Here is a 70,425-nt window from a genome sequence, read left to right as displayed (position 1 = left end):
ATCTGGCAGCTGGGTCATCGCTCTGCAAGTCAGACAGGAAATCAGCCTGAGTGTGTGAGAGCTAACAAATGGGCTGGGGGATTGCTCATCGGCTAAGTGCTCTTATTCCTGGTGTAACTGTGACGGGCTGTGTTCACACCTGTAACTACATAACAGGCTGAGAGAGGTACTTCCTGTGTCTGCAACCTCAGGGCTAGAGAAACCGGAGACAGGAGAATGGCTGGGGATTCCTGACTGCCAGCCTAGCCGGAAAACAGTCAGGGTCGCAAAAGATAGAGGAGGATACTGAACGCTCTCTTCCGGCCTATGCACTCAGAGCATAGACAGAACACAAACATACAAAGAAAAGAAGAACTAACAAAAGCTGTGCAGTTAAATACTTTATTAATGACGAGAGGCATTTTGTATCAGCAAAGAAAGAAGCTCTTTGCCTCATTGTCTTTTGCTGTGCATGCATCACAGTAGCCCCATAAACCTATTTTACAGGCAAATAAACTGAGGCTTGGAGAATTGACATAGCACAGCATCTTTGTGATGCTTCCGAAATTCACATGTCCTGGGATGGCAGAAACCTTCTTTCTACAAACATCACAGTTACTTTTCAAAGAGAATAAGAAGTGGATGACTTGGATGGAATGTTCAGTTGGTAACGACTGGTGCACATTTCTTCCGGAGAGCCCTCTGATGAATTCACCATTCAGTTTGAATATCCTCTGGTCTGCGAAGCCCTCTCCTGCCTCCCTCTTGCTTGCTGACTGCTGCTTGAACACTTCTACTCTGTGCTGTTACTGAACGGATACTGATGCTCGTACCTCTGTCTCCACTGCAGCAACGGCTGCAAGCGCCATCGCCCATCTCAAATCTGAAGCCCAGGGCAGGTCAGAGGACAGGTGTTTGTTTTACTCTAGCTTCCTAATCTTTGTTGGGAGCCAGCGCACAAAGCAGGTTTGCGTGCTGCAAGAAGGGAGGCCGTTTCTGCATTGGCACTAGATTGTTCCCCGTGAACCTACACTTAGAGCTTTATAAACGGTGCAGTGGAGACCGACTCTAAGACACTGACTTTAGATTCCTCCTTACTCTGATCTGAAACTGCTGAAAACTCAGAATTTGTAGGTGATTATTTTGTCTTTACCCTTGGGCCTCTGTTCTCTTAAAAATTATTGAAGTTCTATCTTTTAAAATTAATGACCCGGTATGAAATTTCAGAGCAACTCAAATTGATTCGTCTATTTACTTACCTCTTTTAAATGTAAAATAAAATTGCATTTGTGTGTAAAATCCCCCAGCACCAATGGAAACTGCGATTCTACATTTGCTGAGAAATATCTTTATTTGTCCTCTGGGAGATCTTAAACTTTAGTTGGCTTCTATGAAACTTTTATGAGAACAAAACTAGGGAATGGCTTTTCCTTCAAACAGGTACTCTTTATTGTTCCACAGAAGAGCACACAGGCCTGAAACAGAAGTTTTGCCTCAGCAAATTACTGCCTGCCGCTTACAGAGAAAAGGCCAAAGGGGGGATAGAGCGGGGAGACAACTGCCAGCACTCCTGAATTGCAGACTGTAACATCAGGTCACAACCATATTATTTCCCAGCTTATCTAAATATTGCCTCAAATGTCTTCCTCAAGTGGGTAGCATTGCTATTAACTCCCAGCACGGTGAGAAGAGTCCATCTGCCTTCTCGGGCAAGTGTAAAGATGTCACTGCTTCTAGCAGGAGGGTAAAGTGAGCAGGGTGGAGGCTGAAGGGCATTCTGCTTATATTCAGCTGTGTGTTTTGTGGTGTGTGTGTGTGTGTGTGTGCGCGCGCACTTATGTAAGGGTGAGGTGGGTGTGTCTGTCTGTCAGTCTGCCTTTATGCAGCAGTAAATGTGTATGTGTATGATGTGCGTGTGTTTATGTGTATGCACACCCACACACGCACATATATACGTGTTTAGGACAGAGTTCAATCTCTAGTAATATTCTTTAGGAACCTGATCATCTTATTTTAGGGGTTAGCATCTCTCAGCAGCCGGCACCTGTCAGTTCTGCTACACTGATCGGTCATCAGTAAGCTCAAGGTATCTACCTACTTCTGCTTCCCCAGTTCTGGGACTATATGTGTCTGCCCTCATGCCTTGCTTCATTTTACAAGGGTTCTGGGGTTTGAACTCAGTTCCTCATGCTTGGACATCAAACACATTACCGATTTGTTATTCCCCCAGTCCCTGAGCTGCATTTGCGATGGAAGTCACACAACCTACCTAAAGCCAAAAGGGAGAAGTCGGGAAAGCACTTGATGTTATCAGATGCAGCTAAAGTTATCACATCTTTGTGGATCTTTCTGTGATGTTCCTTTATCTCCCAAGCTGCCTAGCCATTGAAGTACACCCTTAGAGATTTCACAGGCAGGATGATGGGAGAACCCAGAAACCAGCCTACTTCCATGAAACAGAGAATTAAGGTAAAAAATTTTCTGTAGAAAGATCATCTTAGGATATCTAGATAAACAAATCCAGTTGCCCATGTTTTTGTGACAGGGTGACCGGAAGAAGCAGAAGGGAATGAGCTGTGTTCTCGGCTTTGAAAGTGGAGAAAGAAATCCTCTTGGATCTAGAAAAAGCACACAGAATCCCCAGAATATTCAGAAGGAACCCCACTCAATAAACTTGTTTTAGCTTGTTTTAGAACCTTGTCCTTGAGGTAGTATGACTTAGAAATGTCTCCCACAGACTCAGGCATTCATACTCTTGGTCCCCAGTTGGTGGTACTGTGCTGGAAAATTAGGAGGTGGGGCCTTGCAGGAGTAAGTACCCCACTGGAGGCCAGCATTGAGGCTTGGTAAATTCACCCCACTTACTGTGTGCTCACAGTCGGGGGATCTGAGCTCTCAGCCTCCTGCCATCATGCCTGACTCTTACTGCTGTGTTTCTTCACCATGGTGGAGACTTATCGCTTTGAATACAAAGGTTAAAATAAACACTTCCTTCTGTGAGTCACTTCTGGACTTTGTGCTTTATCACAGCAAGAGAACAGTAAGTAACACACACTTCCAGAGCTGTGAGCTGATGAGCTGATGAGCTGATGTGGTTTCAAGTCATTACATTTGGTGTCGTTGGCTCCCCCAGGGAGCTAATGCAGTGGGTTGCCAGTGTTTTCCTCTCCTCACTCCATCTTTAGCTTTTCTCAGTTTTCTTTTGGTTACCATTAATTTTTCTTTTGCCCCCAGTGCCTCTCTTGGCCCAAGTGCATGTGTACATCAGCTCCAGCCTCCTCCCCAGTCCTTCATGCCACTACTGTGCAGTGATCACTCTTGGGAAAACACAAGTGAATTTATGAAACCCCCTCTTCAGTAAACCCATTAATTCTTTACTCTTAAAGTTAAAAATAAATTCAGTGTCATGATGCACAGTGTTACCCAGTCTGATCTGATCTCTGTGACCTCCTCCAGTGTAATCAGTGTTGAGTAACAGTTCTGAGTCAGAATGCTTGAATCCAAAATTCCTCTTGTAGCTTTTGATGACTGTTCTTAGTTGTCAACTTGACTACATCTGGAATTAACTGAGGTCTAAGGGGCTGGGTACACCAATAAAGGACTTTTCTTAAATAAATTACTTGAAGTAGATGGACTCTCCTTTGATCTGGATTTTTTTTTTTTTTAGGGTAGGAAGATATACCTTTAACCCAGATCTTTTGAGTTGGGAAGTTCTGGGCCACACCTGCTGGCAGTCTATGTAACTTTGGGATCCTGGCAAGTACTAAAGATCATACAAGACACCCAGCCTCATGGACTGAACAACTCTGGTCTTGACCCTTGTATTGGTAGATAGCCATTATTTGACAAGTTAGATCACATCCTGTAAACCATTCTAATAAATTTCCTACATATATATTTTTGTACATACATATATGTCTAGGTTGATTTTATTTCACTTTCCTGGTTTTTCTTTTTAATCACATTATCTTTTAGCTGATGAGTAATCACCTTGACTGTGATTTTTCTCTAGAATAGTACAAAACTGCAAGATCCTTACAGGGTACTCTGTACTATAATTATCTCACAGTATAAAGTACATACCCAGAGAGAATTCTTCCTGTGCTGTTTTGTGTTAAATACCAGCTCTTGTAAGCATTACAGCTCAGATGGAAAGGTAACCTGGCAGTTAGGAGCCAAGGAACACCACAAAGTCACCGTAAACTTGACAGCTTAGAGCTCTACTCCAGGAAAAGGGTTCCCCAATGCAATTGTAACAACTCTGCTCAGGCAGATTGGGGTTTCCCCAGAGAAGTTGCTACAACTCTTCTCTGCTTTGCTCTGGAGAAGTGTTACCGCTTTGCTCTGGTCCCTAGGAATGTAATAACTCTGCTCCTCTAGGGGAAAGTTTCCCCATGAAGGTGTTACAAATCTGTTCTGCTCCAGCTTGGTGAAAGTTGTTACAGCTGGGCTCGGCTCCAGGGAAAGTGTCACACTGCACAACAAACCTCATTCAAGAGATTTATTGGGAAAGAAGAATCCAGGAGGGCGGTTGCCTCAGCAAAGAAATAGCAGCAAACTGGACAGAGTACAGAATGTACACAGGGTTTCTTAGGTTTGGTGTGTGGCTTTCCAGGGTAGCTTGGGACTGACTGGAGGATTTTTGTGGTCTGATTTTAGGGCAAGCTCAGGGATTGGTATAATTTCTTGACCAAGGATTGGCAGTATTTCAAGCTCAGGGACCTCAGGGATTAATGGGATTCTGTGCTCAGAAATAGGTGGAATTCTACAGCCTGACTCTGGGGCCAACTCAAGAATTGGTGAGATTTCAAGCCCTGGTCTTGGGGTTAAGTCAGGTTCAGAGTGTTCAGGGTGCTTTTCCTTGGCCCAGGTCTCGGATCTAGTCAGGGGCAGTATGTTTTCCCTTGACCCCCTTCCCCATACACTTCTGAAAGTTGAGTTTTTATTTCCCTTATGAATGGTATGTATTAAGTGTAAGCCCCTAGAGTCACAAGTGGTTAGGCCCCTCCCTTGAGGACTTCCAACTGTCAAGTTCTGTCCACAGAACACTCTAACTTCCCTAATGGCTAAACTATGCCCCCACCTGGTGTAGGAGGACCTTCTTCCTATGTGTTACTTGTATTGGTTAATGAATAAAGAAACTGCCTTGGCCTGATAGGCCAGAACTTAGGTAGGCAGAGAAGACAGAACTGAATTCTGGGAGGAAGAAAGCAGAGTCAGAGAGAAGCCATGGATCCTCTGCCTGAGACAGATGTTGGTTAGAATCTTCCTAGTAAGCCACTGCCACATGGCAATATACAGATTAATAGAAATGGGTTAAATCAAGATGTGAGAGTTAGCCAATAAGAGGCTAGAAATAATGGGCCAAACAGTGATTTAATTAATGCGATTTCTGTGTGAGTATTTCAAGGGCTAAACTAGCTGGGTGGCTAGGGCCAACAAGTGGGCCTTCCTTGCAACACCCACCCTGACTTTTCAACATGGGTGTTTGGAGGGAGCCCTTGTTTGTCCTGGCTGCCCAGCTAGCTTACACCTGAAATAACCACACAGAAACTGTATTCATTAAAACACTGCTTGGTCCATTAACTCTAGTTTCTTATTGGCTAATTCTTACATCTTAATTTAACCTTTTCTATTAATCTATGTATCACCACGTGACTTTGGCTTACCGGCAAGATTCTAACCGGCATCCGTCTCAGGCAGAAGATCCATGGCGTCTCTCAATCTGCCCTTCTTTCCAGCATTCAGTTCTGTCTTCTCCACTTACCTAAGTTCTGTCCCATCAGGCCCAAAGCAGTTTCTTTATTCATTAACCAATGAAAGCAATACATGAACAAAATAACCTCCTACACCACATGGGAATTATCATATAAGACCTAACAAAGCTTTAATAAAAAGAGTCTAAGCATACAAAAATAGAGCCAAACATGACTTTCTGATAACTGCCTTTTCTCGGGTAGGCTTGATACTGGTGACAAAGAGAGGCATGGCTACCGTAAACACTTTTATCAAACACTTAAATGAGGTTTATGAGCAGCAAGCTCCTTGCTACTTGGTTACAGTGAGAACCCAACAGTTTCCAGAGCTGGGGCGGTAAAATGGCTCCTGCTGGTGCCTGCACCATGAGGCTAAGATCTCAGGCAGCAAGGGAAGGAGTCATTCACCAATGCCATTCACCAACTCATATGCTAAACTGAGTTGTGCCGTTTAAGTGTCAACTCATGCAATCAAAAACCATTACAGTTGTTCAGTAAAGACAGATCCAGATAAAAGAAACCTACAAACAGGTTACAGTATGTTTAAAAATAGACCTAGGCTTGGGAGAGAGAAGAGAAAGGGTATATACAGTCATAAATTAAAATAGTTTAAAAGTAATAAAATAAAGTCCTAAAAAAGAAATAAAGTAACAAAATGAAAATAAATAAAAGCTATGTAAAGATGGAAAAACACAGTGAGTATGGATTATATATATTATTGTGTTGTCTTTAGAGTTTCTGATTGCTAATGAAGGAACAGCAACTGCAAAGACAAATTGGATTGTGAAAACTGTTGGATTAAGCCAACCTATACATTTTTTTTCAAATGTCTTGATTTCTAAATGGAAATAAAGAGAAACATTACTTGAGGGAGAGGTATAGACTGAAGTTTCTCTCCCACCCAGTCCCTTCAGTATTTTAGTCCCAAAGAAACACAGATGTGATTAATTATAAACTGTTTGGCCTATCAACTCAGGTTTATTATTAACTAGTTCTTCCAACTTGAATTAACCCAAAATTCTTATCTATTTTTAGTCACATGGCTTCGTACCTTTACTCAGTAAGGCATTCTCATCTTGCTTCCTCTGCATGTGGCTTGTGACTGCTTCTCTGCCTTTTCTCTTCCCAGAATTCTCCTTGTCCTGTCACCCTGCCTATACATCCAGCCTGGCTACTGGTCAGTCAGCATTTTATTAAATCAATATGAGTGACAAATATTTGCAGTGTACAAGAGCATTACCCCATAGAAGTGAAGCCATATTTTTATTTCCACATGAAATGAGCGGTTGTGGATTCATTCCAGGTTGATATGAATCATGTTTGATCAGGGAAGAGTTCCCCCTGCCCTTAAAATCCTAGCTACAGACATAAACAAATTAACTTACAAAAACTACAAAACACATGACATACATTTTACCTGTTCAAACATAAAACAAGAAATCATCTTAAATGACTCGTATACACCACATATTCCATGATAGTAACAAATGTTACCTTTAAAAGTTTTTGCTTTTTCAGAATAAGGGGACCAAACACCAATGAAAACAGATGACCCAGGTGATCCAACACTCCAGAAGGTCTCTGTTCCAGTTTCTGAATTCTGCATTCAGAACAGCTTCAAGGCTGCTGGCTGAGATGATCCAGCCTCACAGACTACTCCAGCCAAGATGTAACCATTTATCCTGAATTTTCTCAATATTTCCCCAAAGATGACAGTGCCCCCGGACAACAAGAAGCAGTCTAAAGAAAATAGCACCCATATTCCCCAAAAATGGGTTATGGAAATTTGTTATCAATTAAGTAGGGTTGGTTATAAACTGTTAATGGCCATAGTCAGAAAAATAGGTAAACAAAAGAATTAAATTCAAAGATCTCTTTCTAAAGGAGAAAAAGGGGATATGATACAGAAATGGCAGTAAAAGAGTATATTATTGAATCTACTTTACTCCAAAAATATTAATCTCAAAATATTTTATATTACTATAGATTTTGGTTTATTGATACAAATGTAGAGTTATTTTGCTATAATATATGTATGTTTCTACTCTTGTTTGGGGGTATTGTGCTTATGCAACTCATTTTAAAATGTACAGTTAAGAAATACAGGTTAATAGTCATTGATAATAATCAAACTTGTAATCATATTAGGTATTTTTCAAGTTTAAACAGATATATTTAGATAGCTATATTGTCTTTAAACTCTTCAAAGACCTACAGAATATGGCATTTAAAGTGTTTAATAACCTAAGTCTTTTCAAGACTATGAGATACCCTTGCTCTTGACAGCACCAAAATACTTCAAAAGTAGATGATGGGAATCAAAGACCCTCCTTATGGAGTTTTTTTTTTTTTATGGTAAAAGCTAGCCATTTGGGCAAGAAACTGTACTTGCTTCAATTGCTGATAGTGTACTGTCCAAATTGGAGCAGTAGGACACACAAGAAAGTGACTGCCAAACTTTGTCAAGACAAGGTAAGAAAGGTTTTCGAAATTCCCTACTGCTCAAAAATGTGTGTCAGATATTCTAGGCCTATAGGTTGAAGATGGATGCCCCAACGTTACAAAAGAAAGTAGGTGATTGTCCAGGTAGCCAGTTATTTCTGTCATCTCTTAATTTAGGAAGTCCCTTGTTCTGCACTTCCTGTTTACTCAGGTAATATTGTATTCTTCTCAGGTCTTTGATGGGGTTGATAGTAACATTTCTTCCTAATCATGGTAGAAAGCAAATTAGGTACGAAACTCTGGAATCGTCAGGAAGGACAGCTGATGGATTATTTTCTCTATTTTTCCAAATACAAATGGACTGCATATTTTAACTGTAATTCTTACTTGATAACTGTTTTTGTTGTATGTAATTTTATTTTGTTAAATGTAAAATGTTCCTTTTTAATTAGAACAAAAGGTGGGAAATGTGGACTATTCCTTTACATGTGTGAATATATGTCACTGTAATTAGGTTAATTAAGAAATTGACTTGCCAATAGCTGGACAGGTAGAGGTAAGACAGGACTTGCAGATGAAAAGAAGGCACAAAAAAGAGGAGGAGTCTGAGAATTGTGAGAATACACACTCAAAAAAAGGAGACTTCAATTTCCCAGAATCCAAAAGACAGTCCAAATAGCCAGACATAGACTCAACTTATCTATAGGAGGATTTCAGGAGGTTGCTGCCCCTCTACAGAAAGGAGTCTTTTCCCTTACCACAGGCAGAATGAACAAATGGCTTACCCATGGCGTCAATTAGCATACCAAAGCCAGTGCTGGCCTCAGGGCTCCCTCAGTAGCACAATCAAGTTTCTGAGTCCCTGCTACCATCCTAGTACACTTGATTTTTTGTGCGTGTGAGAAATAACGATCTACACTTGTAGACATGAGCCTGTCTTTTCTCCAATGAGTATTTCCAGCACTTTTGCAAAAAATAAGACATTTATAGCCCCGAGTGTTCATGCCTGAGTCTTCCATTCTGTTCAATTGGTCTACATGCCTATTTTCGAGCTAGTAGCATGCTATTTTTATTACTGCCTCTGTAATATAACTTGAAGCCATATGTGGTGACTTAGTAATGCCTCCAGCCTTACTCCTTTTGTAGAGGTTTACTTTGACTATCTCAGGTCTTTTGTGTTTTCAAAGGTATTTTAAGTTTGTTTTACTTATGTGTGGTGGTTTGAATGTAATTGGCCCCCATAATCTCATAGGGATTGGCACTCTTAGGAGGTGTGGCTTTGTTGAAGTAGGTATGGCCTCCTTGGAGAAAATATGTCATAACAATAGGAGGTGGACTTTGAGGTTTCATATATGCTCAAGTCAGGTCCAGAGTCTCAGACCACTTTCTGTGGGTCAAGACGTAGGAATCTCAACTCCTTCTCCAGCACCATGTCTGTCTGTATGCCACCATGTCATACTATGATAATGAACTAAACCTGATAAAATGTGAGCCACTCTATTCAAATGTTTTTCTTTCATAAGAGTTTCCGTGATCATGGTGTCTCTTCGTAACAATCGGAGACCTAACAAGACACTATGTCTCTGAAGAATATTGGTATTTTGATGGGAATTGCATTACATCTGTAGATTGTTCATTCTACTAACCCAAGAGCATGACTGATCTTTCCTTCTAGGGCCTTCAATTTCTGTGGGGTGCTTTTAAGTTCTCATGCTGGTTATTTGCTTCCAGGTTAGGTTTACTCTAGCTATTTTAGAAGTAACTTTGAATAGGAATGTTTTCATGATCTCTTCTCTATGTTAGTGATATATAGGAACATGTCTTTTCTTTTCTTTTTTAAATTTATTTATTTATTAAAATTTCCGTCTCTTCCCCGCCACCGCCTCCCATTTCCCTCCCCCTCCCCCAATTAAGTCTCCCCCCCAGCCCGAAAAGCAATCAGGGTTCCTTGTCCTGTGGGAAGTCCAAGGAACCCCCACCTCCATCCAGGTCTAGTAAGTTGAGCATCCAAACTGCCTAGGCTCCCACAAAGCCAGTGCGTGCAGTAGGATCAGAAACCCATTGCCATTGTTCTTGAGTTCTCAGTAGTCCTCATTGTCCACTATGTTCAGAGAGTCCGGTTTTATCCCAGGCTTTTCCAGACCCAGGCCAGCTGGCCTTGGTGAGTTCCCAATAGAACATCCCCATTGTCTCAATGTGTGGGGGTGTTAATTCTATACTCTACTACTTTGCTTCAAGCATTTATCATTTGCAGGAGTTTCCTGATGGAAACTTTAAGGTCTCTTGTATATAGTCATTGAACTTTTTTTCTTGCTTTCTGTTAATTAATGATAAACTAGGAAATAAGAAGCTATACTGAATAACTGCTATGTTCCAAATACTAGGGAGACGTAATCCAAATTCTTCTCAGTCTGAGTTGTAGATTTTTATACAGGTGCCTTTTACTTTACTGAGAAAGTACTTTTTAATCTTAATTTTCTAAGTGAGTGTATAAAAACTAAGAGTGTGTGTCTGGTGTCTATGGCTCCTTTTCCAGGGTCTGTTAGCACAGTGAGTTATCTTAACTGGTTTCTGAATTAACAACTCTAGCTCTTATTCCTTGCCTCACAATAAACTCAAGCTTTCAAGCATCATTTTTTGTATATGTTGTTGTGGGATTCAGTTTGCTAATATTTTTCTTACTTGTTTATTACTTTGGAGATGGGAGTTTGCCCTATTAGACACGTTATCTTACCTCAGTGAAGTTATCTCTTCTTATAGAATTTATCCTAATATTATCAACTTAGTCTTCTAGGATAAAGTCGAGGATTCTTTGGACTGTGTCTCTGGATCTCGGAGTGGGACAGGCAGTCTGTCGTTTCAAAATGTAGATACCCAAGTTTCCTGAAGATAAGGGACCGGGTGATGGGAAACACCGAAACATTAAAGCGTTCTTGTTTATCAAGGAAATCTTTCAGAAAGATGAAGGAATTTTAAGTCTCAGACCTGTTTTCCCACTCTCTCCACTTTGCAAAGGATTTCATCAAAACAAAATCCTTCGCGTTGCCTGGCGAAGCCTCTAAACCAGGTAGCAACGGTCACGCAAAGTTGGTAACTGTTCAGATAAAGCGTGTTGGGGGTTTCAAGCACAGAAAAGGGCACGTTTCTTACTTTCACTATTCAAATGCCCCAGAACGCTGCCAGGCTTGCGCGCAGACGCAGGAGGAGCCCGCGCCACTCGGAAAGCCTTGCCCCTCCCGGAGGAAGTGGGCGGAACCTCTCGTGGCGACTCTTTTGCTGCGGTGCCTCAGTACGTTCGACGTCACTGCGCCGCGACCCGGAAGTGCGCGTGTGGCGGGGAGGGGGGCGGGTCAGAGGCCCTCGGCGTGGGAGTGCTGCGTTCAGAAGGGACCGAGGCGACTCCGCCGGTACCGCGTGCGTCTGAAAGCCTTTGGGGGTGGGGGGGGGGGCTGGCGGGAGGTCGAAGCTGCTCCGCCCTCTCGGCGACACCCGGTCTCTTCACCGAGCCGTGGGCTGCCGGAGCCGGTGCCCGGCGGGTTTCAGAGTTAGGAGCGAAAGCAGGCGTTTCAGACACACGTGGCCAGCTCCAGCGTGCCTGTTCCGGGGCGCGTCATTTTCCTCGGGCTCCTTTGAGAGCTCTGGCCCGCCGAGGCAACCCCGCCACCTTCCTACTTTGGAGGCAGTAACCCCGAAGTCGGCGTTGGGTGGGGAAGGAGGGTGATGAGCACGTGTAACTGATCTATTTTGGAGACCAATTGTTCCTGCCGGTCTAATATTTCATTTTCGGGGACTCTTCCCCTCCTGCTTCCGATATAGTAAACGTGTGAGGAGTACAGAATTGGGTAGCTGCCATCCGAGACCTTTAGTATTCCTTAAAGGGTCACTTCCAGGTTCTTACCCAGAGAGGGTTTTGCTAGTTGACTTGTCTGATAGTATTTGTTTGCCTTCATTTTGAAGTTTAATTTGCGTGCCCTTGTGTTTGCCTTTGTAGATGCGTGGTTGGTGACTGTCTCCAGATGCAGAGGCGCCTGTTTCCTTGGCACAGGCAGTTACTGAACTGTAGTTGGAGTAGATTGTGCCTTCTAAAGCGACACCTATTTACAATGAAGTTGCAGTCTCCAGAATTCCAGTCACTTTTCACGGAAGGCTTGAAGAGCCTGACAGGTGAGAGGTGAAGATAGCCTTCTGTGCTTTGGAATTGTTCACCACAAATAAAGGGGAAACATCTTTGCCCCATTTTGAGATAGTTATTGTGGGGCTAATGAAAGAAAGGCCTGCTTGGGATAAACTGAAAATCATAAACCCATTCACTAGAAGTGGGGAGTTGACTGTAGCATAAAGCACAGCTTTTCTATGTCTCTAAGAAATCCCATTTACCCATCATGAGACCCAACACCTCTAGATGTGTGTATAGAAGAGGAAACACCTAATTAGGAAGTAAAATTTCTCTTCTGTTTCCAAAATAACTAACTGAAGGAGTTGGATTTTAAATTTGCAGAGTCTGATGTTATGCAGTTTGTAAACAGTGAAGTTACAGTCTCTTCCTTTGTATAATTGCTTTCTGAGAGAACGGAAGGAACTAAAAATTATGTCCTCTTTTTCTGTGTGAGCACCTGTAAAGCTTGTCTGGGAGGCAGACAGAAAATGGCTGTTGCTACAGTTTTGTCAGTATTGGTCTTTAAAGTGAGCAAATGACACTGAAGCAGCCCATGGCTGCGATGTAAAGCTTGGGGGTATGCTAAGAATGACTTCCAGGAATACACTGAGTTGTGTGGGTGTGTAAAACACCGAGGATGCACTCGAGGTGCCTCTTTATTATTGGGATGGGCAGAATGCATGTTCTGTGTTGAGGTCAGAATTCTTCTTGTAGAAGTCAGTAGTCTCCACCATGTGTGTTCCAGGAATGCAACTCAGGATATTAGACTTGATGGCAAGTACTTTTACCCACTCAGACATCTCACAGGCCCTTGAAGTACTTTCAAACCATAAAAGCTAGGATTCTATCCTATATCCCACTGACTCAGAAGGAAGAACATCTGTTTGCTTTTGTTTTAACTCTGTACACTAATTCTGTTGAACAAACTGGGGAACCATTGGCTTTAAATTATTATGCTGTTCCCAAAACTGCTTTTTATTCTTCACATGAGATAATGGGTACCTACCGAGGAGAACTTCCTTTTAAGTTCTTTCGTGGAAGTAGAGGGTTTAAATACAAGTTTACGATGCTGTAGTCACAGTGATTTAATCGGAATGAAAAATTCTAGACATTTACTCTCCAATAGAAATATATAAACCTGCATGTGATAACCTTTTCTAGTTACATTATAAAACTAGAAAGAAAAGAGTGAAATTAATAGCTCTCCAAGCATTATATTTAACCTTCTGTAACTAACAAGCTATCATAGGAGTATGATTTTTGTGAAAATGGTTATTCTTGCCACATTTATGCATGTTAGGCTATATCTAGCACATATAACACGTCTCTATTCAGATTCACACATTTCAAATGTTCAATAACCATAAGTGGCTATCAGCTGCTTGGGCACTGCAGTCCTAACAGCTCTAATATAGGTTGATTGAACCTGTTCTTTTCTCATGTGCTCGCACAGCCCCTAGTTTTCCCAGTCTCTATTGCCCCTCCCATAAATAAAATAATACTTACGATGTTAAGTATTATAGTCTAACTCCTCTAGGTCCTTCCCTCGCCGCCTTTTTTTTTTTTAATAACCCATCAACTCCAATATGTGCTGCCCATTCATTCCTAGGTGTAGAGCATAGCTTCTCAGGGGTCACACCCTTAAAGCCCATTTCACTGCTCTCTATAAGTAGTGCCTTTCCTAGTTGGTGTTACCGGACAAGAAGTTGGACCATTGGCCAATGAGCTGGATTGACCAAGGTAGAAAAGTGCTTGTAGTGAAGCGCTCAGTGCAAACAAATTGAAAGTCAACTGCAGAGAGTGGTATAGGTGAAGTGTGAGGCAGAGATTAGAGAGAGATGAGATAGAAGTGAGATAATGGGAGCTGTTGTGTGTTGTGTTAGAGAATTTGGACATTGCAGTGCAAATCTTTAGGAGGAGTTGCCTAGTGTAATTTACTCTGGTGCTTTTGAGTAATCCAACTATGGAGGCTGGATTTAAGGGACTTGGCATTGGAGCAAGGAGATCTATGAAGACACTGGAGAGCCCTGAAAAAGCCCAGATTTTAGAGGCCTGCTTTAAGTGTTAAAGGAAACAGATCGCAGCTTGGACAGTTTTTCAATTGTTTGGGACATGGACCTCTCCATTAGTGTTAGGACAGTTGTGAACATGATTTTTACAGTTTAAAGACCCTTAACAGGGGTATTTGGTTGAGAGACTTGATTGGAAATTAAGGGAGCAAAACCCTTATTGGGGAGGGCTTATGGAAGTAGAATTATGTGTAAGAGCCCATGTTTATTTTAGACACGATTGTTTAGTCAAGCCATTTTAGAAAATCTAAGGTGGAAGAAGATTATGGGAGGAAAACATGTTGAGGATTCTATTTGAGTTGGGAGTGTTTAGGGCTGAGTTTAGCTGAATGCATGATCCCCAAGGACACACCAAGCTGCTTCTTGCAGAAAAGGAAGACTACTACGCATGGAGAGGCCAATGACCTTGCAACAGAGCATTTTCAAACTGACGTTGCAATATTGGGTCCTGGATTAGTTTGTTTTGGAGAGAGTTTAGGAAGTGGGATCTGAAGAAGATTGTTTTCAGGAAAAAGATGTTATTCTTTGGTTATCAACTTATAAACCACAACTTCCATCTTAAGGGGAGCCATGTGAGCCCAGGAAGACAAACTTTTAGGTTACCTCAAATTCCATATTTCAGTGTGAAAGCAGTTTTACTGTTTTGTAGAACAGAGACAGTCATAAATCAATACAAGTTTAAAATACATTGGTGTGGTACATCAGAAACGTAGGTGCAATGGAATAAATGAGCTTTTCTATAGGATTGAGTTGCTATCTGCTGGCATTCTTAGCTTTTGAATTGTAGAAGCTAATTGTTTGCTAGTTTATCTTAATTTGTGGCTGGAAAACACAGACTAAAACTGACTGGAAAGCGGGGGCAGTCATTCAAGAATTGTGCAAGGCATGCCTTGGATAATGTTTATACTTTGTATAGCACAGATTCAAATTAGTTTCAAACAATATGTGCAGTTTTGTTTTTTAAGAGTTCTTGGCTCTAATATTTATCATAAGTTTCATGCAAAGTTTACTGTCTGTGCATTTATCCCAAAGACAGAATAATTTCCATTCTAAAGTGTACACATACACCACAGAGAAACAATCAGAATTGTTTATTGCTGTTGAAACTCATACTTACAGTGGTGATCTTAAGGCATCTTAGAATTCTGTACTATCTGCTGGATCAGAAAGAAATTCTCAAAGTTCTCTTTCTACAGTTCTTTGCGGCAGTCTACTGTAGGGAACCATCTCAGATGTTCAGATCTTTTTTTGTTTTTTTTGAGACAGGATTTTCTCTGTGTAGTTATGGCTGTCCTAGAACTTGATCAGTAGACCAGGCTGACCTCGAACTCATAAACATCTCCCTGCCTCTATGTTGAAGGAGGTCACTAGTTAATTCCCGGCCACTTAGCCCCGAAATAATCACACAGAAACTGTATTAGTTAAATCACTGCTTGTTAGCTCTAGGTTATTATTGGCTAACTCTTACATCTTAATTTAACCCATCTCCATTAATCTGTGCCTCACCACGAGGTCCTGGCCTACCAGCAAAGTTTCAGCATGTCTCTCTCCAGCAGCTGCTCCATGGTTTTTCCCTAACTCTGCTGTTCTTTCTCCCAGAATCTGTGTATTGCCATGTGGCTGTGGCTTGCTAGCTAAAGTTTCTGTGTCTGTCTCCAGCGGGGGCTACATGGCTTCTCCTCTGACTCTGCCTCCTTTCTCTGAGCATTTAGATATTCAGATTAGTTTTCCCCGCCCACCTAAGTTCTGTCTATAAACAGGCCAAGGCAGTTTCTTTATTCACCAATGGAATTATCAGCATTCAGAGAGGAATCTCACATCACCTCTGCCTCCTGAGTGTTAGATTAAAGGCATATACACCACTGCCTAACTATTGTTTTCATTCTCATACAAGACTGCTCAGTTCAGTGATCTACCTATAATAGATGACAAGACCTTATGCTTATATGAGCTTTAATCTTCAACCCTGTTGTGTTAAAAAAAATAAACAAATAACCTTCTTTCCTCAGAATTATTTGCCAAAGAGAATCATGAATTAAGAATAGCAGGAGGAGCAGTGAGGGATTTACTAAATGGGGTGAAGCCTCAAGATGTGGATTTTGCCACCACTGCCACCCCTACTCAGATGAAGGAGATGTTCCAGTCAGCTGGTGTTCGTATGATAAACAACAAAGGAGAGAAGCATGGGACGATCACTGCCAGGGTGAGTGAAAGTGTAAATTGGTTTCAAACAGTATCAACTTTTTAGAAAGTACAGAGAAGTCATTGCCTCCTGCCCTCTGAAATCTTGCATACCCTCCATTGGAGCTATGTATTATATAAGTTTGACACTCAACTCACTTTCAGTTTCTGAGGGAAAACCAAGTAAGTCCTCTGTTGGAGATTTTGTTTTTAATTTGTAGGTTTAATGATACTCTTCATTTATGTGAGTTAGTTTTCTTGCCACCCTTCACAGCATATACTTTTGTTCTAGGGTATTATTAATAACAGTGTTTGGTTAATTCAGGTTCAGAGTTTGAATTTATGACTGTTAGTTACAACTGTGTTCTGGGAGTATATTTTATCAGATCCAGGCAGGTCTTTTAGAACATGCTCCATGGTACTGCTCTTTCATGGGGGAGAACAGCTCCATCTGTGTCACTCTGAGCTGTCCAGTGGGCCAAGGTATGGGATGGACAGCAGTGATCCTCACTACCTCCTCTTCTGATTTGTGTCTTGTTAACAAAAAAGTTTTTAAAGAGTAATATGATTTACAACAGGACATTAACTAATTTTATAGCTGTATCTTATATTTCAAATTTACTATAAAAAGTTTAAAATCAACTAAATTGTTAATGAAATTGCCCAGCAACCAATTTCTTCGAACATGCTTCCTTTGTTAAATGAATGATATGTGACATACATTAAAGTAAGTATAAATGTAGTGTGGTAAATACAGAAACTAGTAACATAGTTGTTTATGATAATAAATATGTACTATACATGACTATATGTTACGCTTTTGGGTGCACAAATACTGTACTATGTGTATAATATGATAGACTGAGGTTCTTTGTTAAAGTGTCCTTATGTGGCACAGGACTATATTTCTTTTAGTGTTCAGTTCTTGTTTCAGATTGAAAATTTTTATTTTCCATTGGCTATTAGTTATAAATTGTTTTGACAAAGTGTTTTCTTTAAGCATTTTTTGTCTTAATGGTTTTCCTTAAATGAGCATGTTCTACTGTTGTAATAGGAGCAGCCAGCCGCCCACATGGCTTGCTTATGCCCTAAATAATTACATGGAAACTGTATTCTTTTAAACACTGCTTGGCTTTATATCTAGCCTTTTCTCGGCTAACTCTCGCACCTGAACTAGCCCATTTCCAATAATCTGTGTAGCCCACGAGGTGGCTTACCAGGAAAGATCTTAACTTGCGTCTGTCTGGAGTAGGAGCATCATGGCGACTCCTTGACTCAGCTTCTTTCTCCCAACATTCTGTTCTGTTTACTCCGCCTACGTAATTTTTTGTCCTATCAGAGGCCAAGCAGTTTCTTTATTACTTAACCAATGAAATTAACACAAGCCAGAAGACTCTCCCCATCATTCTACTGTTCTCATTATATTCGAATGATGCTCTTAATGAAGTTTGGCCAGGCAGGGCCCCTTGGACATGTGTCCCCAGATAACTATGAATACAGTCCATTGCATTTGCAGATGACAGTGTCATGTCAAAACGTCAAAAGATTGTTTACCCATGCTTCCATTCTTCAGCAAAGTGACCTGTGGTTGGTAGTCTATGGAAGTGAGCTAGTGCTCCTGATGTTAAGAATTTTCATTAGCAATCAGAATTCCACAGAGTCGTGTGCCAGGGGATAAGCTCAGTTGTGCTGTGGAATGATCTTTTTGTAGTCTGAAATGTATTCCTCTAATTGGTTAATAATAAAAGCTGTTTGACCAATGCTCAGATGAGATAAGGTTAGGCATAATGATCAAACTGAGGACTTGGATGAGGAAAGACCAAGAGGAAGATGCCAGCCAGCTGACAGGGGAACAAGATGTATTAGAGCACAGGCAAAGCCACAAGAAATGTGGCAAAACATAGATTAATAGAAATGGGTTAAATTAAAAGTAAGAGCTAGTTAGTAATAAATCCGAGCTGTTCAGCCAAGCAGTCTGTAATTACAATTAAGCCTCTGAGTGATTTAGAAGCAGCTGCGGGATGGGGCGGGACAGAGAAACCTCCGATTACATGATTGTATAATATTTTGAAAATTAAATAGTGAAAAAGACGAGTCTTGTTGATTTCCACTTAATCCCGTTTTCATTGTGGTGTTTCATTTCTATCTACTATCAACAGTTTCTGGTGCCCCAAATTTTTATTATTTTTGGTCTATCCTGGTTTTGTATAAGGAGGAAATGTATATATTGTTTCTGGTAATAATTTCACATAGTTTCCTGCATCAAGTCCATTTCTTTCCTTTCATATGTCATTGTATCTCAAGAGCCTTAGTTTATGATGAAGCTATAGGTATAGCTTTATGTGTGGAAAAGGATGTGAAACTGTGTGGAATGCTAGAACAAACTTCCTAATGAGGAGGTCCTAAGCTCCTGTGTGATTGAAAATCTCTGTGCATGACTACTGCTAATTTGTCATTTGGCAGTGCACCACTGATAGAATCAAATGAGCTTGCATTTGAAATGTGGTTTTGCCCACATCCCATGTCCAGGTCTTTCTCAGTGTTTTGCTCACACCATGTTGTTACCAGCCTTTGCAGCTGGAGGTCTCTTTCCTGAAGACTCAGTATTTCTTTCAGCAGCTGCTGCTCAGTGGTCTGTGTTCCAGAAACTGGTCTTTGCCTCTCTTCAGACTGGAGCTGTTCAATAGTATGTCAGAGAAGAGCTTGCCCTAAAGTGGAATGACTGGAGTCAAATGTACTGAGTGCATTTCCTACCACCCCACTCCTCACAGTGGTGTGTTTGTCTCTGAAATTAATCTTAATCACAGTGGGTAATTTTAAGAAACTGTTCTTTGGATTTTTTTTTGAATTGTATGTTTTTGTACAGAGTTATATGTGTAAACTAATAGACTTTAAAAGACATACAGGAATTGGCAGGTATCACAACATCCTGCCTTGATGTAGTCAAGTTTTTAAAATACTTGGTGATACTAAAACCAAATTAAAAAGAAAACAAAAACCTTTGTGGGGGCTCAGTAGGTAAAGATACCTGCTGCCCAACCTGACATCTTGAATTTAGTCCCCAGAAGACCAATAGTGGAAGGAGATAAAGGACTTGGGAATGTTTTCCTTAGCTGTGGCACATGAATGCACACTCATATATGCTAAAATTTAAAAAGATAACAAATTTGTCTTTAATTGCAGCTTCATGAAGAAAATTTTGAAGTTACTACACTCCGGATTGATGTCACCACTGATGGAAGACATGCTGAGGTAGAATTCACAACTGACTGGCAGAAGGATGCTGAACGAAGAGATCTCACCATAAACTCTATGTTCCTAGGTAATCTCTTGAGAAGTCAAGACTGTGTTTTAATTCAGCCTGTCAGGGTTTCCTTTCCTTGGTACACTTGTGCTATGGAAATGGTGTTGAACTCACTAACTTATGAGAGCCAGTATATCCTGTTGACTGGAGCCAACATCTCTGGGCTCAGATTCGGTTACTCACTAGCTGCAAACTGAAGTATTTCTGTCAGCCTCCTTTGTTCTACTGTAGTGAAGATTAAGGGAATAAATAACAGTCAGTGCTTAACTGCCACATTTGTACATTCTTTTAACTTACTGTACTTAAACAGTGCAAGAAAAATGTGTAACACAAACACTCCCCCTATATCATATCACTCTCTGCACTGTGTTTTATTCATATGTATCCAAAAATGTTGTGTAGAATGGCATATAACTATCAAATCTTTGTTAGTGACTCTACATACAACCTCAATATCTTTTTGAGCATCCAATCTTAGGAAGCAGCAATGAATTTGCCATAGATAATGAAACACCTGTCAGCTTAATCCTCTATGGTATGAAAGGTGAGGAGAAATAGGAGTTGAGGTGAGTTGGGATGGTACATCTATGCTACACCAATTTTTATACTTTTAATTTCACACAGTCTCTTTGATTATTGCTTCATGTTCTGAGAAAGTAAGTTTAGGCAAGATGGATATATAAAACTGCAGAATGCTAAAGTTAGTGAAGGTGAGAGCTTCCAAAACTTAGGCAGTAAGGAGCCCAAATAATGAATGTGCTCTGTGTGTTTCTTTTTTTTTCATGTATGTTTTTCTTTTTACATAATTCAAATTTAAACTACTTCACCTGGTTTTATAGAGTCTCATCCAACAGGAATATTTTCAGTATGCTTCACTAAACAGAAAAACCGAGTCTTTAAAAAAGTAGTATTTCACATGAAACAAAGCTACTCTTGATGCTGTTTTGCTGGAATTTATCATTTGCCCAGCTCAACTACAGGCACACTGCATAAATTTAATCTGCTCAACAAGTCTATGAAGCCATTTAATTGATGTAAATGCCTAATGTGTAGCTTGTAAATTGAACAATTAGGATTCTCGCTGAAGCAGTCTGGTTCTAAAGGTCATGCTTTTTATATCTTTAGTGCTTTTGTTTGTTTTTTTTCTTTTAAATATAGTAATCCCACCAAAACAATAACAATGTTTACATTAGCCTAGTTTTCTTCAGGCTTCTTTCAATTGTTACTGGTTCAAACATGAATAGTATAGATGTTAATGGCTGGTTACTTTGCTTCCAAAGGCATTATCGCCCCTCCCTGTTTCTTTTTGCATTACTAGAGATGTAAATGAGGGGCCTGTACATGGTAGCTTGGGAGAGTTAGCCATCCTGCCATTCTTGTATTAGAACATTATCTTAAGATACACGCTATAGTCTTATTTTGCTTATTTAGCATTCTTTTCTCCATTTTTGCTTTGTTTTCATATGGAACTTTTGGAAATTGTCATATAAATCAAGATTCTTATGCATAAATCCAAAACAGCCCAGAAACACTTAAAGACTTGCCAGATATTATCCAGTCTGAGAGAAATCTGAAAAGCTTTTCAAAACCTTGTGACTAAGGTTAAAATGTTATTTTTTAAGATTGCTGGGTTTTATTTTTTTAACCTGTGTTTTATTTGTTTTGCTTTTTGTTATTTTCAATTTTGAGGATGTGTTCAGGCCATCTTAAAAACTCTTCTCTTAGGGTCCTGATGCTGAGATAATAGGTATTTTACCATCTTGGGTCTGTTTATTTCAAAACAGCATTTGCATATTAGGGAAATGAGACATTAGCCTCTTTTGGTACTGATATATTTTCCCCAGAATATTATTGAAGCTTGTAATTTTCTGTAAGATGCATGCTGGCTTTCTTCTTTTTCCTACCAATAAGCATATTTTTATTTTCAAATAGTTTTTGTCTACTATATTACTATGCTTAAGATTTATTTGTGTTTATGGGTGTATGCATATGTGTATATGCACATGTATGCATGTACACAGAGGATGGAAAACGGTATTGAGTGCTCTGTATTACTTTCCACCAATACTTTTGAGGCAGGGTCTCTCCTTCTATTCATATTTTACGAATATATGTTTTCATTGCTGGTGGTGTTCTGTATCAATATGAAAATTAGCTTTTGTCTGGTGTCTTCCCCTCCTTCCCATTTTATACGAATTTAGTAAATTGATTTTGTTCGTTTGTAAATTTTAGCCTTATTGAATTTTTACTGTGTGGTAGTTTTCAGATGATTCTTTTTCCTTCCCACTCTAAATTCTTGCCAATGATTTTTCTTCCCTCTTTTATAATGAATAGGTTTTGATGGTACCTTGTTTGATTATTTTAATGGTTATGAAGATTTAAAAAATAAAAAAATTCGATTTGTCGGACATGCTAACCAGAGAATTCAAGAAGACTATCTCCGAATTTTAAGATATTTCAGGTAAGAATTTGTAAATTTTAACAACAGAAAATTTCAGGTTTTTTTCCCTTTGAGCACAGTCCTGTTTTGTGTAGTGCATATCAGCAGAAATATAAAATAGAGACCCCCAAGTACCTGTCTTCTGTGATGAGGTAGCACCCTTTGACTTTGAAAATATACATAAACCATCCTTTGTGGAATGTTCTATATGAAAGCTTTAAGTTTTTAATGTATTTTGCTTCATTGTGATTTGAGTCCTCACCATGCACAGTGCTGGGTGCTCTGATCACAGTGAGGATGACTTAAAGTGTCTGCCTCCACAGAGCTGCAGAGTATGAGATGCTCTGGGACAGACCTGCTCAGATGCCTCACCACAAAACGACACTGACAAAAAGAAAATGCTATTAAATGAGTGGCGAAATAAATCAGAATATAGATAAATATACTTAAAAGATGGATAAACTTGGTGAGTGTAAGATGCATGGATAGATTTGTGGGTAGCAGTGATTTTAATTTTTGTAGGCATGACTTTCAACTTCTATACATGTATATGTAATGTTGTGATACACTGTAATTTAAGGTAAAGCTCCTGTCTGCCCTCAAACACATAGCATGTTTATGAGAAAACATCAATACTCCTTCAAGCTTTTTGGTTATCTGTGTCACTCCAGTCTGCATCAGTGATGAGGATGTCATCTCGTGTGTGTACCTATCATCATTGCCCACTGATGAGTCAGCCTATCCTCGGTTTAGGCTCACCTTCTTTGACTACATTGATACATAATGAGATTATGCATTTCTAGTCTTTTTGTGTCTAGATTATTTAACAGTCATCTCTAGCTTCATCTATTGCTATACTTGACAGGATATTGCATCAGGAGTGGTGGCATATGCCTATAATCCTAACACTGAGGGATCCTAAGGCAGGAAGGTCATGAGTTCAAGGCCAGCCTTGGCTAACCATAAGTTTCAGGCCACTGTACCACATGTTCAATGCGCTACATTTTCTAGTTGATCAGCAGTTTATTTTCAAAAGTGACCCACAGGGAACACAGGAGAGCCGGGGTCACCTCATACTGACCTGACTTTCTTTGGATATAAACCATTGTAGATCTGTTTGTCTTCAGAGGATTCTCCCCATTTTTCAGTGCCTATGCTAGTTTACTTCTGCTTAGCTTTACAAGTATGTTTCTGTCTGACTTGTTTAGCACTTGCTGCCTTTGATAAGAGCCATTCTCCCTGGAGTGATTCCTGTGCATTTCCCTGGTGACTAGTGACACTAGACATGATTCATAGACTTTTTGATCATTTATAATTTTGCAATTATTTTTGAATTCTTTCTATAATGCCCCATCTGATGTGACATTTACAAACATTCTGTAGGTTTTATCTTGATAGTTTCTTACCAGGGATTAAAAAAATCCAAATTCTAATCTTAAATAAAAAATGCCGACCTGAGTAGTGTGCATCTGGTAACATTTACTGGCCACTTTTTGGGCCCACTCAGAATACTGTGTAGCAGGGCATAAGTATTTAGTCAATAAATCCAAGTTTTCTAAGCGAGTATATGCAAACAATCTGTCAAAAACAGACCAAACAGCAAAACTTTGAAATTGTCTCACTGTCTATGTTTTGTTGACCCATTATCTAGATGGGAAACAACCCCGGGAAAAAATGGAAAAATACTTTATATGGTGATAGACGTTGGTATAGAAGTAGCAAAATTCTGAGGCTTGTCTTGTAGGGTTTTTTCCTCTTTAATAAAACATTTTAAAAAACCTTAAAGAAAAAAAAAAGTCAAATGTCTTACAGGTTTTATGGCAGAATTGTGGACAAACCTGGTGACCATGACCCCGAGACTCTAGAAGCGATTGCAGAAAACGCCAAAGGCTTGGCTGGAATATCAGGAGAGAGGATTTGGATAGAACTGAAGAAAATTCTCACTGGGAACCATGTAAACCATTTGATCCACCTGATCTATGATCTTGATGTGGCTTCTCACATAGGTGAGCATAGGTTATACAACTATGTAAAAATTTTGAGCAACAAAAGACCTAGTTTAAAGTACATGAGGTAAAATGTTTTGTAGTTATATAGCTAAGGAATTTTAAGTGGGGAAATTGTATTCTAAGGTAAACATTGGGATTAAGGGTTAACAATTTATGGGTAAAGAATAGTCCAGTGAACACTTGGATTTGATGAAGCTGTGCCACTTACTGGCTTTACAGGTGGGTTATCATCAAAAAGCAGTTAAACCTAGTTACTCCTTCTACAAGAAAATTTAATATGTAGAAATGAAGTCAGTCAGGAACACAGACTTACTGAGCAGGGAGTGGGTGCAGACAGGAGCATCACTGAGAAAGCATCTGCTGTGCACTTGATGTGACCATGGCTCCTGAGCCTCCTGCTACATCTTGCTAGGGAAAACAAGAACATGATAGGGTTTCCTAGGAGTTGAGAGTGACAGATGGGCTGAGAAAAAAAAGTGGAAAAAGAATACTACTGGAAAAATACTTCATGGTGGACTGGGCAATGGTGGCATATGCCTTTAAGCCCAGCACTCAGGAGGAAGAGGCAGACAGGATCTGGCTAGCCTGTTCCAGGACACACTCCAAAGCTATACAGAGAAAGCCTCAAAAAACCCACAAAACTACGTGGGATGAGAGACAAGTGAGGGTTTTATAATTAAAAACAATGACTAAGGTTTTATAAATAAAAACAATGTCTTTTTTTTTTTTTGCCATACAGGTTTACCTGCTAATGCAAATTTAGAGGAATTTAACAAAGTCAGTAAAAATGTTGAAGGTTTTTCACCAAAGCCAATGATTCTTTTGGCCTCTTTATTCAAAGTACAAGATGATGTCACAAAACTGGATTTGAGATTGAAAATTTCAAAAGAAGAGAAAAACTTGGGTTTATTTATAGTTAAAAACAGGAAAGACTTGATTAAAGCAACAGATAGTTCAGAACCACTGAAACCATATCAAGACTTCGTTATAGATGTAAGTATGTATTAGGTTTGGTCGTAAAAATAGTTCTTCATTAACCAGAGAAGCATTTTTTATTCTAACTGTAGACTTTATATAAGTAAATAGTGGAATGAGATTGTGAATATTTAATCGTGAAAAACTGTGTGTCATTTAGTCAAGGGAACCGGATGCAATTGCCCGTGTATGTGAGCTGCTGAAGTACCAAGGAGAGCATGGTCTGCTCAAGGAGATGCAGCAGTGGTCTGTCCCGCCATTCCCCGTGAGTGGACATGACATCCGGAAAGTGGGTATTTCTTCAGGAAAGGAAATTGGAGTCCTGTTACAGCAGTTGCGTGAACAGTGGAAGAAAAGTGGTTACCAAATGGAAAAAGATGAACTTCTGAGTTATATAAAGAAGACCTAAAATGAGCTCCATATGAAATAGTGGGAAATCTCGGTAAGACTGGATTTATCTCCTTCTGTTTCTTACCTAAATCCTAAGAAACAGCAGCAAGAAAAAATTCTTGTATAGCAGTATAGAAAAACTGAGCAAGTCTATGTCCTCTCAATACAGGTTTAACTCTAAATTCTCCAAGTCTCTAGGGGTAGTGCCGATGAGAAAATTGTAGCTGTCACTTGTTTAGACTGGATGTGGTAACTGTCAACACTTGTGTGTGCTAAATAACTAGTTAATGTTGTCTTAGCTGTTCGCTGAGTTTTAAAATTAATCCACAGTGCCATTCATTTATACTTTCTATCAGGTCCCACAGATAGTGAGCATAAGTATTTATTTTACTAATTAGATGGATATGGCTTAGAGTTTGATAAAATCACTCATGACGAAGCCCAAATAAGAGGGAGTTTAACCGTGGAGCTCCTTCTGTTGTCACTACCTGCCTAAGCATGTAGGAAGTATACAGATGGGGTGCTATCCTTTAAACAGTACTGTCAGCAAGTAATGGTAAACAGTGTGTGGATCATGAGAGTACACTGCACAAGGACAGAGCAGAATTCCCTCACTTTATGACTACAGCTTAAATGAACTCAAGTGGAACTTAAAAAGTGACATTGAGGAGTTGCATTTTATTACTGTACTTCAAATTTTACTTAATTACTTTTTGACTTTTACATAATTCAACTAAAGTGCAGGTTTGGACATAGGTATTAAGTTTTGGTAAGTTTTATTTAAAGATGCCCTTTAATTGCTTTAACCTTTATTTCCTAAAGGACGTAATCCCAGAAAGATATACTGTTCACTTAAATGCAAAATGCACATATATTACTATTTAAAGGGTCTTACACATGACGGTTATCAAATAAATAGTGCAAATACACAAAATGCTATTTTTTTCTGTTCAAACTGCTTATTTTACTCTTTAATATTTTCAAAATTTACAAATTAGTATCTCAGACAAGCTAAAGAAAATGAAAAGGACTTTGTTCCTTTCAAAATAATATACACTGCTTTGCCTCTGTCTTGTGCTTGCCAACTGAGCTGGAACATTCATCATTTAGTGGAGCTGTGCCCTAATCCTGTTCCATAGTCATTCTCATCATTTCAAACATGTTTTCTTATCCCATCAGTGACACATATTCAACAGGATAATTAATGGCACCAAGCTACTAAAGCTGATACTTCTGAATCCAACCTTGTGTTTTACTCTGCTTTTTCATCCTCTGAACAAGTGTGCTCTTGAACTTGGTAGTCAAGTGCTGTAACCACTATACACATATCAGAGACAGTGACCTCTGGAGCAGATCTGACTTGAGAAAATAATTTGTTAGGAAGTTACTCCTACAATTCACTTACAAACAAAGTATTACTTTGTCTGGACTTATTTCATCTTCAGTTTCTGGAATTGTGGGTAACAGAGCAGAGCGAGTTAAGCCCCAGAATTTTTGAGGTGACATATCTTTTTTGGTGGCTGTAAATTTCCATCCAATGTGGCTCGCACAAATCTTACACTGGGCAATGGTCCATGCATACCTACGAAATGAAGGAAAACACAAGCTAAGCAACCTATTTTTATTTTAACCTTGGATCTAGGCTTGTCAGGAAATTTCTCTGAAACCTCATGAATTTACAAAGCTACCTTACCAATACTGTATTGATACTATGATTTGATAATTTTATCACTATAAGTTTCTTTATATTGCTGTTTGCAAAGGACTGCATCGGTCCAGGCTTAATCTCACTGCTTTCTACTACATTATTGTTAGAGAACAGCAATCTTGGAGATACAGATGATGTAAAGGAAAAAGCCCATGACCTCCCTGAAAATAAGGCACTTTTGTTCTCAAGTAAGCAAGTTACCATTTTCCTCAGATGGAGTATTCTGCATTTAGTGTTTACATTAACATATTTTGTTAGTTTTACAGTCTTCAAGAATGATGTCAAATAAGAGGGTTTTTTTCCAGGTGCAGTAAAATCACTAATCCCCAATTCCTCTGCCACTTTTCAAAGTAAAGGTGTGGCCCAGAATAAAGCAGGCTAGATAAACCAAGATTTTCTGGTTTTTACATCTCATTATGTCCCTGCTTAAGGCCTTTGAGTCACATATCAGTGGATCAACCAATAGTTGTAGTTATAGTGGATCATAAAGTTCTGCAGTGAGCTGACAGGTACTTTTTTACCCTAACATATGCAACGATACACACACACCAAGTTCATTTCTACCTATTGATGAAATGAAGATTAGTTAAAATTATTCCTGTCATATTTGTTTTGTATCATTTCTAGACGCTACGCTGAAGACTAAACGAGGAGTCAGTAAAAAACAGTGAACACAACCACATTACCCAGGAAACCAGCTGTGTACTGTAGAAGGCCGACCTATCAGATTCAGGTTGGAAGCTTTATACACAGTCAGTGTCTCATGTACATATCCATGAGGGTTCACATATGCTGCCATTGGACCACATAGGGATAAACTGTAACAAAGAAGTAGTATGAAGAATAAGATAATGAAGAGAAAAAAACAGTAACTCTAATTTTTCCTTCCTGGGATATATATATCTTTATTATTGATTCAATATATAATATATATATTAATCTTTGAATTTTGTATATACAAGAGATTGGCAGGTATTCTATTTTTGCTTGAAAATTTTCTTTGGTGATTCCAGGGAAACACTATTGTTTAAAAAACCTAATAAAAAGGTCATATTTATTCATCTTTGGACAGTTAGATGCTTTGAAGACATCAGTTTCCTTTCTTGATTTACTGTCTTATTTTTTAATTCTACTGAATTCATCAAAGTGTTAAACTGTATCACAGCATTAACACATATGCCCTATTTTGGTCATTTGTAGCATAACTAGTTGAAAGATAATGCTTGAAGCACTCATCTTGTCAGAAGATACAGTACCTCAAGCTTAAAACAAAACTTGAGGGAAAAATATATTGTATATATATTGTAGATATTTCCAGCCTGGGAGACAGCCTTACCCAAGCCAAGTTAACTCCCTGTGTTTATTTTCTTTATTGGGTATATTTTTTAGGCACTGGAAGAAAAATTTTAAAAGGAAGTTGAAAATGTATTGAGAGGTATACTAAATGTAATAAAGAGCTTACCTAAATATTTCATTCTTGGTTGTTATTTCTGTTTCTTGACACTGTTTACAGCAAAGGGAAGTACACTAAAAAGTTGAAGTGCAAAAACAGACATGTTACCCAAATCATGAATAAACTTCTTTAGGGTACAAATGTCTTAGCTTTTATATGTCACACTTCCAACCTGATAAATTTATATAAAGTCTAGGATTAATATTTAAGGATTGCAAAAATTCAGATTTTCAGGTTGACTATACCTTATTCAAAGGTATACTGACTGTGTGTGTGTGTGTGTGTGTATGTGTATGACTTGATTGTTTAAACATCCTAATCACCCAGATTTGGAATGGTCTGAATTACAGAACATTTCAGATTTGAGAAAAGCTTTTCAGTACAAACCAGAAGCAGCAAACAAGTACCTCTCCAGTATATGACTGTATTCCTATACAATAGAGGTAGCTCCTGATCTCAACAGTGTGACAATCCGCACAACAGACATGCATCTTTACTTACTTTATTCATGATATCTAATTCACAGCGAAGTCGTTGAATAGCACTACCAATTTTAAGGAGCTGAATTCTCAACACATCATCAATAGGAAGACAAGCAGCTACTCTGTAAGAAAAGTCTTAAAAGACAGGGAGAGGTATGCAGGCTTTAAACTTAGGAATCATTAATATATACTTACATTCCAGCTGCCTTCTTTTAAGTCAAACATACTTGAATGAAACTGACTTACAAATATAGAAATGACAAAGCTAAGTTCTGGAGCCAGATTTACTTGTAAAAGCTCTATAAAGAACAGGAAGTGTCTACATGAGAACCACTTCTGCAATTCAAATTTAGGTAGAAAATTAACAAAATAGATTCTATTGCTTAAAATATTAATTTCTTGAAAAATGTTTTTCAAAGTAAAAGAGATACAAATGCCTTTTCAGAATTCATAAAAGGTGAGTTTGAATTAATGGTTTTTTTTTTAAAAAAATTTCCAACAACATACCACAGATTGTAGTATTTGCCATACCTATTGGATTCGCAGGAAGAGAATCATCTTTGAGATTTTCATCCCATTCACGTAGCTGTTTCTTAATTCTATCCATTAATGTTTCCTGGTTTAAAATAAAAGTAACCACAATAAGGTTCAGCCCCTTTAAAAACCATACATTGGTACTAAATCTGAGACCAGACACAATGTTTTTACAGGTGGAACTGCTTGCCTCTAACTCCTTTGACTAGCAAGTAGGTCAACTTTCCTGGATTCTCACCCTTAGGCTGTCCAAGGACTATGTGATTCTAAATGCCTCTAGATGCTGTTTTAGACTGCTGCTTGAACCGGCCTCTCTTCTGACCTTTCCCAAGCCTTTCCTGGCTCAGTGCATTTGCTACACACCCCACTTAGCAACTAGTTACTACAGAAAATTGCTATCTATCTTTCCAGGCATTAACACGTTTTTGCATCTGTGCCTTTGTAAGGTTCAAGAGCTGCTGAAGGGCAGAGGGCAACTGTTTTCTTTTAGTGGTACATAAATCATACTTGCTCAAATTACTTGTTTTATTTTTCCAGTTCTTTAGATTTCTTGGCAGGGATTCATTAAGAAATACAAGTAATATTTGTTTAATCTTTACTATGTAATAGTTTCTATTATGCCCATCTGCCTCAAACAACAGTGCAACTGATTGGGCTTTGAAGGCATTCATTGTATTCCAAATCAAGGTTCTTCAAGTTATCCTAGTATTCGGTCTCTTAGTGATTTTGCTAGCCCCTGTCAGTGCATACTTTTTAACTGACAGCACAAGCCTGTGTAGATGCATCAGTTACTATGCTAATGATACAGAGATACACTGGAATGCACTTGTTTGGAAAACTATTCTGATGTAAGAAATCTTATAGTGTGGCTTTCACATGACCATAATTTCAATAACCAAAAATGTGTCATCCTATTTTGCTAAGATACAAGTCAGGACTAGTAAGTTACTTACAGCGTCATATAATGAATACAGCCAGCGAGGCCATGAAGTCAGATTTGCACAGTGAAACTTTCTCTGAAACAAAAAGTGTCACTTAGGAAAATTCAAGGGAAAGGTACAAATACTACAAACAGTAACACCTAAAAATTCTAATTTTTAAAAGCTTACTGATAAATTATCTGAAATGTATTCACAATCTTATGGTAGGTGGTTATCTGAAAGGCATTCTTATAGATGGCAAACACTTTCAACACCTTAATGACAGTGCACTCTGAGAAATGCTCGTCAAAAACAGCATTCAACACAGAGCACCAGGGTGGTTACTATACACTTGCAAGCTCACATGGCATATTACTATAGTGAGTATGCCAGCAACTGAAACACAATGGTAAATACCCGTGTATTACAAACTATGCTTAACAAATATAAAAGAATAAGAAGTGTTATGCCAACATGGGGGACTTACCATGGATAGATTATGCAGGATTGTTCATTGTTCTGGGTGGGTCAGTGGTAGAGAATGAATAGAAGACCTAGGATATTACTGTCTGAATAGTGTGATAGACTATATATAATATATATTAAATATATAAAGTATTTTTGGTAATTTCGTCAAAGAAATTCTTCAATTACACGGGACATGATTCTTTTTGCCATCCCATTACAGGGCCCCAACCTACAAGCAAACTAGAGTCTCAATTCCTATTGAAGAAAAGGACTTCTAAAAACCTTTATCCAATTATTCTGAGTCTAAGAATTCTATGTACAAAAAAATGTGTTTAATGTTTAATAGTAATTCCACAAACTGAAGGGAGCAGAACTGTTTGTTCTTACATTCATGAGTCCCTCTTGACTTTCAGCACTGTGAGAGGGGCTTCTATCCTGTGTGGATACTGTTGCTAACTTTCAGCAGATTACAAGTGCTGCTCAAGGCTTACTTTGTAAAACGGGCCAGACTTCAATAGCCACCAAATTTAGGAACTTAAAGGGACTAAGAACAGACTCTTCATAGAATTTGTAGTTGTTCATGGAACAGATTGCTACTGATAGCATGCATAATGATCTTTGAAATAAAACTACAAAAAAATTTTAAAAATGATGAAAGGCCAATCAAACTGGCAATGAAACTAATAGGACAATGGAAAAGCAAAAAAAAAAAAAAACTTAAAAATCATTCCACTGACTTCTCTCATTACATTGGAGTCCAGAGATATCTATTATAGTGAACAAAGTAAATGATAAAATTTAGTTAAATAAATTGGAAATTGACAGGTTTTGTTTTTTCTTTTACCAAATTTCTCTTAGTAATGGGAGCTGGTAGGATCTTTACTATTCTAGTGACTTATAAACTAGTGGTAGATACACAAATATCTATGTGTAGATATACAAATATGTATGTGTGCAAGGCATGAAAAAAAATCACTCACAAGTCTCTCTGTGTTAATACCTGACTACACCTATCTTAGAAACAGCAAACAGCTTAGAAAGCTTCATTGAAAAGGGACAGTGAGAAGGCCAGAGGCCCCATTTATACTCAAAGTGCTTGTGAACGTGAGAATTGCTACGCAGCACAGTACATGTAGGCTGACACAGTACCAGAAGAAGTAAAAGATAAAACTAATCTAGTCTGAGGCGGCCCCTCAAATCACTGAACTCTCAGAAACTGTAAATGGGACAAAGACAAGCCACCTGGAAACAGTGACACGCTGGGTAAACTGCACATGGACTCTTGTTTACATAAAATTCATTATCAAGAGAAAAATCGTGTGTGTCTTCCCTTGGGAAGTTATTAGTTACAATTTAGAACACTAAGGCAGTGTACTAAAATAGAGTTAAGTAAAGACCCCTTAAAAACAGCACACCATGACCAACACTAACACGACAAACGAAACAGGCTTGTGACTGCAAAGATGACAACTGTCAAGAGTTCTGAGAAACCAGCGGGCCACTAGGGAAAAAATACGGATAAAAACTTCCTAACTTCATAAGAAATACACAAGTCCCTTAAGTAAACTGCTATAAGTAATTATGCAAATTAAGTTAAAATTAAACCCACAAGGTACACTTACCAGATCAACAAACATGGTTGTATATTAACTATGAAACCGTGGCAACAATGAATACCAGCAGGTAAATAACTCCTTTATAAGGAAAACTACAAGCCCGCATTGTCACTTCATCTCACTATTAGGATTGAGCATATGTATGTATTTGTGCAGAGGGTATCTGTACACTTAGTGTGTGTCAGAGGTGACTAGTGTAAAATACAGCAGCCTGCTGCAGCTTTAGAAAGGAATGACGCTGTGTCTATCAAAAGACACAGGGGAGTCTCCTGTAGGACACTGTTAGTAAAAGAGAAGAAGGTCAACAGTAGCGGATATCCTTTTGCATAAGGTGCAAGAAAAATGAATATCTGTATCTTTATAAACTCTAGAGCATTAAAAACTAGAGCAAGTTTGAAGGCTTTGGAAGTTTGTACTCATTTCTACTCTGCTCTACATGACACACAGGAATCTCTTGTTTATTTAGCACAGGCTGAAAGGATGAACATCAAACATTACAGATTTCTATTGTTCACATTGATTACTTTATTTTCAGAGTTAACTCTTCTGAATAACAGGGTAAGCTTTATATATGGACAGACAAGAGGGATGAAAAAGTTTGCCATTTGGAAAATCTCTTCCAGTCATTCTGGTGAGTTTAGAAAGGGGCCATGATAGTAAAAAAAAAAAATAAATAAAAATATAATAAAAGTAAACACCAGTGTCAAAGCCTGAATCTCAGGAAATCAAATCTCTATGGAATAGGTCTGAAGTGTTTCCCAATTAACTTGGCTCCAATATTTTCCCCTTTTCAACATCCAACATGCTGAGCAGACACATGTCTATTGGACTTCCTCTACATTCCTATGGTACTTTGTAGGAATAAGAGGTTGCATAGAACACTCGGTGAAGCTTCAATATTACTTTATGATATCTGGGTAGTTTATATAAATTCAAAGATAACTAAATGTAATCCAGGAAGACCGTGTTCTCCTGAATGCTTTATCTTTCCTATTGGAAGTGTGACAGCTACCTTTAAAACATGTTAACAAATGTCCCAACTCTTCTACCTTAACTACTACTCAGCCATGGAAAAAGGACACATCTAATATGGCTTTATTTTGTGGTGGTGGGCTGTAGAAGTGAGTGTCAATTCTAGAAAGAGGTCTGAACTGACCCCACATCTGTCTAAACACAAGCAAAACTCAGACCATTTTCAAAGCAATCGAATGTCCACCTACAAGTGCAGCATGCAGTCCTGGCCAACCATCCCTGTAGCTCTTCCCTGTTTTAGAGTCTATATTCTGTTGGGCACTGAATAGCTCTAAGTTTACAAGTTGCCTGGGCACAACATACATTTGCTGGCAACATTTTTTTTTTTGATCTCATGATCAAGATTCCACATTTCAGAAGCTAAGACATTATAAGCTTAAATGAGGAAACCTTTGAAATAATATGAAAAAACAAAGGCTTTCTGTAAATCTCTTAAAATCTCATGTGCTACCTCATTCCCTAGTTCCTTCTGGTAAGGCTTTGGCAACTCTTCCCACAGTCAGTGAGGGCTGAATGCAAACCTAGGATGACAGAAGACTCAGGAGTTCAGGTGATCTGTCAACACACAAGTAGTGGCTTCCTTGCCCATCGAGCCAGTGACAATCCAGTTGCAAAGGAAAAAATTTCTAAATTTAATGTAAACATGAAGAGACACTTCTGTCTAGTATATGAAGAGTTTAACAAATAAGGAACATAAAAGTTAAACTTCACAAACTGTAATAGCTTAATTGAAGTTCAGGTTGAGAATTTCAAGGTCTTGTGGCCAGGACAGGACTTAAGGCAGTTATTAGTTACAGTCCCATCCTATACTTACTAATTTTCAAAGAGGAGTTAATTTAGAAAGTTCAGATACTTAAGAATTCCCATTACTGCCCCAATATGAATTATTAATTTCAAAATAAGTCCTACTGAGAAAATACCAGTCATTGAGATGAACGACTAAATACTGACATGACATGTAGGGAGCGGGCATCTTGATAGGTTTAATTTGTCACATAATCACTTCATTGGCAGACAAGTGATAGTACTAAAGAGCCCGATTAAATAAAAAAACAACACTCCTTGATATAACCTTTTGACATACTTACTCTAAGAATTATGCTTAAAATAATCATGAACATTAATTCCCCACTGTTGTACTGATAAGTAAATAAAGATAGATATATTGAAAATCTCTATACCCAATTTGGAAAAGGAAGTGCTATACAGATGAACCAAAGCTGCCTGCAACAATGTCAAAGTTTCTAAAATATTCCTTTCAAGGTTCTTTTTGCATGTGTTTAAGCAGTCTAATTATACTTGTGTAGAGCATTAGACTAAGCAAAGCATACTGCACTATGAAGGAACGGTTAACAGAACATAAAACTGTGTATCCTAAAAGTTAGAAAACCATCAAGCACCCAGTCTGCCCAAAGTTCTCTAGAAACTGAAGTCTTCTAAAAGAATACTAAATGTGATAGAACAATGAAAAGAAATAGATCCTGTCATGAATATTATATACTAATTCACATCAGTTAGGATGCCATGCTATACCTACAGCAAAATGTAAACCTTTCCTAATCTAACTTAGAAGAGTAGGGATGATTCACATGAACTTTTATGTTTACAGTGGAGATAATCTTTTTGTATTTTTAGCAAGTACCAAAATCCAACTTCTAAACTTAGAAATTATTATACATTTCTTCGTTATGGGGAAATCATCAGTTTAAGAAGCATGTTTTATACCTAAAGCTATTTACACATACACCTACTGTGAAGTACATATCTCCCCATGAAGCAGAACCGGTTTCGCTTTTCTCCTCAGAGGTGAACTTGTGTAGCCAATTGACTACATAAGATGTAATGCCAAAACAAGCACCCTTGGCTTTCTTCTAGGCAAGACTCCAACCACTGACCTCCATTCCCAGCACCAAACAAGCAAAGCCTTACACTCACAAGTCAATTTTTGCCGCAATCAGCAGCATGCTGCAAAACAACTGACAAAAATTTTCCTCTGAAAAGTCTAAGGACAGCGTTCTTTTCTACTGTCACTGAATGCCAGCCCAAACAATCTTGTCCCTTCTTCAAGGCTGCATTTAACTCAAAAGCCAAATAATGTGATTAGAGTTTTCTAAGGTTCCTATGGAATTAAGGGCCACAGGCCATTAATACATACATGATAAGCATAATATCAACAGTGTCTAAGAATTGTGTGACATTTCACAACTACTGTGAGTTATCTTTCATAAATAACTCCTCGTGAATTATTTTTTAAACCTGCCTATGACCAAGTGAGCTACAGTGTCTAGAAAATGTCATGACAGCCGTGACTCTTTAAAAGCAACCTGTCTTCAGTTCTAGAAGATGCATAAAAAATTAGTGTCTCACCTTCTGGTATTTCTGCCACCATTTACATGAATATTGGTCTTCCCAAGAGACAGGTTTTGAAGGAAATATCTGGCACTTATTGAGTGATTCTAACTGAACTGCAGACATGGTTGATGGCAACACACACTCTGGCAAAATTTGCACTTTAGCTTGCTGGATTCTAAAACAAAGAGAAGCATGTTGTTCATTTTGAAGATATAATGTTAGTTTCTTGATATAATTTTAAATAAGATTTTTTCCAAGTTCCCCACTTTAAACAAATGGAACAAATACTATATTTGTAATGTATATGTATAAGACATTTTCAAAATAATTGTTTAATAAATCTTAATATAAAATATAAGAGATAATTTAGATTTCATTTTCACTTGTAGAATCAAAAGAAACTATACATTTCAGATAAATATGTAGGCACAAATGAAGCAAAATTTATTTTAAAAATTCAGCCTACAGCCTATAGATTATCCTAACACATCTAATTTCATAGATATTCTTAGGTAATTCTCCATCCCCAAGTCTCTAAGCTCACACACTCTTTGTCATTAATATCCAGGCAGCAAAAACAGGTAGAGAAAGGAAAAGACATAAACATACACACACACACTTTGGATAAGCATACATACATAGATATTCTCCCTCTCTGTTTCTAGAAAAAATTTATTGCACCAAAGACAATGTAGAACCAGTGTCCTCTATATCATGCCAGGTCTTTGTCTGCAGAACTTTGTCTTTCAGAACTAGGGACAGATAAAGTAAGCCCTTGTGGTCCTGTTCAACATGCCTGGGGTGGGTGTGTATGTGTGTGTTGGTTCTTCCTTAGGTGTTTAAGACAGTTACTTTATGATTATAACAACATGATTTTAAAACAGACTACAAAAGCGTGTGAAATTGGGGGAAAACTGTAAAATTTAAGATTTTGCATTTATTGTAATGCCTGTTGAAACTGCTTACAGATATAGATGGGTAATGTGTAAAGAAAATCTAGGAGCATCTACATCCAAATGAATTTGCAAACCCCAAAAAACAACCTTGTCTCCCCCAAAATCAAAATGTTACTCTAAGTTTCAGCTAAAATGTTTGTAATATATATTTCAAACTTTTTGACTAAAATTTACTTATTTCAGATATGATATATAAAAAAATCTCAGAATTTCAACAGGATATTAATCTTTTTCTGTACACTTATAGGAAAGATTTCTCAAGAGTCCTACACCAAGTCAAATATACCCTTCTATGTGTTATTTTTTTAAAAAGTCTATGTATTTGAAAAACAGACTTTTAATAGGAAAGGTCAGAAGCAAACACTGTACTTCATTTATGCAGTGGCATTTAGGTCAAAAACAAAAACGAAAAAAGTGAATCTTAAACTACATATTATTTCATAGAGTTAAGTTCCCAGTGTGCTAAGGAGAAACTTTGGTATAATGGTTGACGGCTAGTTTGGGAGTCAGAATGTGGATGAAACCAGCTGTTTCTCTTTTACTTGCACAATATTTGACAAGTAACCTCACTGGGACTTAGTTTATTTTCATTTGCAAAAAGAATAGACTGCCCTAGACCACCTTCATGGTTTCTTAAATTCGTCATTTAAGTGACAGTGGTCTCAGACCAGGGTGGGAGTGGGAGCAAAGATATCTTAATCCACGAGGGCTTTCAAATTGAGACATTTTTTTTTGAGAGGCTTTAATATATACTAGGTGTATAGAATACTAGAAAGAATTAATATGTAGTAGGTCTATAGAATACTAAAAAGGATTAATATATACTAGGTGTATAGAATACTAGAAAGAATTAATATGTAGTAGGTCTATAGAATACTAAAAAGAATTAATATATACTAGGTGTATAGAATACCAGAAAAAACACATATATATAAGGTCTAAGGAACACTAGAGAATTAATATATACTAGGTGTATAGAATACCAGAAAGAACTCCCCTTTCTAGGACTAGTCCACATTTGCTAGTGTGATGTTGGTCTTACTAGATTGTAACCGTGTCTCTTGAACTACTTTCTCACAGTGACTTCTTCCAGCTTGTGTTTTAGAGTTTTACACAACTAATTATTAAAGTCACATACAGAAATATACTTTCTCCCAACTCAATTTCTTTTATCTAGAAAATAACAGTCAGAGAAAATCAAATTGTATGAACTTCAATGTTTATAGGAAGTAAATTAAAAGCTGTTGTTGTCAGCAAGATCCACGGTAACAAAATACCACAATACCCAGATCACTTTGTACTCATTCACCTAACACTGTCCTAAATGTAGACCATAAAAGTTTCAGTCACTTCTCTGGCAGCTTGTCTATTGAGGGTCTCAGTCATACAACCTTTTAAGACTTGGAGTTTATACAATGAAATGTTCTAGGCAAGGACCAGGAGAAAAGCCCCTCAAGTTGGGACACCCCATCCAATATCCTTGTTTTCTTGTCCCGAAACGCTGCCTGACCACATGCACTTCTGCATATGACTATTTACAGCTGCTTACAATATGAACATAACAGACAACAAATCTTGTTCTCATGCAGCTCACATTCTTGTTGATCCCTAAAACCTTCAAACCTTCCTGTGCTCAGATGACATATGAAATAAAAAGGTATGACAGAATTTTCAGTTCTGACCACAGGCTAGATTCCCTACAACAGGTAGACCCCAGAGACTATCCTCTAAGACATGACAGTGGTTCCTATGTGTGCCTAAGACATGACACCAGGAAAAAGAAATGCTTACTTGGAATTCATTTCCTTTTTAGGAAGAGGGGTAATTAGCAGAATTTAATGGGAAAAGAAAATAGCTGATCATATGAAAAGCTACCATGTGACTGCACTAGGATTCCCAGGAATCTTGTAAATGTCACACAGGACAGCGACAATGGCATTTCTTCATTCTTCATATCAAGGCATCTTGGGATGATACAAAACTCCCACTGCAAACAGCCACAAACCTTGGTGGCTGGTACAGCTCAGGGTAGCAGTTGGCAGATGTACTCAGTGTAGCTTTCAAACAGCCCAGGAACGCTGCCACTGCTACTCCTGTCCCGGGGAACACCATGAGCACAGCTTTTGCCTTCTATTCTCCTGTGCTGCAGAGAGCTCTTCAGTCCCCCAAAAGCCGTGCCTCATATTACTGGTTTCAAACCCGGAGGGATACTGCAGTTGCCTAGAAATAATTTTTAAACGATGCCACAGTCATACTCCATATTAAGTCACATCCCGGGAGAGGAGATGAGGCCGAAACTGAAGCCTGAACAGTTTACCCTGGACAAGGAAGTCTGCTAAACATCAGGGTTGGAAACTATGGCCATCACCATAGAAGGCAAAGAGAACAACTAGTGAAGCTATAAAATAGCAAATGACCACAAAACCACCTCCCTCTATGATGTTGAAGTGTCTTACCCATCTGACTGTGTTCTAAGTTCAAGGACCTTGAACCTCTGCCGTCCAATTGCTTTCACTTTCACTACTTCAATTCCAAACTCCTGCTCTTCTCGATAAGCATAAATCTCTGCTGTAGTTCCGAACTGTGCTTCCCTTTCTTGCGCATTACTTCCAAGAGAAAAATGTACAAGAAGAGTTTTCAGCTTTAGCCTTTAAATACACAAAACTGGCAAAAGCAATATAGACAGGAAAGCAGTTTACAGCAGTGAACCTTCACTGTAAAGCTAACACAGGAGGCTCCAGAGAGCACTTTAGAATGAGGGTAGATTTTTAGAGTCACTGAAATAACCTAGGGCTAAAGAGTTTTAAACTCATTTCACAACGTACACATGCTTTCACTTTGTTAGACACTGACGGTTGCTGCTAATTAGCAGCGCTAAGCACATGTGTGTGGGGAGTGTTGGGGGTGATGGGAGGCTTCCTGTTTCCATTTCCTGTCTCCACCACATTTCCTTCATTTGCCAAAGGCTACTTGAAGTACCGCTTCAGTTTACCACTGTTTTGTACTGGTACAACTTTGTGAGTTTTGAAAGGGAAAAGTAACCTTGGTATGAAATATAAAATCCTAGCTGTCTGAATAAAAACAGTTCTGAACTTGCATTCCAGGCAGGTTTCCCATTAAAGGCATGCAAGCTTTTCAACAGCCAGACAGCTAAATTGTAAAAGTCAATATCTGACTTACAAAGTAATGAGAATAATATTCCCAGTTTGTGCTTTGACAAATTGTTTGCTTCACACTCTAATCCTCTGGAAAATTCCAGTTGGCTTTGTTTACCACCCTGACCTTGCTGTGACAACACAGAGGGCAGCACAGTAAACAGATCACCTAACCTCTTACCTGTACGCAAGAACTGCAAAGGTTCTGTCTTTCTGGATTAAATTCCGCACCATGCTGACTTCTTGTGGGTGGGAAAGCTGTAGTGGTAATGTCTGCCCAGGAATCAGGATCATCATCACTTGAGGAAGGACTGGAATTACCTGACAGCTGTCATCATCATGCAAAGTCCTCCCATGAAACTCTTCCATATCAGCGCCCAGATACTACTCAAGAAAACACAGAGTCAGGACACTTAATACACCGTAGCAGATTAAAGGGTAGAGCAGAGTCAAAGAACTACATAGACAGAGCACACACATTTACTTATATAAGCTTGGTTAGATAAGGACACCTCCATCAAACTCTAATTTTTGATCTAATATTGTCTATTAGAACTCCCAATTGTTTATGAAGAATCTCTCAGTATTTTGTAGCTTAAGATATCTTATTTTAACCAACAACCCCTTTGTGTCAAAATATGACAACTCATATGACAGAATGCTAGTAAGCAGAATTCCACCCCACATCCCAGCAGTACCAAGAATACACTCTTGGTGGCTTAGTTAATAGTAGAATTGTTCAGAGGAAGACAATTCCTCAAAGAGGCACACCCAGGATAAGTTTAAAAGTTAAAACTGTATGTTTGCATATTAGAAAATAGTCAAGAATCACAGGAGAATATAGTATTGCACTGCTTCAGTTTGTAAAATTACATTCTTATGTATTGGGAGATAAGAGCCCATTCTCATCCACAAGTTCTAGGGTCAGCTAATATGCAGGGATCCTTCAGTCAGTCACTGCCATTTAGGAAACTCCAAGCACATTAAAGGTCCATCTACTGTATTAGCTCAATTGCAAAATTACATACTGTATGTGACGTTGGCAGGCTGGTGTCAAAGTTTATGATGTTTGGTTTTCTGGCATCTCTACTATCCTGATCTTCAACTTCCATTTCAATTTCATCTTCCTCATCTTCACTCTCTGCTGAAGAAGAAATAGAAATTTTAAAGGCAGCTCTGTGGCTTTCACATGCCCCGCCCTGAGAGGCAAGACATTCACACAAAGACAGCCATGCAGGGGCAGCAGAAAGAGACCTTATGCTTTTTCTGCCACCATAGTGCCTTCCTCCTTTCCCCGGTTTAAGAAACCAACTATTTTAGAACACGTGAAGATTTACAGGAATGTTGGAAAAACAGAACCCTAGTATGCCAAGACTTTATGTTCTTTCAGTTAGCACTGGACATTCATTTGGGATCTTGTCGCAACTAATACTGGCATATTACTATTAACTAAATTCCTTATTTTATTTGGATTTCCTTAGAATTTCAGCTAATTTTTATATCCTGTTATAGACTCCCCTCTAGGATATCACATTCTATTTAGGTGTCATGGCTCTTTTGCTGCCTCTGCCCTCCTGTCTAGGGAGAGCCAGATCATTCAGAGTACATATCAGGTACTTTACACAGCACTCCTCAGTAAGGATCAGCTTGATGGAACTCTCAGGATTCAGCTGAGGCTCGTTGTGTTTCCGCACCTTACATCAGGGGTACATACAGACCTAGGGGCTGATGTTCCCCCCGATCACCTGCTGGGGACACAGCCCCCAGCCTCCTTCACAGCAAAATTTCCTTTCCCTTCTTTCACACTGTACTTTTAGACAGTGGATCGCCAGATACAGCCGTCTAAGGGAAACAGCTAGATTATGTGTAATTCTCCTATATTTTTCTCTTCTCCATCAAAATAATTCTGACCCTTTATGTAATAAATTCCAACGGATTAAAGCTGAGCTGCTTTATCTGAAGAAAAAATGAAGGCTTGGACACACTCATCTCTGAGGATATTTCAAACTCTAGCTGTAAGAAGTTCCTCTGTGAAAACAAGCAAAAAGAAATAAGCAGGCAAGAAAGATCTGCTGGTTACACTGGAAAAATGATTCCATTAAAACCTGGCAGAGGGCACTGCTGTCCCAGTGACGCCTCTCCTGGCAGTCACCATCATATTTAAAAATGAAATGTTTGCCACTCTTTTCATACAAACATTGCCTTGTCATTTTAAATTTGAAAATAATGTTGGCAGAAAGAAAAAATACATTTTTAAAGGAGATTTAAGAACTCTATCTGCACATACTTTTCTAAATTAGAAAAGTAAGCTGATCTACTTTAAAACCTGATGCTACCAAGGGCAGAGATGAAAGCCCAAAAAAAACCAAACAAACTGCTACTTTATAGAGGTGTTACTCTATCTTGTAGGAACTGTTCTCCTCCTGCCAACTGTGGCTGCATTTTCCACCCCAAGGATAATTTTGTCCCTTTATGATATTTGGAATTGTCTTAAGATATCTTTGACATTCACAACTAGAAAAATCCAGACTATGTGTTGGTCAGGCATGCTGCTAAATACCCTGTACTGCTTAAGGTACATCTTACAAGGGGTTCTTCAGCTTGAAACACTGGCCTAAACGAGATCCTAAATGCACTAAACTTTATGTATGTGTGTATGTGTGTGTGTGTGTGTGTGTATACACACATATACATATCCTCCTCCAAAACTTTTAAATGCATAAGATTTGATTACAAATTGGTCAGCTTTTTCATTGTGAAATTATTTTTTTCTATCAAACCATCTGTAAGTAGGTTCCTAACAGCACAAAGATTTTACAAAAAAGTAAATGCCTAGAACTTTATATTTATTATGAATTCCTAGATATAATATTCTGTCAGAGACAAGAACATAATTATTTTAAGTTGTATGTAGATAGTTGATGCTTAACATTTCTGAACATGTTTTTCTTGACAATAGGAAAGTTTCATCAACAGATAAGATGAAGCTAAAATAATGAGAAACATTCTTTCACCTGCAACCCTAAAAAAACATAGATTTGACTTGACATTTGGAGAGACCCATTCTCTTCTCTACTACAGCAAGCTTAAAATATCTGCTATGAATTCAAGGGCGGCAGTTATACAAAATTTACACTTGACATTTTCTATTTTTATTCTTTAAAGGGAATTGTTATGTATGGTGTCCAGCCTCATAAACAAAGCTAAAAGCCACTTCTCCCACTTGGAAATGTTTATCTTTGAGTACTTCATTTTTCCAGGGTAGATTCTTCACACCTAAAATGTTAAGCAATTTCTTTAGCACCTAAAGATGATCACTTTCCAAGGCAGCTTACACTACATGGACTCAGGGGGCAACCCAAAGTTTTCCCAGAAATTGAACTCTTATAATTTGGAAAATCATTATTCTACATCTACAACATCTGTGAGTCTCTTACTGCCAGCATCTTAAATTGAGGAAACACACAGGGACTTTTCAGAGCTACTGCTACACTCACAGCAGCCTCTGGTGAATGCCAACACAACATGAGCACCCTCCTTGGACTCTGCCACTCTCCCTAAATCTTCAGCACATCCACAGTGGAGCTGATGTCGCTGGCATCTCTTCTGCTGAAAGATGACTTACCTACCTTTACCAGCTTCAGCAAGTACAACTTCACAAACAACCAGTGACTCAGACAAAAGTGCCTTTTATGCCCTGGCACAGCACCCAGCATTTCCCCCCTTCAGGCTAAACCATTACCTAGTAACAGATTCATACCCAAAGGACACCTTTCCTGAGGTGACTAATTGAAACCTGAAATTATTTCTTCACAACCCACAAAAAGTTCCTAACTCAAATGACTAAGGATGCAAGTTTTCAACAACTTACAGCTAACCTAGTTCACAACTGTATCCTAAGTAAATCTATATCACAAGATTGTTCAATTCCTCTAACCCCAGCATAGTCCCTATCTCTGACGAATCACAGGAGGAGTTGGAGACCCTAGTATTCAATTCAGCATAGCAATGAATGAAACACCACCCCTAAACCCTAACAGCGCTTGCCTGTCTGGCCCTAGATGATCTGCACCCGAGATTATAATTATTCTCATTAGCCTCACCACAACTGTGAACCCTAAAGTAGAATGGTGTGTGTGGTGGCGACTTTCATACTATCACACTGCCAGGTTTATAAGCTAAAGCCTCAGGTAAAAGTCTGTGTTGTCTACAGCATTCTAGGAATAGTATGGACCACTACTTCATGCTCTTTTAATATTCAGTACCGCAACGTATATAGGGGCATACAGTGAAAAGGAAAGAGAAACTGGTAATACCACTCCCTTGAGTGATAATATGCAAGCATACTATTTTCATACCAGAGAAAAAAACCACCAAATATGGACTCGACAGACAGATAGCCATATATAAAACAATACCTGAGGTGCTGACAAGCACCCCGCAGAGCTGTCTCTACAACTGTGTGACCTTCCATATCACTAAACTATACAGACATGTAACAACTCGTCGATACATCTCTCCCCTACAAGCAAGGTTCTGAACAGGTGACAGGGGTAGCAGCAAAAGCAGAAACGCATACAAAGTGTTCACTTCGTGGCGCGTGACGTGTGTGTGCTTAGTACATATTAGCTGTCAGTCTTATTAAAAGACAGACGTGCAGGAAACTCAACGGCTACTAATGTAACCCGGTTTCGGACGTCGCCGGGTTCTAAAGCATTTCCGTGGAGGCTTGCTAAGGAAAAAGATGCAAAGGATTGGGTCCCTGCTCTAGGAGACGAAAGTCCCTCGTCCCAACATCCCCCACAGCGCAGGAGACAGAGGCCGGGGGAAAACGCTGAGCTGCAGCGGTCGGGGCTCATGAGAAGCTCCCCCACTCGCCGCTGCACCCCGGTTGCTGTCCTTGTCCTCCCTGAGGGGTCGGCCCCGGACCTCGCTCTCCACCCATGGCCAGGCGCCCGTCCCGGAGGTTACCAGGCAGCAGCGGCAGGTGGTTGCCCATGTTGTGCGCAGCGTCCGGCTGATCTCCCTCGTCGGCCATGTCTGTTTACCCGCAAAGGAGCCTGGGACAGGGCGGTGCCGGGACGCAGGGGGAGGATCCGCTTCGTGCTGCCGCCTCGCGTCCGGGCCACAGCGCCCCCTGGCGGCTCCAACAGGCAGTTAGCGACACTGCGGAGAGCGCTGGAAATGATCACGTGAACAGCAAGAGCCCTGCTAAAGCTGTCCACACCCAACCAAGATTGTGAAGCTGAGTTTTTAGTGTCCACCTTAACTAAACAAACTTCCTTATACAGCGTTCCCTTCTGAAAGGAAGTATGGAAAGGAATATTCGGAAAACACATCGACTTTTCCAGGGACAGTTGGGATACAACTAATTTTTAAAACAGTTTCAGGAGTGTTCATAAATAGCTCAAAATTAACATGTATCAGTAAGAGGCAAAGGCTTGCAGAAACAGCAAAAGTCAGTCACCTGGAAAGTAAAACTGTCAGGATATAATCATGCCCAGTCATAATGGCTTCATTAAGAGAAAATGGATCAATGTGTGGTAAAGCAATTAAAATATGCCAGAAGAGAATTGTTTGAGCACTGACAGTTAACATCTTTCCAATAAGTTTTCACTGAAGGAAAAAAAACTGGAAAAAAAAACAGAATGACGTGGTATACATAAGGAAGGAAGTGGTGGTAGTGGTGGTGGAGAATGAGAGGAAGGGAAAAAGAAGCACGGAAATCTAATGAGTCTAAGGTTTTCAGACTTTTGACTCGCAGAAAATTTGTCGCATTGAAAAGTCGCAACCTGCAAACCTTTTTTGCAAGAGTGCCCGCAGTCAATCCCACATCGCTCTGCCTCCTGACCCTGAATCACTCTGTGGCCTTGGCCAAGCCACTTTTATATCCTCAGGACTCAGTTTACCCAACGTCAAAACCAGAAAATAAATCGTGTCCAAGCTGTGTCCTTTGCAATAATGCACAATCCTGATGTCTTTTGTGATCAAGTTAAGAAGCAGCTGCATGAGGCATTGTGATGAGCTGGTGGTGCTAAGGTATTGTTCCAGCTAGAGAAAGGGTCTTTCAGGTCTAGGCTGCCTGAGAGCATGTGCAGCAGGGAGCAAGGGGAAGAGATGGTGAGTGTGAAAGAAGGAAGTAAAAGAGTTCAGCCAGGTGATTCACAAATGTGCATATCTGAACACACTTATATGCCCAGAATCAATGTAGACAGAATTTGCTGAATTTCAATACATTCTCTGTAGAATCTTCTATCTATAGCAAGCATCTGGTTTCTATTTTATGTCTGTTTGTACATGTGTGAATTCACACTTTTTGGCGCATGGGGGAGCATGTATGCCAGTGAGTGTGGAAGCCAAAAATCAACCTTGAGTTTTATTACTTAGGAGCCACCCACCTTGTTTATTGAGACAATGCCTTTCACTGACTGGGGAATAAACTCTTAGGTGGGGCTGACTGCCCAGTGAGTCTCAGGGATCCACTGCAGTGTTGGATGGTATTACAAGTAAAGCTTACCACTGAGTCTGGATTAAAAATATTTATATAGGGATTCTTGAGGTTAAGTTCGGGTCCTTGAACAACAAGCACTTTACCAACTGAGTGCCTCCCAAACCCTAAGTGTTTAGATTCTAAGTAAGAAAGCTCTTAGTTTCTATGCTTCTCTCAAAAGTGCCCTTAAAATTGTTGGTACCCCTAGTCAATCAAGAACTCTCTGGGCAAGAAAGGACCACTGTAATCTTAGAAAAGCACACCCCCATCTCTCTCTCTCTCTCTCTCTCTCTCTCTCTCTCTCTCTCTCTCTCTCTCTCTCTCTCTCTCTGCGATGTTCTAGCATCAGAACCCTCACTTGTATGTCTTTTGCTGTTCTCTCTTCTTCTATCTCTTCTCCATTCATATTCATCTTAATTTTTTTCCATTTCATCCCTTTAGTACGGACTCATCTATCTATACCTTCATCTTTCAATATCACTGGATAAAAGAACCTAAGCAACTGTGCTTCTTGGATCAAAGCCCTGAATATTAACAAACCATGATCATATGCTGGTGTGTGTACTTCTGTCAAGGGCTGCGTCTGGCAGCTCTTGCTGTGAGTTGTGTACTTGAGCATCCCTGACTGTAAATCCAAGTTACCGGTGGATTAAAATATCTTGTCTGCTTTACACAGGTCTAGAGGGAAGAAAGGGGGAAAGCCTGCTCTGTAAGCAGGACTATAATCAGAGACAGTGCATCTTTCATAGCCTCTTCAGTGTCAACAATTTTATTAATGACTCATATTTCAGCCATATGTAGAATAAGGCAGGGTTTGAAGAAATTGTTATGTGCAGCTTTCACAGCTGCTGTAATATTTTCTGGTCCTCCAGAGCCTACGCAGTTTCCACAGAGTTTGGGTTATTTGTGAAAAATGATTGTTTGGGACAATACTTAAGGTTTCAATTTAGTGAGACCTCCTCCCACCACATCCATCTCTGATTTGACAGGTAAAAAAAGTAGTGAGGATTTTGCAAGATGGTAAGGTGCTGGGCAATTGATGGTTTTTAAAGTTTTCTTTTCTTTTTTTTTTTTTTCGAGACAGGGTTTCTCCGTACCTTTTGGTTCCTGTCCTGGAACTAGCTCTTGTAGACCAGGCTGGCCTCGAACTCACAGAGATCCGCCTGCCTCTGCCTCCCGAGTGCTGGGATTAAAGGCATGTGCCACCACCGCCCGGCTAAAGTTTTCTACAAAATTATTTTCACCTGACTCACCTGGAGATTCCCAATGGCACGTGACACTCCAACACAGCTGAGGATCATTGCAGAGAGGGGAGCACAGAACAGGAAGGGACCTCAGGCTCCACTTATTCCCTTACGTTTTAGCTCATAAGGTCCACATCTTTCTCTGTGACCGTTTTCATGGTGTTATGTGTAAGAGTTGACTGTATTCAAGTCGTCTGATATTTTGCTACGATGACAAAACACCAGCTGTTCATTGCAGCAGAGGTTCACATTTTGCTCAAATAACATCCATATGGGGACTCTCCACCATTAGGTTACTTTCCTATTGCACCACCTCCCTGCTGAAATTTTCTTCTACAATCACTAGCTGCCCCAAGGAGAAGGCAAAGGCTTGGAATGAATCACTGCCATGTAAATGCCCTCACTTCAGAGTGAAGCATAGCAATGCCTACTTGACTAAAGCAGATCCTAGGGCTCTGTCTAAGCTGGGGTGAAAGAATAAGATTCATCATAGAAGTGGAATCGGTTCATATCAGCAACATTTGCCACAGGACAGGCTTAAATGCATATTTTTCATGGATGTGTGTGATGTGGGATACCCCTCTGTATGCTGTGAATATGTTTTATTTCCATTGGTTAATAAAGAATCTGCTTTGGCCTATGGCAGGGCAGAATATGGATAGGGGGAAACCCAAGCAGACAAATAGAGGGAAAAATACGATAGAGTCGGGGAAACACCACCAACCACTGAAGGAGTAAGATGCCAGAGTATTACCAGTAAGCCATGGAGTATGTGGTGATACACAGATTATTAGAAATGGTTTAATTTATATGTGGAGCTAACCAGTAAGAAGCCTAAGGCATTGACCAAGAAATTATAATTAATATTAAGCCTCAGAGTGATTATTTTATAAGTGGTTGTGGGGACCGGCAGACAGGAGATAAACCAATCCAGTGGGACTGGTTGAGACAGAGAAAAGCTTCCAGTTTCATGCATGGTTGATTATGTCTCATTTAGCCACAGGAAAAAACTCAAAGAATACAGCTTTAAGTGATTTTGATTTTATACAAACTTGAGTATATAGCTTGCTGAACTTCCAGGCTACTTGGTCTAGTCCTTCACTCCTGAGATAAAGCTTGCATACAGTATTGCTGTCCTGAATGTGATAGGCAGTCATATTATAATCTTAAGTCCTGTGGAACTAATCAGAGTGAGGTTATGGTACCAAGTTCGACAACTGGCACACAGCAAAAGGCCGATGCTCTGCTGAAGCTTCCAGCACATAGAAGTTATTCTGGGTGAGTTGGTGAGTGAGTGATGAAAGTATATAAAGATAGGAGACCTTGTGCGCACTCCTGTAGACTTTGTAGACGTGATACACACAGACTATTCTAAATTTGTAAAAACCTTTTCTTCAGGAATCATTAGAATACTGACATCTTTTAACCTTATAAGCTATTAAAAATATTTTTGACTCTAGAAACAGAAACACATTGTATTACCATAGCACTTTTTAAATTTGAATTTTATAATTTAGTTTTATATTTTAAATTACATATTTAAAATTTCTAAGCTGATTTCCTTTTGGTTAAGATTAAGTTACAAACACACACACACAAACACACACACACACACACACACACACACACACACACACACACACACACACACACATTACCCGAAGCCTACACAGGGTCAGACTTACCACCACTCTGTCCCACTTCTGTATCCTGTCCCTCTGGAGAGTCCTCAGGGCAGTAACATTTGAACTGTGACCTATGATCAGAAAGCCTCTGCTGGAATACTTTGAGAAGGATCTGCCTGAGCCATTTGAATTTAACTTAAAAGAAAAAAAAAGCAAGCAGAAGGAATATTCTCTAGAATATCCATTAAAGTATATTACAATACATATATAAACTAGCAATGCATAATATAATAATTGTCTATTAGTGATGTGAATGACATTGCCCTAGTTTGTTTATACAGGTGACATGGAAAACTGAGCAAGGTATTGTGCTATGACACAGTCACGTCACTAGGTGGCAGTAGTTCTTTAGCTGCTTTATGCCTTCACCAGCCACCATCACAGAACGGAACCAGCGTGACTGTACTAGGCATTCCTGGCAGCCTGGCAGGCGCGTGGGTCTTATTCAGAAGTTACTTCTGCTCTGTCACTCATGGGTGAGCAGGTGTTTGTTAAACACTTAACTCTGATTCAAAATTGACATGTGTGGTTTCTTTGAACTTTATGGCATTCTTGAGAAGTCTGTTCCCAACCTATCCCAATATGTTGTGATCACAAGTCGGTTTCCATGTATGACAGAAGCGCAGCCTGAAGGATTTTCAGCATCTCAGTTTCCACGTCTCTGCAGCTTTGTCTCTTTAATCCTCCTTACGTCTGTGTTCACTCTGTCGTTCTGACTTTTGTCCTCTCCTTCTGGAACTTGCTCAACTACTGCCTAGGTCAACTTCAGACTCCTCCTCTTCTTATGAATCTGTGACCACCTTCTTGCTTCTTATTGCCCCATGTGCCTTTGCTTGGTTTAGCACATGAATGTTGTGTTCACTTAAGTCGCTTTTTTGTTCTGCAAAAACTATTAGTCACGTTTCTTGTCGCGGTGACCCAGCAAGAAGCACCTTAAAGTGGGGAAGTTATTTTGTCGGAGCTTTGAGACTACAATCCATCATGGCGGATAAGACATGGTGGAAACAGCTCTCAGTTGTTGCTTCAGGGCAAATGGAGCTGTTTGATTATATCTTTTTGATGGGGGGGGGCAGGGAGATGGGACAAGAAGTGGAACCTCAAGACTTGCCATTTGGTGATCCACTTCTTCAAGCTAGGCTCTACTTCACAAAGATGACAAAACCTTCCCAAACAGCATTACCAACCTGGGGACCGAGTATCAAAACACACTAGCACGCACCACACACACACACACACACACACACACACACACACAAACTCAATAGGCCATGAGCCGACTGTTGGCTCCAACCCAGACCCCAGGCTTTTCTTTGAAGACTGTAGGCTTTGATGGTTAATGTATTGACTGTCAACTTGACAGGATGACAGCATGTAGAATTACCTGAGAGAGAACCTTCTGAATGTGTTTGTGAGTTTCTAATTAATAAAGGTAGAAATTATGGATGGCATCACTCCACTGACTAGGGTCCTGTTGAGTCCTAACATTTTCATCTCCCTCTGCTTCCTGATTGTGGACACAATGTGACCAGCTAGCCCATGCCCCTGCTGCCCTGACTTCCCCAGAGTAATGGACTCTACCCCCAAACTATGAGGCAGCATTCCTTCCTTTACTATACTTGTCAGGGATTGTGTGACCACAGCAGGAAATGTAACCGGTGATCTCATGGGTTATTATTTTGATGTTTAACTTAAAGCCTTCTTATTAGTAAAATTTACAAATACAGATGATTTAAAATTTGATTTTCCCAAAATAAAACTGGGGCATAATCGAACTTTGCTGCAGACTTCAATTTTGCAGTCTGTCAAGAAGTCTGGCAGCAGCCCAATGTTTTGGCAATATTGTAAGTCTTCTACTGAGCACACACAAGCCTGAAGTAGAACGCTTCCTGGTGCTTTCTGGAAGGAAGTTCTACTTCTGTACCGCTCACTTCCATAGCATCAGCGCTGTCTTAAGGTGGATTCGTTTTCATTGCTGCTTTTGCTGTATGCTGCTGAAAACATGCAGGTATTTGCTGGGGTTGATCATTCTGTGGGTTGATTTTCAGAGACCACGATGCTATTGCACTTACCCTGCCTGTCGTCTTCTCACGGCCCTTTGCTTTCCAGAGCAGGCATGTACAAGGCGGGTTGAATTAGGGCTCCTCCATTGCTGTCCCGAGTCAGGGTCTAGACAATGAGAGAATCACGATTTGTAGCCCAGCCTAATGTCTTCTGAGTTTTTTGCCATGTGGCCATTTTCTCATCATCTGGCATCTGCCCAGGTTGGCTCAAGGTACTTGGGAAGCCACCATCTTCTAACCAAGGCACAGCCTTTGCTGCTTTGAATTTATGCGGGCTGCCACAGGCAAAGCGGAGCATCCCGCAACTCACCCTTCTCCTGCATAACCCTTCTCTCTGCTAGCCTTGGGCTGGAAAAAATAAGTAGTGAAGTTCTTATTGTTCTGAAACAGTCATACATAAATCTTACTGATGGCAGCAACTGGCCCAAACACCTCAGGTAGAGATATAATTGATGAATAGAGAGAATACAAAATGCTTAAAATTTATCCCTTTTCCTAAAAAATTAGTTTATGTCTCACTCAATTCAATTGGTTCTTAGCTGGAAATCTTTCCTGACATCTTTCAAAGAAAAAAAGACATTTACTACATTATTTTGAGACCATTCCTCCCTCCCTCCTTCTTCCATTTCTTCCTTTCTTTTTTATTTAGTTTAGTTTTATATAGTCCAGGCTTGACTTGACTACATAGCCCAGGCCTCAGACTTAAGATATTCTGCCTCTGCAGCCTGAGTGTTGAACTTGGGGGCTAAAACCTCCATGCCATGTGCCATTTTACTCTTCCTTTCTACTGGACTTGCTCTGCAGAATGGGCATGGAGGTTGGAGATTACGTCTCAGTCATCTTTGTATGCTCAGTGAAGCATAAAGTATAGGATGTTGATACGAAACGGTAGAATTTAATTCAAGCCAGAAAGGAATGCCTCAGAGGGAAAGTTCAATCATCTTTCAGGTCAGCATGAACCTCCAGTCTCCGAGGCAGGACAGAAGTTCTCACTCAAAGTTGACTGTCGTCTGCAACAGCAAAGTGCAGAAAACAAAAGCTGTCAGGAAATATAATCTACCTCAACAGACTCTGTGGTTATTCTCACACAGTGGCAAAGATTCTTGAAATACCAACTAAAAACTGATAAAGACTATACAAACAGTAAAGGAAGAAAAATGTTGATGTCATATCTATATGAGCTCATATGACCACAAAGTATTGGTTACTGTAAAATTTCCTTAAGCCAGGAGACCTGTTATTAACTTTTATTTCTCATTTACTATAAGCTTTTAATACTTTTTTCTTTACTGTAAATCACCTTTATTTTTGAATTTGAGATGTTACCTGCTGTATCTGGCCCTTCTTGGTTGTATGTCCCTGGTAGGAATCTTAAATTGCTGGCCTCTGTGTCCTCATAAAATCCTTAAGTGGAAATGATATTTCCAATTGAGGATAGGAAGTGCTAGGACTGGAATCCAGTGCCTTGTGCATGCTATGCTTTGTTAATCCCACAAATTCAAGGAGAAAGACCAGTGATCTGAATAATCATGGCCAAATAAAGCTTTTTTTTTAAATTCATGGTCATAGGCTGTCTTTCCCTAACAGCAGCGGTCAAGCGATCAGCTCTGGACATGGGTAAGATAAGGAGTTTTACAGTTCAGGAGAAGGCAGTTTCCAATGGGAAGATTTGGCAGGCAAATAGGCAGAATGACAGAAGTAGAATATAAACATAACAAGTTGGCTATAGCAATCCCATGAGACAAAGACATATTTGCAAGGTGCTCATAATAAGGTGATTATAACAACAGGCCGTCATAATAACCTTTTGAAACAAAGACATGGTTGCCATTTCCTAAAACAAACAGTACTGAACTGTTTGTAGTTAAGGTTATGGGTGGGGTGTAGACCAGTCCTTGAGAGACAGATATTTAATCATAAGCAGGAATGAACCTAGTTTGTCTCTACTATAAGATGGCTTTTATGCTTGAGATGGAGGCTAGTTTATCAGCATGGGATCTCCCACTGAGTTATATCCAATTTCTGATAGTTCACATCTTCAAGGATGCTTGTGATATGAAATAGGAAAATGTGAAGAAGCCTGAGAACAGAGCAGGAACCACTAAAACTTAGCTATTAATAACTGCTAACCAACACTCCTGGCAAGATGGCATTCCCCATGGGGTGAATACTTCTCAAACCTCCTTGACTTGCTTTTTTGTTCTCTTGCCACAAATTAATCTGGTCTATCAGCTCCAATCTACCATTCTTTTTTGTGACATTGGAGACCACCATGAGCTTCTAGAAGGAAGGTAACTTAAGGATGCAGGTGGAAAGGACTCCAACCTTCTGTTCTCTATCTGGCATCTGGGAGCACCAGTCTAAGTCTGTATGTACACGACAGTAGTGCCAATGTGTTTTTACAGTAACCATCTCCAGCATTCACAGAGGTTGACTTGCAATCCCTCCAAGACCCAATACTAGCTGAGAAGCAGCAATCCTGAGCCCAAAATTTCAGCTCAACTCATCCCTCTACTAATTTCTGAGTTTTATAACATCATTCTTGGTTTATTTGGACATATCTGCTTCTTGCAAAATGCTGCCTCCACAATGTCTTAATGTTTTCATTTTGGATTTTACTTACCCACTTAAGAATCTCTATCTCCTATATAGTCATTCTTCATGTTGCAACCTCTCTTTCCACATAACTGGGGTAGCATATGTGTTTTGAGTCTTTATCCTGACTAATTTGTCATGTGTGTGTGTGTGTCTATGTTTACCAAGGATAAACGCAAGCTCATACTTTGAGTATCACCAAACAAAAAAATAAAGGAAAATAAAATAATAATAAAGAAAATTGAGTGAAACTTGAAAATTGAGTGAAAAGCTCATAAGAGATGATGTCTAAATGCTTCCAAAATATGAGAAAATATTCAACTTCCTTAGTAATATGGAAAATGCTTTTTAGACTCAGAAAAATACTGAGTCAGTATACATATACTTTATGACATTAGATGACAAAGACATTAGACAAACTATAGGTACTCATAGTGAAGGTAATAGATAAAAATACTGTTGAGTAAAGGAAGCCAGCTATAAAACAGTGCATATAATTCCATTCAAAAGAGACAATTAATAACTAGAAAAGTGAAATGGCAGATACACCCAAACATTAGGGAAGGATTGTAGGAGCCAGCAGGGTTGAGGACACCAGGAGAACACAGACTGCAGAATAAGCAGGGTTCATAGGGGCTCATGGAGACTGAAGCAGCAATCATGGAGGCTTCATGGGTATGCACACATGCTGTGATTGTTTAACTTGAAGTGTTTGTGGTACTCCTAATAGTGGAAGTAATGAGTGACTCTGACTCTTTCTCCTGCTCTTGGGACCCTCTTCCTCCTATTTGATTGCCTTGTCCAACCTTGACATGAGGGTTTGTGTCTATTCTTACTGCATCTTGTTATGTTGTGTTTCATTGAAATCACTGGGAGGCCTGCTCTTGACTGAAGGGAAATAGAAAAGGGATCTTGGGGAGAGTCTGGGTGGGGAACTGGGAGGAGTGGAGGGAGGGAAGCTGTAGTCAGGATATGTTATATGAGAGAAGAGTAAACGAAAAGGAAAAAAAAATGAATCTGATGTTGAAATAATATTGTAGTTAACCTTGACCTAATGTAGGGTCACTCACTGAGTGGGAGAGGAAAAGGGAACATTGGTATTGATAAGATTCTATTTCTGGGCATGACTGATGGTTTCATAGGTGAAATGATTTCATTCGTTTAAAATTTTTGATTTATGTATGTGTTAAATTCAATAAAAGGTTTTAAAGTATTTAAAGTCTGACATTTATGAACTTCATTCAGCATTTATTCTGAAAATTTATTTTGAAAGTTTCTTACTTACTAAAGTTAAAGCTTTAACTTTCTTCAGAATGTGGCACTTGTCATTGGTTTCTTGCAGCTTCCTATAGGCTTAAGTCACAACACAAAACAAAGTATGTTTTATTCATTACTTAGGATGTTATATATTGGTAAGTAAGCTTACAACTTTATTACTGAAGAATTTTAGTTTATTTTGAATTTTCAGGGCTCAAGGCATTGTTTGGCTCCAGCAACTGCTCACTAAATATCTGTTGAGTGAAAGCTGTGGAATATTTGCTCAAAACATCTTATTACTATTCTCACTGATCTAATAGAGTATCTTGTATAAAGAAGACATTCAAACATATTTCTCGTGTGTTTGAAAATTAATTCTGAAACCATACTTCCAATTTAAACTGCATGGTGCCTCACAGAAAAACTGGCTTCAAATTCTTTTTTTTTACTAGGCAGTGAACTGTCACCAGTTACCTAGGTAAAGAATGTCACTATCCAAATAAGTTTTACGCTTAAATGACTTTTTTTTTTCCTGCCAATGCTTTTAGATAGCCAAAAGTAAAAAGTTATTATTTTTCCATTTCCAGGATGTTTTTATTGACAATTGCAGCACTTGAATGCTATGACAGGAAATAGTAGTGGCTTGGCCAGTTTTACCACAGATCAGCTCATTTATTCTGGACACTCATCCTTAAAATGGAGGGGTCTGGAACTGCAAAAGAAAGGAAGTGACTTTGGTATCAGCTAATCAGTCTCCTCTCTAGTCAGTGTAGACATCACTAATCAATAACATCATGCTTTTCTACCAGGTCCAAACATGGCTTTAGAACTCTCAGCTTAGTACACAATATTCACAGAATGAGCTATAGTTGGTAAGTTACAACTTGGTAAAGGATGGTTGTCTATCATTAATGAGGTTATCCAACAATCACGCTTTCAATCCCAAATCGTATCTCCTGTGATAACTTCAAGACACTGCACAGTCTTTGAGTGCATTCAGAACTATTCGAAGAAAAAGTCCATCGTGTTCGTCAAATTTTCAGACTAGTTTACTAAATGATCAGTCTCTGAAAGTGATTATTTAATGTATAGAGATCATTTAACACAATTCTTCTTAGTTACACATTTCATTTCCAGGATAAGATTTAAAATTAGCATGGGACAAATAACAAGTATCCCCATGGAATGCAGATGCCTTCAGTCTGAAATCCCACTGCCCCTTAAGTATCAACAGTGAAATGATTTTTTTTAAAACTGTATCACGCAACAGGTAGAGATTTATTTTGTTTCTCCTTTCAAGGACTGAATTTATTAAAATCAGAGTAAAGATCTAGGAAATTGCTCCAGCAAAGTTTCTGGGGTCTCAAGGATTGTAATAATATCTTCATGTGAAGTTTAATATCAAAATGGCTCTGAATGACCAGCTTTTCTAATTTTAAGTATATTACACTGAGTAATTGTTAACAATATGATAATATGGTGTTATGTGGGAGATGAAAGAAAGTGAGAAATCCATAGTTTTCAAATACGGTGTGGGAGCAGAGATTATCAGAGCAGTTAGGGACTTTCATGTCCCAATCCCTGAAGCAAATGGGATGTCTTTTACTTATTCACCCAAGAGTTGGGTGAAAAAACCACTCCATCTCTTACAAATCATGAACTCTGACCTAGGAGGCATATTTTCAGACTGAAGGCAATGATTGTACATGGTGCTAATTTATAAAAACATTTATGAGACTTTTACTATATTCCTTTTTGTGAATTTTTTATTTAAATATTTTTTTCATTTTACATACCAAGCCCAGCTCTCCCTCCCTTCCCCTCTCCCTCTTCCCCACCTAACCCCCATTTATTCCTCAGAGGACTCTCTTAAGGAGTCAACAGAGTCTGGCATACCAATCTGAGGCAGAACCAAGTCCAACTCCCTGCCCCCCATATCAAAACTGAGCAAGGTATAGGATATTCTTATAAGGCCATCATCTAAATTCCAGTGAGCAGAGGAGAAAGAGTCTGGGCCAAGAGTTACCACTCATGAAACTCTGGATGTACTGCTGCGATCAACCTTTAACCTTGTGGGCTGTTCCCTTTTGTATCATTTTGGAGAAAAATGAGGTAACCCAAGTTTCTCAGCTCTAACATCCTAGATGTCAATAAATACTCACCTCGCGAAAAAACATACCAGTGATAACATCAAATTTATCCAAATAATTTAGGCTAAATTACTTGTAAAATACTTTAAAGGAGGGGATCTACAGAGATGGCTTAATGGTTATAAGAACACTGACTGCTCTTGCCAAGAACCACAGGTTGATTCCCAGCATCCACATGGTGGCTTACAACTATTTTTAACTCCAATTCCAGGGAGATCTGGTGTCTTGCTCTGGTCTCTGTAACTCTAGGCAAACAAGTGGTGCACAAACATGCATGTGAGCAAAGCATCCATATATGTATATGTATATATACATATTCATACATGTACATACACATGTATACACTTATACATATGTATGTATGTATGTATAATAAAAATATATTGGCCTGGAATTCACTTTTTGGAACCCAAAAATTCACTTGTCTCTACCTTTCTAGTGCTGGTATTGTAAGTATGTATGTAACATCATGTCCATTTTTTTAAAAAATGGGGTTCTGGGGATTGAATGCCTGTACTTATGCTTGTGTGACAAGCACTTTACTCCAATTTCTCATGCGTATAGGTGCTAGTTTGAGCCTCCGAGTTTCTCAAACCTTTATAACCCAAGGCTGCACAGTAAAGACTGATTGTGCATGGTTTTGTGCTGTGTGTGCTCTGCTCACCCACCCCCATGAGCTCAGCTGTGGTGGCGTTTGCCAACTGTGTTTCTAGGGCATTCAGTGTTCTTCACCCCTAGAGCATGCTGAAAAATTGTCACTGACTGCATCTGACTAACTGCGTACATTTGCACATATGCATGCATCCACACGAAAATACACATATATGTGTGTGTTCCCATATACATAATTTATATACGTACATGTTTTAGATGGAATACTTGTAAATCAATACCAAAAAAATCTAAATTTTGGACCCCTTGTAAGTATGATACACATGCCAAACAACGCTGTTGATAAATTTATAATAGGCCATGGCTTGCCACAGTAAGCTCTACACAGTACTGGACTCTTGCCTGTTTCTTGTAATTTTAGGATATGATTATTAACTTTTTAAAACTGCTATAACAAGAAATAAACATCACTTATAAGTTTGAGCAATGAATATTTACAACCCTGTCATTTCATTGGGCTATAATAAAACTGTTGGCAATTTTATTTTCTGGAAATTCCTTAAAAGACCTTGCCTTATTGAGCTCCTTGACCCCAGACTGACAGCTGGGGACCCAGCATAAGACTGAACTAGGCCCTCTGAATGTGGGTGACAGTTGTGTGGTGTGGGCAGTTTGTGGGGCCACTAGCAATGGAACCAGTATTTATCCCTAGGGCATGATCTGGCTCTTTGGAGGGCATTCCCTATGGAGGGATAATGTAATAGCATTTCAGTTATATTTAATAAAGGAAGACTGACTGAGGATCCGAGAGTGCAGCATCCCCACTGCTCCGCCTTACAGACAGGATTATGGTAAAACACACCGTTAATCTCAGTAGCTACTAATGAAAAGCACTTTTAATCCAAGTGACCATTCTAGTTGCCATGGAAATCAGGTGGTGCGTGCCTTTAATCCCAGTGGTGTATGCTTTTCTTTGGTACCAGCCCTGGGGAGGAATGTAGGACCTGGAAGACAGCTCTCAGGGACAGTCTCATTCGGAGATTCCTGGAGGCAGGATCGTCATTTCAGACTGAGGTCTAGGTAAGAGCCAGTGGCTGGCTGTTTTGCTTTTCAGATCTTCAGGTTGAAGACCAATTTCTCTTTCTGATTTTTATTAGTTGTGCTTCAGGATACCTTGCTCAGCCTAGGTACGGGAGGGAGGACCTTGACCTTGATCTTGCCTCCCTGGGAGGCCCCACCCTCTCTGAGGAGTGAATGGGGGTTGGGGTGTGGAGAAGTGGGGGGGACTGGGAGGGCAGGAGGGAGAGGGAATTGGGATTGATATGTAAAATAAAATTGTTTTAAATTCTTAGTTTTAATTAAAATTTAAAAAATTAAACTTAAATTTTATTTTTTTTTAAATTAAAAAAAAGGACCTTGCCTTTTCTAGCTTAGAGAAGCTGTTCACATTCTTTGGACCATTGTCTTCCTTCTCCATGTTTAGGGTGCCCAATGCTGCCTCTCTCTGACCCTTCTCCCATCCTCATATGTTCATCTTCCCGTAGCTGCAGCTGGGAACAGTTCTCTTCTTTTGTAACTAGACTGTGATGAGAACTGACCTCACCAAGTGTATAAAGTTGCCTGTGCCATGTTAGGAGAGAAGCTAGTTCATAGATTATGTGGATCAGAATGCAGACATCTTTGCGTAAACTGTTATCCAACAATATGAGTGGAGGCCTGTATAACGGCCTTCTTTTTACATCAAAATGTGAGGTATGGGAGGGAAGTTTAAAACTTCAATGATAAATAATATGAAGAGCCCAAGAGCCATGGAATGCACCTCTCCAGAAGGGGAAAATAGGGCTCAGTCAAGTGTATTACTTGTTCAAAGTTGCCAAGTCACACAGCTTCTTGATAAAGCTTCCTCCTCTGTGGCTCTTCTGCTTGGATACTCACAATAAAAAATTGTGCTTTATATCTGGTTTATAAAACCAGATAGACATCTCTGTTCTGCTGGATGAATAGCCTTGTACAAGAACAGAAATTTGTTAAAAGGCTTGAAGATGAAATGTCAGGATGGTTTGCCATTTTACAAAAGAATCATTTTTAATCCCAAGTGACAAAATTACTCACTTGCCAAAGGGAGATGGTATTTCAAAAAAAGGTCACACAAAATTAAGGGGCTCAAAATATAATGTACCAGAAGCTTAAGAAATACCGAGGATCCTTGGACCTTGGAACCTTTAAGGATCTGTCTTCTGCTCTTGTCCACTTTTTAAGTGTGTGAATTTGTACCCTTTCATCTGTCATCCACACCTACAGTTACCATACAGTGTGTCAGGAGGACCTATGATACACTGATGAGAACAACTCAGCGCTTGCTCTTCCAGGATTAAAAGTAGTAGATCAAGACATTCAAAAGTGTGCCCTGGATCACACGTGCACCTGGAATGTCAGGTTCCTTGCTCTTGCACGTGAGGATGACAGAGGTAGGAAGAAGCAACCTTGATCTCTGCAATTTAGCAGACTCCCAAGACAATATTAACATATGCTGTATTAGTGTCAAGTGACAAATAACCTCAGTTTGGCTAGTAAACACCATGTTCCTGCACTCCACATCGTTCTCTGGGATCTGAAGCAAGAGCTGGGGGAGGGAGGGAGGTGAATAGCAGCCATTCAGGGCACGCCCTTCCATATGTCTAGGCTTCATTCCAATTGTCTGTTCTTTGGTTTCTTTGGGGGAAACTATCAGCCTTCTAATGAAGTGAACATTCCCCTTAACAAACATCTGGGAGCCTATAAACACGCTCTCTAAGCACGACGAAGTCTGCCAAGCTGAAAATGTATTGAATACCAAATTTGAACCCATGTACAATTCTGTTTCTACCTTTCTATCATATCCTCTTGCTCACAAATAGATTCTTTTTATGTTCCCCACCATGTGTGTGTGTGTGTGTGTGTATGTATGTATGTATGTATGTATGTGAATAGCACTTATCAAAATTCGAAGTATAAAATCAGGTATCATTGAAGGCATGTTTGATGTGACCTAAGTTCATATTCAAGAAGACAGACTCCCAACACTTTCTTTCTATGCACGGAAATCCGCTTATTCAGCAGATAATGAGCCTCCCAGTGGCAGGGCTTAAATCGGTTATCTAAATGTCACTTAATAACCCCACAGAATCTGGCAAACATCAAAATGTGAATTTCCCAGCTGTTCTAACTTGACTGTTGATTTGGAGAGGTACCAGTTCATTGGTAAAGACCACAGCTTTTGTAAGAGGGCTTCTCATGACTAATGACACATCACTGAATAATGGATGTCTTACCCTGAGTCTCGCTTTCGGCAACATGACCTGAATTGCTGCATCTTTTGAAAGTACCAGAGGTATGTATCCAATCCAGTTTTATTAAATTCTTTGAACAAGCACCAGTTCACAACAGTCACAGAGATTTTTCACACAGAGAAGCAAAGAGGAGACAATGCAGAGAAGGATGAAGGTAAGTGGCGTTAGTCTGAACATAAAACAGAGGCCTTCATAGCTGTGACCACAGAGATGCTTCCCAGCTCATAAGCCAGTATTAAGGCATAAATGTCAGATAAGGATTTTGTATCTGATACCTTTGTAATTGCCCTTCATTTCATAATAAATATTTTACAATGAGAATCTAGTTCATTAACACCGCAAAAGAGTCCGTGTTTATTACACCAGGATCCATCTTTTATTTAATGATCGAAGATAATGAGAAATTTTAGTGTGTGCACAGATGAAAATGTGACTAAAATCAGAAACATGAAGATCTATAAGCCACAAGATGGCGTGGTTGATATTTACAGAGAAAGGTGTGTGGGAGTGGTGGCTGTGGTGGTAATGTTTTGAGAATTGCGATATTTCTTTCTCTCTTTACTATTTCAGGGAAGAACAAAATGAAAGTATATGCAGAAATGATTTTTTTTAAAAATACTCAATTGGAAATTTAAAAAAGAAAATATCCCCAAACTTGTACATGAAAACCAATGTTGACTGTGTGTGTTGTGTAGGCTAGAAGATTTGACTCCATGTAATGAAGTTAACAAAATGGATTCCTTCATTTTTACAAGTATTTTCTACTAGTTTAACCATTCCCCTATCTTTTTAATAAAATTACTAAGCAATTAAGTAATAAGCAAACAGAAAAGGGAAAATACCTTGGTCCTCAGTCAGTATCCTTATCCTTTGTGGCATGTTCTTTTTGCTTGTTTGTTTGGTTAGTTTGGTTTTTTGAGACAGGGTTTCTCTGTAGCTTTTGGGGCTTGTCCTGAAACTAGCTCTTGTAGACCAAGCTAGCCTTGAACTCACAAAGATCCACCTGCCTCTGCCTTCAAAGTGCAGCGATTAAAGGCGTGTGCCACCACTGCCCAAACGGCATGTCCTTTTTTATGGTTCAAAATATGACTAACATGGCTTTGATCTCACCTCCTCTGGGCTCCCCTTCCCCACAATGCACTAGATGCACCTGGATTGCCACACATTTCCCTGCTGAACCATCCTCATTGTCACCCTTTCATTAGTGGGATGAAACCCCTGCTCTTCACTCTTTATGCCTTTGACATTCTGATCTCTTTTCCAGGTTGTTTCTCTAGGTAACTCTCTGGAACTTTTGGGATTGCTTTTAAGATCCAATATATGGACTTCTTTATTGTTTCTCAATCATTCCCTTTAGGTGGCCTTCCTTTCTATGTAGAGTTCCCCATCTCACTCCCAATACAGCTCTACTCTAGCCATTGCTATCATAATGCTTACTGCCACTATTGGTCTTGTTTTTTTTAAAAAAAAATTTAAATTATGACTTCAGCAGATTGTCATTCCTACAGAGCTACAGATATTCTCATGGTTATCCTTGCGCTGCATATACATCACCTACATTTCCAATTCCATTCCACCAGAGCATAGGCGTGAATAACTCAATCTTCACATTTGGCTAACTGATTCGCCTCACACTGTGGAACCTTAATGAAAGGAGATCAGGGGAGATACACCTGGGTGAAGTCAGGTTTCATTATTTGGGGCTGAGAACAGTTAGTATTTCCTACTTGGCATGGTGGAGTGTACCTCTTTAGTGATACTCTCGGATGTGGCTGCCAGTCTCAACTGCTACATTAGCAATGGGATCTTCTGGGTGACCTTCCAGGACCTCTGAGTCCCTAGAAAAGGAAGGCCCTGGAGTCTGCTCCTAGAGATCACTTTGCCTCTAAATTTTATAATCCAGCGCAAGGATAACCATGATATCCTTTGGTGATATGTGCTTTGCAAAACCTCTTCCAATATAGTTTTTGTTGACTTCTAACTAATATATACATGGCTGCTCTTGTGTGTTAGTAAGGAAGTTAAAGGGTAGGGTGGTTGGCTACAGGCTAGGAATGAGCCTCTAGTTCCCATTCTACAAATTCTGTGTCTTCCCCTTACTGCAAAAATCACCTAGGTTTAATAAAATTAGGAGTAGCACCTTATCTTTTAAATCCTGTATAGGTGGCATAGTGACTTTTTCAAGTCTTCTTTTAAGTCCCATTTAGAAGACCGGTAAGACCAAACAAGTTAAATACAGAGTGATATTAAAAATGATAATTTAACCTTCAAAGAATGGATAGGTCTTTTAGTGACATTTCTCTTGGACAAAGAATAAATGCAAGTCAGCTGTTCTCAAGAGCATGAAAGGAACGGCCTTTGTATAACCCTGCCTTCTGCAATCTTTAAAGTCTTACCCAAGAGCTTTGCACTGGCATTGTTGCCAAGACTGCTTCCCATCCTGAACATTCAAGTTTAAGTACTTACATTCTTCCAAGTTACCAGATCATGCGTGTTCTGAATTGCTGGCTCCATAATAACCTTCACTGTGAATAAAGCAGGAAATCTCTGGCCATTCTGTGGTAGAAAACTCCAGTTTTCAAGCCCTGTGAATATATAGATCATATGGCAATGGGCACTTTGCAGAGGTGTAAGTATCTTGAAAAAGAAAGAATCTAAGGACTCCATGTGTGGGCCAATACAATCACAAGGGCCTCCTAAAACAGAGATATGGGTGCCAATGTGAATGAAAGGAGAAGCAACAACAGACACATGGTTGATGTGATGAGAAAAAGGGACCACGAAACAAGGAATGCAAGATGTCTGGACAAATGGCAAGAAACTGCTTCTTCTGGCTTTGTTTGTTGGATAGGCTGGAATGTCCTGAAACCTCTTCATTAGAAGACTTGGAAAGTCCTGAAATTGAGTTGTCCCTGTGAGCAATTGTCACTCTAAGCTGGTGGAAAGCACACAATCTGTAATCTTCCCCGGGACTGTACTTATTTCATTGTTTTCCCGTTTTGTCACAAGGCATTAGGTAGCGTGCTGTGTGCCCTTACTCTCTGAAAGCTTTATGCACTTCTCTGGGCAAAGGTTCCCAAAAGCCCAAGTACCACACTTTAGAGAGACAGAAGGAAAACTGAGGCAGAGATGCATTTTTCCCAAAGGCAGACAGGTAAACGGCAAACCAGGCTTCAAATTGTGGAAGACCTCTTAAATAGACTGACATCTCTTACTTGAGCCACTTTGTTTTAATAGGAAAAAAATTTCATCCATTTTCCTACAAGTTACAAGTTGCTTAGGAATGGCATAAGAGTGGATGTGAAGTTCAGATCCCATGTAGTTATACCAGGGTCTTCAGAGTGTGTGGTCTCAGGAAGACAGTCCAACTTTCTGAGGCAATGGGCATAGGGAATAGTTTAGCCACCTGAGACTCTACTTGGCTTGGGCTATGCACACACATCCTCTAATAATACCCTTGGTAACATGTGACCATATCAGACACACAAGTACAGGTGAACGCATCTGTAGCGGGCTGCACACATATGTACAGGTGGCAGTACGTGTAGCAGCTGCATGCACATTTACAGGTGGCTGCACCTGCACTGAGCTGCACACACAGAACAATGGAGTCAAGATGGTAAATTCCCTATTTATGATCTTATGCATAGACATCATTAGGAAGGCATACAATCAAAATTCAGATACATACAAATACATAGAGGAATGATTATATAACCTAATGTGTTAATCAGAAATAGAGAACCATCCAAACCAAACTTTTTCATATCCATCCCCCTTCCTTTAGCCCTCATGGAAGGAAACCCCAAACAATAAGAAAAACCCTTGAGCCGGGCGGTGGTGGCGCACGCCTTTAATCCCAGCACTCGGGAGGCAGAGGCAGGCGGATCTCTGTGAGTTCGAGGCCAGCCTGGTCTACAAAGGGAGTTCCAGGACAGGCTCCAAAGCTACAGAGAAACCCTGTCTCAAACCCCCCCCCCCCAAAAAAAAACCCTTGAGTATCTTCACTCATGAGGACAGTGCTTTCTTGCAGGGTATTCTGAGCTATTCTTTTGTTTTGCTTTAAATAAAGTTTCCTTGGTACTTTGAAATTTGTGTGGGCTTTTACTTCATTCTTGAATAAGAGGCCAAGAACTTGAACACACCAGGCCTAGGCCCTGACCTGCTCTCTGTAGCTTCATTTAGCAATTTTTGCTGTAAAGATTTTATAGGATTTAAGGCACCAAATACATTGTTACCCAATAAATCACCACTGTAGCTAATTATTGAAGCACTTGGAAGGAAATACATTTGATTTATTTATTTATTTTGATTTTCGAGACAGGGTTTCTCCGTAGCTTTTTGGTTCACGTCCTGGAACTAGCTCTTTTAGAGCAGGCTGGCCTTGAACTCACAGAGTGAATGCTGGGATTAAAGGCGTGCACCACCACCGCCTGGCATACATTTGTTTTATTTAATACTCTTAAATTCTTACCATTTTCAAAACCAATGAGTGGCCACAAGGAGCATAAATAGGTAAAGTCATCTGCTATCAAGTTTGACCACCTGAATTTAATTCCTGTGATCACATCAGGAAAAAAAAATGATTACCACACATTATCCTTTGACCTTCGCACATGTACCATAGCACACATATTTACACATGCACACATACATACTGAAAAATTTAAGCACTAATAAACTAAATATTTCTAACAATTTTTTGCTTTTCATTATTTGCAAAGCACACATAATTACATTCTGCAAGAACTCAGGGCTTTGACACTATTCCCCACTTCATTTTAGTACAAAGCTTTTGTTACGTTAGCCTGGAATTACCAACTTCCAAGGTTAACTACAGAAAAACAGCATGTGCAGTCAAATACATGCTGGTACGGAGTTGCAAAGTCATCTCTTCAGTAAAACTTCAGGGCCTGCATTTCTTTCCCTGTCTGTGCTACCTTATTCTCAGGCTGTTGGAAGCTCTGCATAAACTAGTATGGTAGCCACTGATTAAGCATGGCCACTTAAATATAAAATATAAAGCTGAATGTTTAAGACTCGGATGTAGCTCTTGTTTGAGACCTTGTCTAGCATGTACCACACCCTGATTCCCAGTGCAGCATAAACCAGGTGTGGTGGTACATGCCTTTTAACCTAAAACTTGGGATACAGGGGCAGTAGGACCAGAGGTTCAAGATTATCTTCATCTATATATGGATTTCAAGGTGAGTTTGTATTAGAGACTCAGTTAACAGGTAAGTAAGGACATAACTAAAATAAAACTGAATGTATATCTCCACACTTCATTTGGTGTGGAGGTTGTGCTGCACTAGAAAAGACACTGAATGTGCCTATCACAGAGAGTATTTCTAGGTAGGGATGCTTTAGTTGTTTTTTTACTAAGTCAAAGGACAACTTTCTGGGGTCTGTTCTCACCTTTAACCTTGCAGGTCCTGCAACCAAACTGGTGGGGAATCAAGAGATCGAGAAGCCACCTATAGAGCTCTTGTCATTCTCTGTGTAGATATCAGCAAAACTAAAAAAGCTTAGAGCAGAGCTGAGCTGGGAGCCTGAATTCTACAGTCATGTAAGCTCTCCTCTTCTCTTCTCTCCTTCTCCCTCTTCATTCCTTCCTTCCTTTTCTTTGCGTTTCTCTATCTCATCAAGACAGACTCTTCTTGTAGCCCATCTTGGCCACAAACTCTTGGTCCTCTTTCCTCTACTTCCCAAGTGCTGAGATTTTAGGCATGTGCCACTACACCTAGCTAGACTTCATTTTTTTTTTTCTGAGACAAGGTTTATCTGTGTAGCTTTGGGGTCTGTCCTGGAACTTGCTCTGCACACCAGGCTGGCCTTTAACTCACAGAAATTCTGCATCTGCCTCCCAAGTGCTGGGATTAAAGGCATGTACCACCACCGCCTGGTTCTAGATTTCATCTCTTAAGGATTCCACCATTTTCTTAGATTACCAGATTGTCAAGGAATATGTGGACTTTTGATCAAATTCTAAATTCACACTGTGAAAGGCCAAATACTATTTAGTTGCAGTGACATGAAATTTTATAAAACACAAAGCTCTTGATCCATCAGAAACAGAGATGGATGCCCGAGAGAGAACTTGAACAGACACAGAGTTTTCAGGGGTATACTAATCTGCATGATGTTTAACGGTGGGCACATGATGTGCATTGCTCAGACCTACTGAATTCACAACATGGGTAAGGAGCCAGCATGCTTGAAAGTGTGTCACTGGACACTCGTTTTGTTAGAGTACTGACAGCGGGAGAGGCTAAACGTGTGACTCCAGGGAAAGCAAGGGGATTTCTGTATTTGCCATTAAACTTTTCTGTGAACACTAAGTTCCCTCAGAACATCTATGAATGTACACTAAAAATTGAAAGACAGGAAAACACTGAGCAGGAGGCAGCCAGGGTCTTTTCTGATCTTACTCCATCTCTTTCTCTTTCACATCTTCAGCTTCCTTCTTTGCTATCATTTACTCACTTGGTAAAGGGAAAACTGGGTCAGAAACTATCCCGGTCTCTTGAATCTCTGTCTGACTGTTCTGAGGAAATGTGGAGGATTTTCAACACTATGACTCACAGAGTAAATAAAGAAAACCAAGACAACTACCCAACACCAAGCAGTTTCAGATGGGCTGTCCTCAGGCTGCATTCTGCCCGCAAGGGCTTCTTACAGTTTAGTCTGAACTGATTGACAAAGTTTTGACTTAATGGTTCTATTTAAAAACAAAACACCAGAACTAGCAACAAAGGACGAAGGTTTTCACAGAACTTTGGCAAAACCTAACATGACATTACCCTCTGACCCTTGAAGCAATCAGGATTGAGGGCTCTGTCACATTGACATGTAGTTCGAGGTACTTTTAACTTATCAGAGAGTTGGTTCGCATTAAAATCATTAGAAGTTGAAAATATCGCAAAGCCAGACTATTCAATGGACTCATTCAACCCAGTATTCAAGTTTCCCAGCAAACAGCATACAGCAGACTGCATGCATCATATGACTTACTGGGTGCTGCAGCTCATTGCTATTGCTCAGTATCTCAAGAGAGTATTAACCACATATTGCTAGCTTGGGAAAGGCTCAAACTTTACCATTTCAGCAGTAGTGTCTACTGAATGCATATCACCATTTCAAAGACAGGAAAATCGTTGAGTTGAATCATACTAAATGGGGTTGTATTGATGTCTGCAAGTAATAAGCACTCTAACACTGTAATATTCGTGTAGGAGATGGGAAGTATAAGGTAGGCTATTACATATCTCTTGGCTAACACTGTAATATTCATGTAGGAGATGGGAAGTATAAGGTAGGCTATTACATATCTCTTGGGCCCCATAGAAAATTTTCAGAGTATTTCAAACAGTGGACTTTTTCAAAGGTGCCCTTCTTACAGGAGTGTCTACAAAACATGGGAGAGCTGCATTCCTCACAAAAAAATTATCTGTAATTTCAACTTTGAGTTACCTGGCTGACCTCAGAAGAACAGAAACTTTCTCCTTAGCTGTAGAATTCTAATATAAGGGGTTGACGTAAGCAGAGTCTCTTAGATAGTGTCTTTAGAAGACCCATTCCTGGATGAGTTGACATGAAAGCAAGTTTCTAATTTCAAAGTATTTGGGAACTGTGTCTGTCTGTCTGTCTGTCTCTGAATCTTTTAGTGTGTGTATGTGCTCACATGTATGTAGGGAAAGGCCAATGCCTGTCAATCCTCAGGCACTATCCACCCCATTTTTTGAGACAAAGCCTCTTACTGATGAGGAACTTGTTGATTCAGTTGGGCTCGATGACCAGTGAGCCCCCGAAAGACTGTCTCAACCTTCTCAGCTGTCCAGTCCTTGAATTGCAAGTACTCAACATGCCTTTTATTATTATTATTTTAACATGGATTCTGGGTCTGCATGGTTGAGGCAAGCACTTTATGAACTAAACCATCTCCCAACTCTTTATATGGCTTTAGGTGAAATCTTTTGCCTATTAGCATGTTCAGGAGTGGCTCTACAGGTATAAATTTTAATGCTGCTTAATTTAGTGCATTTTATATATCTATTTGCCAAAAGAACGTTTTAAAACACAGACAGCATTTATTAACACTATGCAGAGCACTCTTTGCTAACAGTACGGAGATGCATCCATCTCTAGGGTCTGTAGGTTCTGTGAGTGACCTCAAGTACAGGTTCAGAACTTTGGGGATTTGCATCTTACAATGCTTCTAAATTAACTGATTTGCATTTTTCAATTTCCCCCCTGGAAACAACACTCGCTTTTTCTCTCTTGCAAAGATAGCTATGAAGTAAATTAGCAATGAAAAATACATTCCCCTTGCATTTTCTGAATTTGATTTTTTTCAGGAATCTTCCTTCTCTGGTTATAATGGGTACTCATCTCTTCCAAAGTGATCCCTATGCTGGTAAAATCCTGAAGTCTGGCAAGAGCCAGGCTACTGTGGAGACATCAAGAAAACATAATTACAATACAATCCCCTCCCCCCCCAATATGGTATTGTTGAGACATATCTCAACCAGAGGAGAAGCATTTTTTTTATGTAACTTTAATTCTTTTTTATTCTTTTTTCTTTTTTTTATTTTTTCTTTTATTTATTGAAAAAAAAATTTCCGCC

General features: G+C 39.4%; 2 protein-coding genes across 6 annotated transcripts; one reads left to right on the top strand and one right to left on the bottom strand.

Moving 5' to 3' along the window:
* The first annotated feature begins 11,483 nt into the window (after nt 1–11,483).
* Trnt1 (tRNA nucleotidyl transferase 1) lies at nt 11,484–28,876 on the top strand. Of its 3 annotated transcripts, none has more exons than XM_075983297.1 (9): nt 11,484–11,591; nt 12,169–12,341; nt 16,412–16,605; nt 19,767–19,905; nt 22,222–22,348; nt 24,140–24,333; nt 25,076–25,329; nt 25,472–25,753; nt 28,037–28,876. In XM_075983297.1, exons 2-8 carry the CDS (start codon nt 12,194–12,196, stop codon nt 25,718–25,720), a joined length of 1,305 nt encoding a protein of 434 aa, XP_075839412.1. In that variant the 5' UTR covers nt 11,484–11,591; nt 12,169–12,193; the 3' UTR covers nt 25,721–25,753; nt 28,037–28,876. The 3 variants fall into 3 exon arrangements, with proteins under 3 accessions (XP_075839412.1, XP_075839413.1, XP_075839415.1); XM_075983298.1 differs by having other exon boundaries at nt 11,509–11,584; nt 28,037–28,149; XM_075983300.1 differs by lacking the exon at nt 11,484–11,591 and adding an exon at nt 11,660–11,828 and having other exon boundaries at nt 28,037–28,149.
* On the bottom strand, nt 27,051–45,488 carry Crbn (cereblon). Of its 3 annotated transcripts, none has more exons than XM_075983294.1 (11): nt 45,349–45,488; nt 41,406–41,521; nt 40,559–40,761; nt 39,679–39,828; nt 36,282–36,441; nt 30,832–30,894; nt 29,876–29,960; nt 29,364–29,479; nt 28,872–28,936; nt 28,096–28,227; nt 27,051–27,283 (listed from the first exon to the last, which is right to left on the bottom strand). In XM_075983294.1, exons 1-11 carry the CDS (start codon nt 45,413–45,415, stop codon nt 27,103–27,105), a joined length of 1,338 nt encoding a protein of 445 aa, XP_075839409.1. In that variant the 5' UTR covers nt 45,416–45,488; the 3' UTR covers nt 27,051–27,102. The 3 variants fall into 3 exon arrangements, with proteins under 3 accessions (XP_075839409.1, XP_075839410.1, XP_075839411.1); XM_075983295.1 differs by having other exon boundaries at nt 41,406–41,518; nt 45,349–45,428; XM_075983296.1 differs by lacking the exon at nt 45,349–45,488 and having other exon boundaries at nt 40,559–40,764; nt 41,406–41,522.
* Nucleotides 45,489–70,425: the final 24,937 nt, after the last annotated feature.

The sequence above is a fragment of the Microtus pennsylvanicus genome, chromosome 8 (genome assembly GCF_037038515.1).
Source record: "Microtus pennsylvanicus isolate mMicPen1 chromosome 8, mMicPen1.hap1, whole genome shotgun sequence".
Lineage (NCBI taxonomy): Eukaryota > Metazoa > Chordata > Mammalia > Rodentia > Cricetidae > Microtus > Microtus pennsylvanicus.
The sequence above is the reverse complement of the archived record's forward strand: the minus strand, read 5'-3'. Positions and strand labels throughout refer to the sequence as shown.

Bases quoted from the DNA above. Each gene is read 5' to 3' on its own strand.
- Crbn (XM_075983294.1), bottom strand. From the start codon at position 45,415: ATGGCCGACGAGGGAGATCAGCCGGACGCTGCGCACAACATGGGCAAC. The intron at 30,895-36,281 runs GTGAGACACTAA...TTTTTGTTTCAG, and splicing joins GGTGGCAGAAATACCAGAAG to AGAAAGTTTCACTGTGCAAA. The intron at 28,937-29,363 runs GTAAGTAAAGAT...TCAACTTTTTAG, and splicing joins AATTAGATATCATGAATAAA to TGTACTTCCCTTTGCTGTAA.
- Trnt1 (XM_075983297.1), top strand. From the start codon at position 12,194: ATGCAGAGGCGCCTGTTTCCTTGGCACAGGCAGTTACTGAACTGTAGT. The intron at 12,342-16,411 runs GTGAGAGGTGAA...TTCTTTCCTCAG, and splicing joins AGGCTTGAAGAGCCTGACAG to AATTATTTGCCAAAGAGAAT. The intron at 22,349-24,139 runs GTAAGAATTTGT...AATGTCTTACAG, and splicing joins CGAATTTTAAGATATTTCAG to GTTTTATGGCAGAATTGTGG.